The sequence below is a fragment of the Bidens hawaiensis genome, unplaced genomic scaffold (assembly GCF_021521415.1).
Source record: "Bidens hawaiensis isolate Kalapana, Puna unplaced genomic scaffold, B.hawaiensis_p1.1 tig00000055_1, whole genome shotgun sequence".
NCBI classification, from domain to species: Eukaryota; Viridiplantae; Streptophyta; class Magnoliopsida; order Asterales; family Asteraceae; genus Bidens; species Bidens hawaiensis.
Window position 1 is genome coordinate 6,523,989 of NW_027491016.1, and position 72,089 is coordinate 6,596,077.

At 37.3% G+C, this 72,089-nt stretch overlaps 1 protein-coding gene and 1 pseudogene across 1 annotated transcript; one reads left to right on the forward strand and one right to left on the reverse strand.

The window, feature by feature from the left end:
• Positions 1-42,649: 42,649 nt before the first annotated feature.
• Positions 42,650-45,210, forward strand: LOC143542780 (wall-associated receptor kinase 2 pseudogene; annotated as a pseudogene).
• Positions 45,211-48,757: 3,547 nt separating this feature from the next.
• Positions 48,758-49,493, reverse strand: LOC143542869 (arsenate reductase 2.2-like). The gene is made up of 3 exons (XM_077035376.1): positions 49,417-49,493; positions 49,168-49,312; positions 48,758-49,087 (listed from the first exon to the last, which is right to left on the reverse strand). The coding sequence occupies exons 1-3, from the start codon at positions 49,488-49,490 to the stop codon at positions 48,758-48,760; spliced, it is 549 nt and encodes a 182-aa protein (XP_076891491.1). The 5' UTR covers positions 49,491-49,493.
• Between the last annotated feature and the right edge of the window lie 22,596 nt (positions 49,494-72,089).

Genomic DNA, 72,089 nt, shown 5'->3' on the forward strand with positions numbered 1-72,089 from the left:
TGACTCATGACCCGTTTATGTTTTTTACTATAAAATTGTTTATTAATTATAAATAATTTCTTTTTCTTTTTAAGTTGGAGATTAAATTTTAGTATATCCCTATTTTATAGGATTTTCATATCAAATAATTGGTAAGACTAATTTTTAATTTAATGAGATGTTATAACCCGTTTAAGAGCTATCTGGTTTTGGTAAGACCCATACCCATGAATTTGGGTTAAATTAATGAGAGACCTCTATTTAAAAATCAAGCAATCTGATGGCTTCCATAAAAGGGGGAGCGACCACATTACGACACGTAGGATTTTAGGGTTTTTGTTTATATATATTATAAATATGTAACTACTAACTACTATCTATAACATTTGATAAAAGGGTAACACTTGATAAATATATACATAGGTAGTATCTTATCAGAACTTTAAAAAAGTTACGAACTTATAACAACAAAATATTTTTTTTTATTTTTTTTTCATATATTAACGTTGTTTGAAACTAGTTTTACCCTATTTTATATATAAATATAAATGTTTATTACATATATAAATAAAAAGTTTACATATGAAACTAATTTTTATAATTGTAATCGTAAATATAGATATAAAAAGTGATAAAACTACACTAAAATAACATTAATATACAAAAAGATTTATAAAAAAATGTTAGTTATTAAAAGTTTTTTCAAGTTCTTAAATAATTTAAGAGTTCTGTAATGATATTCATAATCTCTCTCTCTATATATATAATTTAGAAATATAGTTAGAAAGTGTGTGAGCTAACATTAAAAAATAATAAAATATATAACATTGTAAAACTATATTATTTTACACATTACAACACTTTTGTTTTGAAAATATTTTTTTTATTATGATTTATAGATTCATCTTTTGAAATAATAATAACCAGTATTAAATTCCCCGTGTTACAGTAGAAGCATAAAGTAGACATAATAACTAGTCTGTTAAACCCTATTACGGTCTTAACCCATTCAAATCATTAAAATATTAACAAAAGAGATTCAGACAAACAAAAAGTAGACGCAAAAAATTGAAGCACGCATACACCTTCCTAAATAATAGAAAAGGTGTAAAGGAGAAGAACTAAAAGTTGAGGGTCTAAATAGTAATTATAACAAAGTATAATGGTGGTAAGTATAAAAAGTTAATAAGTGTAAGGGTAAATTTGTAAAATAGTTGGTAAACAAGTTTTAAAGCACATGGGAGCGTACGTGCAACACATTGTAGTCAACCTAAACTTGCCTAGCCTCACTTGACTTTTCAAAAATCACAATAAACGGTCAAAAAAATGAAAATTTTAATGCAACTCTCATAGAAACTCCCATGAACCCTCAAAGAAACTTAGTCCTTAAAAGCTCTATATAAACAACACAAAAACCACAAATCCACCTAACCAAAATTAGCCCTAAACACAAACTCAAACACAAAATGAACAACACAAGAAGATCATCGTCTTTGTCGACAAAATGCAAGAACCACCCTAAACACCAACAATCTACGGGAATTTGTTCGTTGTGTTTACGAGAAAGATTATTAAAGATATCAAGATCGTCATCACGGGTTATCACATGCGATTCTTCATCATCATGTTCTTCGGTGTCTTCGATATCTTCGGGTTCTTCTTCCTCTGAAGCCTTGTCAAACACGGCGTCTCCCATGCATGATCATCAAAAAGGTGATCTTAAGTTCTTGGAGAGCAAATCCATTGCTTTTGTTAGTGAAAGGATTATGGAAGATGGTGTGAAAAGGAAAAGTGGATTTTGGTCAAAGTTGATGCATTCAAGAACTATGAGAGAAATGTTGACCACGAGGGTTTGACTTGAATTATATTTCAATCATAATTGCTTATTTTTTATTTAATTTGGATCAACAAATTCCTTTTATAAATATACTTTTCTCTCTCTGCTCTACAAGTTAAAAATTAAAATTGCCAATCAGTGAATCCAAATTGTAGTAGAACCAAAGATCAATAAAAAAATCATTTATATATGTGTTTAATTGATTAATTAAAACAAGATAAATAGTTTGCTTTCCACTAAAATAAAATTAACGTGATCTACGTGTTATTAGAGTCTATACTTTATTAATCAATACTCGATGCACGTGCCACTGTCTACTATATTCCAAAACTTTGGAATCGATATTTTGATGATTTATTGTTATGAGATTAATATTTAATTAAATTGTGATTATTGGCGGAAACAAAATGATCCTCTAACTTGGTTTTGAAAAGAATTGTGTTGAAAAGCCGAAAAAAACAGCACGTCGTAACGACAAATTCGGATGCTATAAAACATCATATTTCAAAAGTTGTAAGAGAAAAAAAACTGTAAAAAATCGAAATCTTGAGGCAACTTTGACGACTTTATGTTTTGTGTTTCGTTGACTTGTATATTATTATGCACATCATCATTTAAGTTAAATTTACACTAAACGTAGATAAAAATAAGCACGTCATAAATGTATATTTAATTTTTTTAATTATTTTATCCTTGTTATACGAAAAAAGCAAAGAAAAAAACTAAAAGTTTGTGAGTTGACCACGTATAAAAAAGAAATAGGCAAAAAAAAAATCCCACAAATGTTAAAAGTATAAATGAGAACTATATTTAAACTTTGTTGTAAAACAACGGCCTATTAGCAATCAACATTCATAGTAGATACACATAAGAGCATAATATAGAGAGGGATAGTATAGAAGATGAATGAGAGAAGTCTTCACATTGAATATCTCATAACAAATACAAGAAGCCTCTATTTATAGGGCCATAATAAGGATACAAAGCAAATGCTAAATGGGAGTTAGAATGTGGATGGTCACCATAATGTAAATATTCATAACACTCCTCCTTGACTATCCACAATGTAAAAGAAAATAATCGTACTCCTTTAATATGCTTGGTGATGTTGCCTCGTTAAAAACCTTGCTAGGAAAACCCATTGGGACAAAACCATAGCTAAGGGAAAAAGAGTGCAACGCGTATTATACTCCCCCTCATTTGTACATCCTTGTGAGAAGTTTCGATCTTGTGAGAAAGTTTGTTTAAGACTTTTGTAGTTAACAATCCGCCACTTGATCTTGTAGTGTACACTTCCTTATTTGGAGAATGATGTATTATCTTCGTGTATGACTTGTAGTGCCACATTTTGTAAATAAATGACATGTGGTGCCTTATCTTGTAAATAAGTAACATGAAATCCATGATTTTGTTATTACATTCCCTGCATTAATACAACTAACGAAACCTTTTTTACAGATTAGTAAAATATAAACTCATATTTTTCATACCTTGCATGTATCAAAATATTTATGCTTAACTTATTTTGATGTCTCTTACTTGAGACAAATTATATCTTGTCAATAAATAAAATAAATAAATAATATATCTAGTTGTGTATAACTAGCAAAAAAAATATTGCATCAATTGCAATAAACTATGGTAATTTTTGAACAAGAATTTCTATTTAGAATAAGAAAAATTTGTTCTATTTGAGATGAACCATACACATTTTAATGTTTCAACATTTTCTAAATGAAGTTTGATTGATATAAAATATCATTATACAAATGCTCGACCCGCATACCATCTCTTTCTGAGATACAATGATCAGCATGCTGTTGTTGCTTAAAATATTCAACACATTGATCGAATACATCATATTCGTATCTCTTTCCATGAGATAATCACCGAGTTGATTATAATATGTATGACTAGACTTTAGTCCATGTATAGAACTTGGTAATTTCATATATATATATATATATATATATTTGAAATCTTTCATGCATGTATAATTTTTCATGGACTTCATTCTATGTTGACTAATCATGTATACAACATACTATTCAAGAGTTATTACAATCTGTCATGAACTTCCTTCCATGTTGACCAATCTTGTATACAAATTTACTCTTCAAAAGTTCGACTCGTAAATTTCATCTAATACGTAAATCATTTTTTATATCATATTCAAAGATATCGTCAACACTTATTACATTATGATTCCATATTGTACCATTCTTGTACATACTTTATCATAACCACCATATGCTTATTGAATCATAGGAATTACATCCTTAAGATGTTTACATTTAAGCATGAAACCACTTTACGAAACTCATCAGGAGCTCCTGGTATATTTAATTCTCAAAGTATACAACAAATATAATGTGTTTGTATTTGAATGTACGTAATGCAATCATATCATTCTCGAGAACTTATTTTATATGATTTTGGTAATTTAAAACCTTCAGGGAATTCATATAATCTCATTATCATTATATGTATCACATGGATATCAATTTTCCTTATATTACCAAAGTACAAAATTATTTCATCAACCCCCGGAGAACATGTTTCCTTATTTTACAAAAATCTTTGTGCCATCAATTACGTCTTAACTTGCATAATTTCATTTTTATCATTATGCTTTTAAGGGGCTTATTTGTATTTAACATATTTTACAACTTTCAGTTATATGAACCACTTGTCCAAAAATAATAGATTTATGAGAGAATTTTGTTCTGCGTTATATGCGTCTTTTCATTTTTGTCAATATTTCATATTTCATTTATTAACAGAACTTAGTTCTTGAACTCAGTTCTTGAACTCAGTTCTTGATCCTCATCATTTTCATTATTTCAATCGCTAAATTTACACGACGTCGATTTTGTATCAGTTCCACATAATCTAGACATGATATAATTTAATGAGATCCCTTTATTCAGGTACCTTAGGTTCTTCTCGAACCATCATTTATACTGTCTCTTCGAGAGACCCTTTTACCATACCTCAACTTGACCATTTTCATCACTTGCTCCAATTTCGAGGATTTTTTCATGGAACCGAATAGACTACTGCGCTTTAGGCGTGCCATATATTCATAGAAAATGTATGGTTGTCCTTCCCGGACACTAACATTAATTGGAGCACTAGCAATTGGTACATATGACTTAACTAGTCACTTTATTTAGGTCAGTGAATGCGTATGATTATTAATTCGCATGTTCTTGTAAATGAATTATCATATGACCTTTTTAGTTTGAGGATCAATATATCATAATGATCATTCATTCCAACCTGTTTTTTTATTTTCCAACTGCTTATTATCTCTCCCTCATGTTGGGAATATTTATTTGTCTAAAACGAGAAATCAATCAGTTGAGTCATAAAATAATTCCACCTTTAATGACTATTATTTATTCATATACAATGTATAATCTATAATCCCAACCTTATTTGGTGTTCCATAATTGTGCATTTATGTGGAGTAATTGCAACATATACCACACCTTTAAAAACTATAAACGAGAAGTGTTTGGTTCGTGACCGAAAACCAATTGTAAGGGGGAGAAATCATTAAATTTTATTGGTCTGATGTGAATTAATATTACATCATGTAAAAACATATGTTCCAACATACAAATACGAACCTCTATTCTCATGATTATTGGATTTTCTATCAATCGTAAACGTTTGTTTTTGTAACAACTTTTGTCACATGTAGTTTAACACTTATTCCAATAATCATTACTTAAATGGAATTATGTTCACCGCATTTATCAAAATAATATGCTTGCTATCTTATTAGCCAAGCTACAAGTCACGCAAACTTTTGGTTGCGAATTTGATAACCATTTAGACGATGCATCGATTTCAAAACACTAAATGGTATCATATCAAGATACACACATCTTTTTATCATTTTCATCATATATTATAGATTAAATTCTCCTTGAGAGCAAACATTGTATGTTTAATTACCATGAAGAATCTTCTGGTTCTTCAATATTTTCACATCATAAATGACTCGGAATGGTATAACCGGTCAAGCCAATATATTAAACAGTCATGATCCATAAATTTATGGCGTGCACATATATGCTTTAGTTTCACTCGTGTTTGTCTAATACACGAAAGAAAATACGAGAGGATAATGTATTATCATTTTAAGCATTCATGTTAAAACATGTTTCCCGTATTTTATTCTCATATATAATTCCCTTGCCACCTCTTGTGGTCACTTTTATTATTAACATGGTTGATCTCATTGTTAACGCAACGGTCATTACGATTTCCTCATTAACCATGATCATGACTTTTATAACATTCACTTTAAGAATGGATTAGAACCACACAAATTTCATTGTAATTTTCAAACCTCGTAATATATTGCCTCTTTAGTAGCATAAGTGAGGCGTGACAAACGGAAATTGTTTTATTCAATTTTTTGCTCATAAATAATTTTCTCTTCACGTAATATCAATTAAGAAGTAATTGTGATGGAGTAATGCTCATTTATCTTTTCGGAATCATTCAACTTTATGTAAGTTTATAATGAGCTTTAGGGAGTGTTACACATTACAATGAACTAGTGGACCTCTCCCTATATAATCATCCACGAGATTGATTATACACCACTAGTTCTTTATTTCTTTATTCGATGCGTTACAATAAATATTCTATAAAATACATATAAAATTAAAATCATGTGATTCTCAACATTACAACATATCATCATATAAACAAGTTACATTCTTGCAACATGTTGAGTATACCAGGTAAAAATTCACGCATTCTAGTATCATATAACATTTTAAAGATAATCATAAAACATGTTTAATATAAACAAGTCACGTTCGTTATTATAATATCATTAATAAAATTGCACTTGTGATATTTGTCAATAATAACCACCACATATCAAATCCATCAAAAGTTATCATAGTTATATCAATATATGTAGAACATGTTCATGATTATAATTGTATAAACAATGAATTTAATTTGTTTAAATGACATGAATTGTATAACAACAATGCATTTAATTAAGAAGAGTGATATTATACAGTTTAAGGCACAAAAATATATATCATCATCACATGCAAATGCATATCATGGTATATATATAATCAATCACAAATATATATTCCTGCAAATATTATTCACTCAAATTTAAAATATAAATAACTATCTTTATCAAGTTTCCTTGATTTTATAATAATATATAATCATGTAAAACCAAAAAGATGTCTTTTGTCACACAAGCATTTCATAAATTCATATTTCATATCGGTATTCGAAAGTTAAAGTTATAAAATATCTTGTATTGTTATCAAATTTTAAATATATAATCAATTCATAGTATATGAGGCTAAGAATATGTGAAATAGGGATGTAAAATCATATGAAGTGAACCGTCACTTTAGTTATGACATTCTTAACAAATATAATGCATTCCACCCCACCATTAACATTAAATTGAAATAAAAAATTGAAAAACAAGCCTTATTAATAAACGTAATTCAATTACATTTATTCTAATAAATAGTACCATTTAAAACATTTGTAGTTATAAGTAATTATTGAATAATCATAATTGTTACTACTGAGTTAAGGAGATTTATTTGATAAATAAATTCAATATGTAGTAATGATAGTTTGGGAACTATATTTGATATTCCAAGTCATCGTGTCAAATATGTTATTAAGAAATGTAAAACAAGGCATGATGATTATTTGATATAGCTCCATTCGAAATAGCAAATGGACGTACTTTATCATTTCTTAGGTTGACAATATAAACAATGTTGCATTAATTAGAACTATCAATGATTTATAATGAACAATTGCAGTGGTTCATCACCTCATTATATACGACCTATTAAAATAATGCTAATACCTTATATTAACTATATCCCGATTATGTTCATGGTGATTCATTGAACCTATGTTTATAATCTATAATGTCATTATAAACCTATTAGTAATATAGACAGAATGGAAGGAATGGTTTTCACTCTTTCATAAATACCCTACCTATTACCTCAAGCATTTTCTTTTCAAAAAGTAATAACCAAAAAGATTCGTAGTTATTAAAATGAATATTAATAATAACAAGCAAAGAAACGTAAAATTATCGGGCCCCATTTTCATTATAGAATCAAACCATCAATCAAAGTTATATTAAGAACATATGCATCAAAATAATTTAATTCACATAACTCAAACAATATGCTTATAATAGATTGTATGGAAACAATAAAATCTCTCAACACACCCCAAGATTGTATGGATTACAATATGGGTTATTTTGAGATATTGTACGCATACTCACCGAATGATAATGTGGTTTAAACTTCCAAGAGTCGCGCTGATAACGTGTTGTGAAACAACGACCTATTAGCAATCAACATTCATAGTAGATAAATATAAGAGCATAATATAGAGAGGGATAGTATAGAAGATGAATGAGAGAAGTCTTCTCATTGAGTATCTCATAACAAATACAAGAAGCCTCTATTTATAGGGCCATAATAAAGATACAAAGCAAATGCTAAATGGGAGTTAGAATGTGAATGGTCACTATAATGTAAATATTCATAACAGACTTGCCATATTTTAAATTTCATTTAAACTTTATATTAATTTCGATATGCTCTAGTGACAAGCATTATTATTGCTTAAAGGAATTATACCCATTATAAAAAATAAGTATGACGTTCTAACAATAACTAGGTGCTTCATTTTTTTAATAGGAAAACTGGATTTTAATAATCTAAATTATGAAAAAGTTAACATACAAACAAAAAAACTGTAATAAACATGCGAACCAAATAGTTTAATTATAGGGCATTTACATATTTCCCCTTTCTAAACTTCAAAATTACATATTTTTCCAAACCATGCTTAAAGAGCATTGTACATTTTGCATTAAAAACTTGTATTTTAAGGAAATATGTAATTTCAAAGGTTAGGAAGGGGAAATATGTAAAAATCCCTTTATTTATTTATATACATAGGTATTGTAATTATGTAATTACATCACAGTGATGCAGTTACACTACACTATAATTACACTATGTTGTATATATAATTACACTATTTGATTTGCACAGTTAGTACGTTAATTTATTTTGTATTTGATCCAAAACCTATACATATATATATATATGGGCAAGTTAAAATAAAAAGTGAATTATTGTACGAAGCATGCGAACTGAAGGAAATATGAAATAAGTGGCGGTGGCAATTTTGTAATTTATATCAAATCGAAGGAACACAAAAGTGACTCGTTCATCTGAGTGTTGCGTCAAGTTGCGATCAATAAATGATAGCTTACTAATGAAATCGAAGCTTTGTGAAGAATTGATTGCTTAATTGAACATGTGTATCACACTAATCAATCAATTGAAGCTACTGAAGTAATTACGTAAAACAAGAAGATGAGATAATTACTCCATAGAGATCATATAACTACTCTAGAGTAATTGTTTAGTTATAACTATGAGTAATTATGAAATAACATATTTTGAAAATGCTGAAGTTTTGAGTATGTATTTGCATAATTACTCTACTTATAAAAGTAACTACTCTAGTTATATTTTTAGTCATAATATGTAGCCCATAATTACTCTACTTATAAAATAATTACTCAAGTTATATGTTTAGTCATAACATCTAGTTACATAAATACTCTAGTTATGAAAATAATTACTCTAGGTTATATGTTAAGTCATAATATCCATTTACATACTAACTATAGTTATGAATATAATTACTCTAATTATATTTAATAACTAGCTATATAATTACTTTACTTATTGTAACTTTTTATTTCTTCAGGCAAATCAATGATACTCTACTATTGAAGAAATCATGAATATGAATCAAACAAAAACAAATGGGTTATTTCAATTGAAATCGAGCTTTGTTATTTCAATTGATCAACATATGTTATTTCAATTGATTGATTTAGTTAATTTTATATGAACCCTTTAAAAATTGAAGCTATGTTTTTTATTATCAAGTTATATTTTAATTGAATCATATAATTCAATTGATGTCATCAAACAACGGGTTTCCAGTGGATGATACGAAGAAGACATGTGGAAGTGAGTGAGCGATTAGAGAAGAAAAGGTCGATTAGTACATATTTTACAAAAGAGGCGTGGAAACGATGGGTTGCAGATGAAGGATGAAATAATCCTTTAATTACAAAATTTTCACCGTCAAATCCTTCAATTCGTACGATTAGTACGTTTATTTTATTTGTATTTGATCCAAACCCTCCAGACTATTACCATTGGCTAATATTAATTCCAACAAACAATGCAACTACTAGCAATCACAACTTTCAACTTTGTTACCAACAATAGTCTCAGACTAATAAACCGTTGACTCTGTTTATTTTTTATGACGTGACAAAAACATAATTATATTAAAATAAAATACAAAATACCTTTTATGTTTATATTTTAATGGACCCCACATAAACAAATTAACCTAACCCTCTCTGCCACACTCCTCGTTGTCTTCATCGATCCCTACCCCCATTTCATCACCAACTCCCCTCATCGGACGGTTGCCGCCGCAAGCCACCATCAACATCCAAGCAATTGCTTGAATTAACAAATTGATCTTCAATTTTAACAAAGTTATAAAACTAATTCTAGAATTCAAATTGGATGATGGGATTAGATTCGATTAATTCTACTTGTGATCTTAAATTTTGTGAATAGCGGGCAAAATAGGAAATTGGATATGCAGAATGCCAAGCTAATAGGTTAATTTATTTATGTGGGGCCCACTAAAATATAAACATAAAATGTATTTTGTATTTTAAAATAATTTTGTTAAAAATAAACAGAGTTAACAGTTTGTGAGTCTGGCATCATTGTTGGTAACAAAGTTGAAGTCGAGAATGCTAGTAGTTATATTGTTAGTTGTGATTAATATTGGCCAATAGATAATAATTTGAATTATTAAAATACAATTTTCTTTTTTTATATTTGTAGCTATTCAAATCCGAGGAACCAAATGATGAGTCTCACACTTCATGTTCTTATTAGAAAAGTAGAAGAAAATATAAAAAAAGCATTTTTTATATGTAGACAAGGAGTCGAAAACTGACTTGGTGTTTGTTAGGCCAGCCGCAATATATATCTAAAACTGCCATTGCCACAATGTTTTGTCTGCCTTAACTAATGGAAAGAAAAAACCAAGTGTTCCTTTTTCTTCTTAGTGTATATGTACATATAATATATAAAATATAAAATAAAGCCACCAAAACCCGTCATGTTAGCTAATAAAATTTTGGGAGCAATAACAAAAAGGGAAAACCACACAAATTCACAACTTGACTCGATATATTAACAAAAGCAACATTATTATTAGTCATGAAATAGAAATGATAAATATACTTATATCTCAAATATAATTTTTTTTACCCAAAAAAATGACAATTGCGGCAGAGGTGGTGGCGGCGGCAACAGTGGTGACCATGGTGGTGGTGGCAGTGGTTGTCTGGTGGCGACGGCGACAGCGGTGACCATGGTGGTGGCGGCTACGGCGACGGTGGCGGCAACGATAATGGAAGCGGCGACGACGGTGGCGGCGGCTACCGCGACGGTGGTGGTGGCGGAAGCAGCGGTAGTGGTGGTAGCAATGGTAGTGGGGTGGTCAGGTGGTGGTGGTGGCGGTGGTGACAGTCAGGTGGTGGTGGTGGTGGTGGTGGTTGTTAGGTGGTATTGTCGAGACTCAAGCAAGTAGAGTGAAAGAAGAACGAAATGAAAAAAAAGGAGTAGGAAAAATGGCTTTAATGGAACGAGATTCCTTACGTAATCATCGATTTCATTCAATTATCAACTAAACACCTTTTTTTAATCCCCTCATAATGACTCATTTCAATTTCTATTCCCCTCTCATTTCTAGTTATCAAGCCGAACGCTACCTTAGATTTTGAATTTTCTATTCTATAATCCTAACTAGTGTTTTTAAACTTTAAAAAAATGCTGAAGTTTTGAGTATGTATTTGCATAATTACTCTACTTATAAAAGTAACTACTCTAGTTATATATTTAGTCATAATATGTAGCCCATAATTACTCTACTTATAAAATAATTACTCAAGTTATATGTTTAGTCATAACATCTAGTTACATAAATACTCTAGTTATGAAAATAATTACTCTAGGTTATATGTTAAGTCATAATATCCATTTACATACTAACTATAGTTATGAATATAATTACTCTAATTATATTTAATAACTAGCTATATAATTACTTTACTTATTGTAACTTTTTATTTCTTCAGGCAAATCAATGATACTCTACTATTGAAGAAATCATGAATATGAATCAAACAAAAACAAATGGGTTATTTCAGTTGAAATCGAGCTTTGTTATTTCAATTGATCAACATATGTTATTTCAATTGATTGATTTAGTTGATTTTATATGAACCCTTTAAAAATTGAAGCTATGTTTTTTATTATCAAGTTATATTTTAATTGAATCATATAATTCAATTGATGTCATCAAACAACGGGTTTCCAGTGGATGATACGAAGAAGACATGTGGAAGTGAGTGAGCGATTAGAGAAGAAAAGGTCGATTAGTACATATTTTACAAAAGAGGCGTGGAAACGATGGGTTGCAGATGAAGGATGAAATAATCCTTTAATTACAAAATTTTCACCGTCAAATCCTTCAATTCGTACGATTAGTACGTTTATTTTATTTGTATTTGATCCAAACCCTCCAGACTATTACCATTGGCTAATATTAATTCCAACAAACAATGCAACTACTAGCAATCACAACTTTCAACTTTGTTACCAACAATAGTCTCAGACTAATAAACCGTTGACTCTGTTTATTTTTTATGACGTGACAAAAACATAATTATATTAAAATAAAATACAAAATACCTTTTATGTTTATATTTTAATGGACCCCACATAAACAAATTAACCTAACCCTCTCTGCCACACTCCTCGTTGTCTTCATCGATCCCTACCCCCATTTCATCACCAACTCCCCTCATCGGACGGTTGCCGCCGCAAGCCACCATCAACATCCAAGCAATTGCTTGAATTAACAAATTGATCTTCAATTTTAACAAAGTTATAAAACTAATTCTAGAATTCAAATTGGATGATGGGATTAGATTCGATTAATTCTACTTGTGATCTTAAATTTTGTGAATAGCGGGCAAAATAGGAAATTGGATATGCAGAATGCCAAGCTAATAGGTTAATTTATTTATGTGGGGCCCACTAAAATATAAACATAAAATGTATTTTGTATTTTAAAATAATTTTGTTAAAAATAAACAGAGTTAACAGTTTGTGAGTCTGGCATCATTGTTGGTAACAAAGTTGAAGTCGAGAATGCTAGTAGTTATATTGTTAGTTGTGATTAATATTGGCCAATAGATAATAATTTGAATTATTAAAATACAATTTTCCTTTTTTATATTTGTAGCTATTCAAATCCGAGGAACCAAATGATGAGTCTCACACTTCATGTTCTTATTAGAAAAGTAGAAGAAAATATAAAAAAAGCATTTTTTATATGTAGACAAGGAGTCGAAAACTGACTTGGTGTTTGTTAGGCCAGCCGCAATATATATCTAAAACTGCCATTGCCACAATGTTTTGTCTGCCTTAACTAATGGAAAGAAAAAACCAAGTGTTCCTTTTTCTTCTTAGTGTGTATATGTACATATAATATATAAAATATAAAATAAAGCCACCAAAACCCGTCATGTTAGCTAATAAAATTTTGGGAGCAATAACAAAAAGGGAAAACCACACAAATTCACAACTTGACTCGATATATTAACAAAAGCAACATTATTATTAGTCATGAAATAGAAATGATAAATATACTTATATCTCAAATATAATTTTTTTTACCCAAAAAAATGACAATTGCGGCAGAGGTGGTGGCGGCGGCAACAGTGGTGACCATGGTGGTGGTGGCAGTGGTTGTCTGGTGGCGACGGCGGCAGCGGTGACCATGGTGGTGGCGGCTACGGCGACGGTGGCGGCAACGATAATGGAAGCGGCGACGACGGTGGCGGCGGCTACCGCGACGGTGGTGGTGGCGGAAGCAGCGGTAGTGGTGGTAGCAATGGTAGTGGGGTGGTCAGGTGGTGGTGGTGGCGGTGGTGACAGTCAGGTGGTGGTGGTGGTGGTGGTTGTTAGGTGGTATTGTCGAGACTCAAGCAAGTAGAGTGAAAGAAGAACGAAATGAAAAAAAAGGAGTAGGAAAAATGGCTTTAATGGAACGAGATTCCTTACGTAATCATCGATTTCATTCAATTATCAACTAAACACCTTTTTTTAATCCCCTCATAATGACTCATTTCAATTTCTATTCCCCTCTCATTTCTAGTTATCAAGCCGAACGCTACCTTAGATTTTGAATTTTCTATTCTATAATCCTAACTAGTGTTTTTAAACTTTAAAAAAATGCTGAAGTTTTGAGTATGTATTTGCATAATTACTCTACTTATAAAAGTAACTACTCTAGTTATATATTTAGTCATAATATGTAGCCCATAATTACTCTACTTATAAAATAATTACTCAAGTTATATGTTTAGTCATAACATCTAGTTACATAAATACTCTAGTTATGAAAATAATTACTCTAGGTTATATGTTAAGTCATAATATCCATTTACATACTAACTATAGTTATGAATATAATTACTCTAATTATATTTAATAACTAGCTATATAATTACTTTACTTATTGTAACTTTTTATTTCTTCAGGCAAATCAATGATACTCTACTATTGAAGAAATCATGAATATGAATCAAACAAAAACAAATGGGTTATTTCAGTTGAAATCGAGCTTTGTTATTTCAATTGATCAACATATGTTATTTCAATTGATTGATTTAGTTGATTTTATATGAACCCTTTAAAAATTGAAGCTATGTGTTTTATTATCAAGTTATATTTTAATTGAATCATATAATTCAATTGATGTCATCAAACAACGGGTTTCCAGTGGATGATACGAAGAAGACATGTGGAAGTGAGTGAGCGATTAGAGAAGAAAAGGTCGATTAGTACATATTTTACAAAAGAGGCGTGGAAACGATGGGTTGCAGATGAAGGATGAAATAATCCTTTAATTACAAAATTTTCACCGTCAAATCCTTCAATTCGTACGATTAGTACGTTTATTTTATTTGTATTTGATCCAAACCCTCCAGACTATTACCATTGGCTAATATTAATTCCAACAAACAATGCAACTACTAGCAATCACAACTTTCAACTTTGTTACCAACAATAGTCTCAGACTAATAAACCGTTGACTCTGTTTATTTTTTATGACGTGACAAAAACATAATTATATTAAAATAAAATACAAAATACCTTTTATGTTTATATTTTAATGGACCCCACATAAACAAATTAACCTAACCCTCTCTGCCACACTCCTCGTTGTCTTCATCGATCCCTACCCCCATTTCATCACCAACTCCCCTCATCGGACGGTTGCCGCCGCAAGCCACCATCAACATCCAAGCAATTGCTTGAATTAACAAATTGATCTTCAATTTTAACAAAGTTATAAAACTAATTCTAGAATTCAAATTGGATGATGGGATTAGATTCGATTAATTCTACTTGTGATCTTAAATTTTGTGAATAGCGGGCAAAATAGGAAATTGGATATGCAGAATGCCAAGCTAATAGGTTAATTTATTTATGTGGGGCCCACTAAAATATAAACATAAAATGTATTTTGTATTTTAAAATAATTTTGTTAAAAATAAACAGAGTTAACAGTTTGTGAGTCTGGCATCATTGTTGGTAACAAAGTTGAAGTCGAGAATGCTAGTAGTTATATTGTTAGTTGTGATTAATATTGGCCAATAGATAATAATTTGAATTATTAAAATACAATTTTCCTTTTTTATATTTGTAGCTATTCAAATCCGAGGAACCAAATGATGAGTCTCACACTTCATGTTCTTATTAGAAAAGTAGAAGAAAATATAAAAAAAGCATTTTTTATATGTAGACAAGGAGTCGAAAACTGACTTGGTGTTTGTTAGGCCAGCCGCAATATATATCTAAAACTGCCATTGCCACAATGTTTTGTCTGCCTTAACTAATGGAAAGAAAAAACCAAGTGTTCCTTTTTCTTCTTAGTGTGTATATGTACATATAATATATAAAATATAAAATAAAGCCACCAAAACCCGTCATGTTAGCTAATAAAATTTTGGGAGCAATAACAAAAAGGGAAAACCACACAAATTCACAACTTGACTCGATATATTAACAAAAGCAACATTATTATTAGTCATGAAATAGAAATGATAAATATACTTATATCTCAAATATAATTTTTTTTACCCAAAAAAATGACAATTGCGGCAGAGGTGGTGGCGGCGGCAACAGTGGTGACCATGGTGGTGGTGGCAGTGGTTGTCTGGTGGCGACGGCGGCAGCGGTGACCATGGTGGTGGCGGCTACGGCGACGGTGGCGGCAACGATAATGGAAGCGGCGACGACGGTGGCGGCGGCTACCGCGACGGTGGTGGTGGCGGAAGCAGCGGTAGTGGTGGTAGCAATGGTAGTGGGGTGGTCAGGTGGTGGTGGTGGCGGTGGTGACAGTCAGGTGGTGGTGGTGGTGGTGGTTGTTAGGTGGTATTGTCGAGACTCAAGCAAGTAGAGTGAAAGAAGAACGAAATGAAAAAAAAGGAGTAGGAAAAATGGCTTTCATGGAACGAGATTCCTTACGTAATCATCGATTTCATTCAATTTATCAACTAAACACCTTTTTTTAATCCCCTCATAATGACTCATTTCAATTTCTATTCCCCTCTCATTTCTAGTTATCAAGCCGAACGCTACCTTAGATTTTGAATTTTCTATTCTATAATCCTAACTAGTGTTTTTAAACTTTAAAAAAAGTAACAAAAGAGAAAGACAGTTTAAAATTGTTTTTCAAGTGCACGACGCAAGACTGCCTATTGTATACTACCCCATAATGGACCATGTCTGAACACCTTTTTTTAAAAGAGCACGCATGTTGAAATTCTCCCAACTACTAAGATCACCACAAACAGTTGAAATGTAAACAGTACTATAAATTTTTATTTATTTATTGGGGTTGGGGGGGGGGGGGGGGGATTTATACCATCCGACGTCAAAGTTTTTAGGTCGGTTCAAGTAACATAGCCCTATATGCACAATTTCAACACATAATTCTAAACGTAAACATATAATTCTAAATATACACATATAATTCTAATTAAACATAAATCATAAATGATAAAAAAAAAACAATCAAACAAAACCTAACATTGATTTATTCTTTGACTAATATTGGGTTTGAAAATCAAAATCAAAGATGGATGATTAATGATGATTTAGGAACTAGGAGGGTTGTTGCGAGGACTGAAATATGAAAATCGAATAGACTGGAGCCTTGGAGGCTCTTCGTTGTTGTCGACGGCTGCGCGATCACCTGGTCCGATGGTGCTGGAGTCAACACAGTCGTGGAAGAGGCGAAGGCCAAAGGCTAGACTCAAAAGACGTGAATGATTAGATGTTATGTTTTGTTTTTTAAATTAATTTAAATATCGCATTTTTTTAATTATTATTTAGGTTTTATATGTTAATTGGGTTGGCCCACTATTTATTTGAAATTGTGTGTGTGTGTTTGTGATTGTGAAATAGTCTTTTTGGTGGATGAGTTGAAAATGTTGTGGATGGAAAGAGTCCAATTTCCAAACAAGAGACGCATCAACCAACATAAGTTTGTGCGACACTATTATGGACTATCAACGAAAATCCGGCTCGTAGCAAGTTGTTTGGATGGAGTGATCAAGGTTATAAAGCAATTACCTGTAACATACACACCCTCGTGTCATGTATCTTAGGAAGCCAATAGAAGGACTCTTGAATTGGGAACGGCACGTAGTGTTAGTGTTTTTAAGTTCAAAGTCATTTATGCATGTTTTATTTGACAACTTTTATTTAAATTTCTTATAAGTTAGACATGATCCAATTAACCTATATGTTAATAGGAAGAAATAAGTTGTGAGGTGAAAATTCTTTTGCATATAAAGGGGGTGTTTGAAATTGCTTATTTTATCTTCTTATGACTTATAACTTATATGTTATATGATGTTTGGAAAAGTTAAAGGTTATGAGTAGATAAATTATAAGTTATAACTTTATAACTCATAACTTATGACTTATATAAGTTACAAAAAGACTAAATAAGGAATCCCAAACACCCCCAAAGTATTTTTGTTTTCTTCCCTTAAAGTACTATACTAAAAGTACAATTTTCTCGTTAAAGTTTTATTAAAAAGTATAAAACAATCCTTATGGTTTGTGTTTTATTCCACAAAACCCTATACTTTGTAAATTTTGTTTAGCTATTATTATTTATATATTATTCTTATTTTAGTTAAAATTTGATTCAATTGCGAGTTAACACGCAGACATGGTTTAACATTTTTGCGTCTAATTTTGGTTTGGTTTAAGATTAAGTGGGTTTACGTAGAATAATTTATTTTTTTATATAAACTTTCGAAGAGGTTACAAAAAATTGTGTTTCACATTTTAACTTGCTGTAAATGTAACGCGCGAGTTAAAATCACGCCCAACGTGTGTGCATGGCTTAATTTTTCACTTATGTTTTTTTTTACCAGCAACACATGGGTCTTAAATTCTAGTTGTAATAAAAATACCCACTCTGCTAAGTGCTAACTTGAAATTAATCAGTCACATTAATCAATTAGGGTTGGGTGTGAGAACTAGCTTTCCGTTTTTCAAGATTTATTGATGATGACACTAGCATATTGAGTTACTAGGATAGTGGCCCGTGTGTAACACGGGTGGAAAAAATTTCAAACGTCATACATATATATATATATATATATATATATGTAGCTATCATAAAATTCTTTACATTGTTTTCTGCAAAACCACAAGATTTAGGAAAAACATATATAGCTATCATAAGAATTCTTTAATTAGTTAAATAATTAATTGTAGTCAAATCGGTTTTTAAATCATTTGAAAGGAAATAGTTGGTTATGATTTTAGAAAACATTAATTAGTGAGGTTATGATTCTAGAAAACATTAATTAGTGAATTATGTGACAATTCTAGAGATGGAAACCTTGTAAGCTTATGTGTACATCCTATTTGATGGCCATGTGCATATCTTGTTTAGCTTTAATAGTACTAAAGAAGATTAGCATTAGGATTAAAATTAATTGATTAATTATGTGGAAATTATAAGCATGGAAAGTGGATGACATGGAACATTAGGTGGACACCCTAGGAGAAGGACAAGTGGGCAAACTAGTTTTCCTTTAATATATTAGTTAGATTAGATATAATAAAGTCAAAGTAAATGTTAAAGCGTGTCTTGACAAGCAACATGTATTTATTCCTTTCGCTTTTGACACGTTTGGTTTCCTTGCGTTTGAAGCTATGGAGTCACTTACCCGTGTTCAGCGAATCATGCATAGTAATGTTATGACTCAAAGATCAGCAAATTCAGTTTTTAAAAGATTGGGTTTTGCAATTCAAAAAGGAGTAGCGGCGCAGCTTGTTGTCCGCTTGTCTTCTGTATCGATGTAATCTAAACATTGAAACTTTTTATATTTAAGTTGGTTAAAAAATATTAAGTTATGAATTCAAAACTGTAAATGTTAAGTTTGACCAATGATTGTGTTATATATTGGTTTAAATGTTAATTAGCATTAGGATTAAAATTAATTGATTAATTATGTGGAATTATAAGCATGGAAAGTGGATGACATGGAACATTAGGTGGACACCTTAGGAGAAGAATAGGTGGACAAATTGGTTTTGCTTTAATATATTAGTTAAATTAGATTAGATGTAATAAAGTTAAAGTAAATGTTAAGTTATAAATTCAAAACTTTAAATGTTAAGTTTGACCAATGCTTGTGTTATATGTTGGTTTAAATGTTAATTAGCATTAGGATTAAAATTTTGATTAATAAGGTGGAAAATTATAAGCATGAAAAGTAAATGACATGGAACATTAGGTGGACACCCTAGAAAAAGACAAATGAATAAATTGGTTTTGCTTTAATATATTAGTTATATATTAGATATTTAAGTATGCTCAGTGAGTTATAGGTATTATTTAATTAGAAAGCTCCCAAATTTTCACCTTGAAACAACTAAGGCTGAGGGGTGTGGGGGGCGCGAGAGGGGGCGCGAGTGGGGGCGCCAGCCAATAATATTGTGACGTGTGGCAGAGAGAGAAACTTGATAAGATGGGTGTTGGTTGTGGTGCTCGCGCCCCGGGACCTGGTGTGGAGGGGCGCGAGAGGGGGCGCGAGCGGTTTATTTTAACATTCCCAAGCGAGTTAAAAAGGTGTAAACACAAATATTATTGTTCAAACCCACCCAGGGTGTCCAGGTTCATCCTCCCAACAAAGTTAATATATTAATCACCATTCCACTAAACCAACTAACCCATTGTCTTGTTTGTCTTCCTCATTCTTCCTTCCAACCTGCATCAATGGCGGCCATGACCCATCTTTCAATCAAAACCCAATTTCATCCCAAGACCCACAAAACCCATTTCAATTTCAAACCCAATTTCTCAAATTCGACCACTTTAATCTCATTCAAACAAAACCCAGGTGAGCTGCTGATAACCAACTCAACCCCACTCTATCTCAATCTATTCTACACTTTCTTTCTTTCTTTCATAGATAGATACACACATATATATATATGTATCTATCTCTCTGTACACACATATATATGTATCTATCTCTGAAATTTTTTTTTTTTTAATAAACAAAGAGCCCAACGGCTCTATTTACGCATTCCCAGACCTCCTTCACGCTCCCCCCAGCCGCTAGCCCATCCGCGCCTGCCTCTTTTTCCGCGCTTGCGCCCCTTTCGCGCCCCTCTCGCGCCTCGGTGGTGTGGTGCTCGCGCCCCGGGGCGCGAGCGGCTGGCCTCTTGCGCCCTTTCTCGCGCTCCACACCCCTCAGCCTAAGGACAAAGGTTCACGTTCTTTCTTCATGGACCATTTCAAATTCAAATATTCCTACCGACTTGTGGAGATTCTTTAAGACTGGCAATAGGACTCAGTTACATAAATATGCATACAAAAACATACTAATAAAATTCAAATAGACCTTTGTTTTAGCAAATTCCAATGGCTGCGCAAATGTTTTCAGACCCGACTCGGACGTCTTGTCGGGTCAAAGGTCGGACTGACCCGGGAGGGTGGACCGGTGTTTGACCCGGATAACGTCATAAATAATTATATATATATATATATATATATATAGGACAGGATCGTGTGAGAACTTTTTGGGAATTGAGAATTATGAGAACTATTTTGGACTATAAAAAAACCCAAAAATAAAATAAATCATAAAACAAAAAAAAAAACACAAAAGTAAAAAAACCAAAATTCTTATTTATCACCCAGATTTCTAAAAAAAAAACCGTAAAAAAAATGCTCGGTTTAGCTAAATTATACATATATATATAATATGTACATATATGTACACACATGTTTTTTTTCCTATACACATATGTATATTTTAAGGTAAATGATAATGTACATATGTGTACATTACGTAACTAGAGATTAAATGAAAGTATACATATGTGTATAGGTATAATATGAATTAAATAGAAAAAAAATCAGTTTTTTTTTATTATACATATATGAATAATATGTACACACATTTTTTTCCTATACACATATGTATAATTTAAGGTAAATAATAATGCACATATGTATACATTACGTAACTAGATATTAAATGAAAGTATACATATGTGTATAGGTATCATACGAATTAAAACGAAAAAAAACTTTTCAGTTTTTTTTTTTATTTTGTGAAACCGGAATGAAATATAAGAATTTTGGTTTTTTTACTTTTTTAAAATTTTCATTTTTTTTTTGTTTTATAATTTTTTAAATAATTTTTTAGAGGTTTTTTTAGTGGTCCAAAATGGTTCTCAAAATTCTTAATTTTCCAATGGTTCTCTTAGGATCCTTACCCTATATATATATATATTATATATATATATATATATATATATATATATATATATATATATATATATATAGGGGAGGGATATTTTGAGAACCATTTTGAGTTTTAAGAACTTAAGAACTCAATTCTTGGCCACACATTTAATTAAATGGATTGAAATATGTGGTTGAGATTAAATCTGGCAAAAAAATCAAAGTAGGAGAGAGAATAAAGATGCAATTGGTTATACTAACTTTTACGTCCGTTACACATGTGTAAAAAGTCGACTCGGTACGTAAAAAATTATGTAATTTTTTTACGTGTATGTAACCTACACATATTACGCATGTGTAAAAAAAATTTCAAAAAAAAAAAAAATCGTTACGTTGAATTCTTTCGAGTTCTTAAAACTCAAAATGGTTCTCATTTGAAATCTCTCCTATATATATATTTTGAGTTTTCATTTGAAATATCCCCTATATATATAGGGGAGATTTCAAATGAGAATCCATTTGAGTTTTAAGAACTTGAAAGAACTCAGTGTAACGATTTTATTTTTCGAAATTTTTTTTACACATGCGTAATATGTGTAGGTTACATATACGTAAAATTACAGAATTTTTTACGCACCGAGTCGACTTTTTACACATGTGTAACGAACGTAAAAGTTAGTGTAACCAATTGCATCTTTATTCTCTCTCCTACTTTGACTTTTTTGCTAGATTTAATCTCAACCACATATTCAATCCATTTAATTAAATGCGTGGCATAGAATGGAGTTCTTAAGTTCTTAAAACTCACCATAGTTCTCAAAATATCCCTCCCCTATATATATATATATATATATATATATATAGGGTTAGGTTGTAATAGGAAGTATACTTTTTGTAGGAAGGATAAGAAGTAATCTTGTCCATTGATTTTGAATATGGAGGGTTGAGATTAGTTTAGGGGAAAATCAAGTGTGAACACAAGGTAAAGGGCATAAAAGGAATAATACATTTGTTGACTTTCTCTCTCCACATGCAAGGCACATGCCAAATTCCCCCATCATTTTAAAACGTCCATAACTTTTTTTTACGACGTTTTTATTGAAAAACAAATTCACCATAATAACGAGTGTCTTTTTATCTTTTATATGAGCATCATATTGTAATATAAAAATAAAAAAAAAATAGTGGGTTTTTTATAAATTGTGTTTTACCTAATTGTGTTTTACAAAATTGTGTTATACAATAGTATTTTTCATAGTGTTTTTTCCATTGTGTTATTTACATTGTGTCATACAATTGTGTTTTTATCATTGTGTTTTTTTTATAGTGTATTTTTCCATTGTGTTTTTTCATTGTGTTTTTCATAGTGTTTTTCATTGTGTTTTTTAGGACTTTTCCAGCGAGATGGCGGCGGTGGGTGACGGTTGTGGTGTCACAACCCGTTAAGCAATTTGCGGAAGCGTAAAACGGAAATGTAACAAATACAACTGGTATCAAATACATTGTTCATAAAAAAACATTACTAACTAATTTACAATACATTACATTGTTCTAACATCTTTGACAGACTAGGTGATACAATCAAACCTTCAATTACTTTACTTCTAACTCAAATGCCCACGGCATCAACCACAAACCAGACACGTAACGCACAGGAAATTACCCCTCATATTTGATTACCTGAAAAGCATGTTAAAACAGGTCAACTACGAATAGTTGGTGAGTTTCATAAGTTTTAACGAAATCATTTCTGCGTACCACACAGTCATAACTTGTAGGTACGTGCGTATATAAGAAAATATAATTACGTTTATACATGTATATCTATATCTTTGTATGCACATATATATGTGTATAAGTTTATAATAAAATTTGAATTTACGATAAAATCGTGATTGTTTGTTCGTAATACGTGTTTTCGCTTTCCGCGTAATATCAACTATTATGGTCCCCTTTCCGCCCACAACGGTTCCCCGTAAATTCAACCATTATGGCCTCCCTCCGCCCACAATAGTTCCACGTAAACTTAAACATTACACAGAATATACATAAATAATTAGTATTTTCTACATACAGTATTTCCTACATCTATTCACATAATGTTTATACGCAGATATATATATATATATATATATATAGTATTTATCATGTATCACCAATCACCATGGCCTCCTTTCCACCCACAACATATATAATCACAATATTTTCTTGACACTCGTATCATAATCAAATTAGTTCGTTTAATAAGTTCCAGCAGAACTTGGCTCATAGGCCATACTCAACTTTAGTTTGTAAGTTGCAGCAAAACTTGGCTCATAGGCCATACTCAACTTTAGTTTATTACTATTGTGGCTCCCCTTCCGCCCACTATAGTGCCATGATCATTACAGACCATGTTATCCCATGGCCATTACAGACCACGTTATCACCATGGCCATCATAGACCACGTTATTTCCCCAACTTGTGTTTAGCATTATATAGCATTTTTGTATAAACAGGTTGTCACGTATGATTTCATATATGAAGGTCCAGGTATTTTACGTTCTGAATCGTTTTCAGATAGAAAATGCATATAAACATGCTTTTCACCCCAAAAGTTCGTAAAACAGATTAAAGGGTCGGTCATGAAACTCATAGTTTTGTAGGCACTTAGTGCGAGGTCAGCTCGGGGTCCGTTTCCCCTGCTATCACTTAGTCCCTATAGTTAATATTATAATATTATTAATATTTTAATATTATTATAATCTTTATACTAAGCTGGTCTGTATAGCTAGTCTGGGTGTGGCTGTAACATCCAGAAAGTGTCAGTAGGTTTAGATTGTGATGTTGTTCAATGTCTGATGTATAAAATCGAACTTGGCTCAGTTTCCCCGTTTCACCAGCTGGGCCAAGTTGCTTGTTTATGCGTTTGGAAAACAGTTATGAGGAAGTAAACTTGGGTAAACGTGTTGGTTGATAAAATGATTAAGTTATAAAGAAAGATCACGTATTAGGGGTCTGGATTCGCTAAGGGGCTTGTTTCCGTTTATTCAGTTTGATTCGGAGAAAAACGCCCACAATCTATCCAAATTCTCCGGATTTCTCACAAAAAGTTCGTTTTTACATTTAATCCAAAAATATGCTTTTTGATTGTTTTTGATGTTCTGATATCCCAACAGGTTCGTTAATCGCGAATTTGTCGGTTTTCGTCAGAATTGAATTTATCTAATCTTCAACTTAGCATAATTAATTATCCGTTAATCATTAGATCTTGAAAATTTAGACACTTATCAAATAAAATATTAAATTTTTATAAAAATATTTCTGGAATTATTTACTGATTTATAAATTTAAAAAAATCATTTTTTGTGCTATAATTAGTCCGAAAATCATCCGTTTATACCAAACGATTTTTGAAAAATCCGCCAAAAATCCTGAGTAACCAAAATACTTCCCAAAATAACTTGTAGCAATTCGAGAATTTAAAAATCTTCCCGAATATCATTTTTGAGCCGAAAACGACTATGAAAATCCGAATTAATGCAAATGCATAAGACATGCCTAGGTTTTTCCAAATGACCCCAAATTTCATATGTTATCATAATATAGCAAATATGAGTTTCCCATAAAATTTCATAATTTTTCAAGTATTTTAACTATTTTTCCCAAATAAACATCCCAATTCGGTATTAAATTCTCTAAATATTCTCGGATGGTTGAAAAATTACTAAATTTGGACAGGGACTCAATGATACGGTCCCTGATGTCCCTACAAAATTTCATGACCTAAAAATATGCACATCACAACTTTAACCTAAACAGCCCGTAATCGAACATTTCGGCATTACCTTTGCGGTTTTCGCCCGTTTTCGCTCTTTTAATCAAATTTCCGGGTTCTCGTGCTTCTATACAAGCTAAGTACAGGTCCTATATCACAAAACAAGCATGTATCATCAACATAACAGTCTTGGAAGCTAGGGTTTCGGTTAAGGCTTTAAACCGAACTTTTGACTCGTAAAAACATCGTTTAAACCCTTTAATCCGTGTTTATGGCCAAAAAAAAGAGTATGATTTTGATTTCTAACCATGTGTAGGATCAAAAAATGTTTTGGGACCATTTTTAGGGTTTTTGGCATGGTTAGGAGTGATTTTGATGATCAAACTATGTTTAAAGATGATTAAGCAAGTTTAAACAAGTTAAGAATTAATAAACATTGAAGTTTTTACCTTGGTTCTTGCTGGGTTTCAAAGGGAAACGACTTGGGCAGATGGTGGAGAAGATATTTTGGCCAAATAATAGTTTATGCTTACTTAAACAAGAAGATATACCAAAGGGGGTGGACTTTTCAACAATGGCGGGCCGGAAGCTTTAGGGTCCCCTTTTAGGCCCATTTGGCCAACTTTTCTGGATTTACGTGCCCAAACGTGAAATTTCAAGTCCAAATTTATTTCGGGTTCGGTTTTTGGCACCAAAAATATATCGGGTACGACAAACAGTGCGAAAATGAATGTTTTTCGGCTATTTTTGTGTAAATTTATAAAAACATAGTACTTGTTTGTAAAAATCGAAAATATTTTCTGGATCACTTAAAACATTTCAAATAAATGTTTTGTAAGTCTTTTTCGGCTTAACGGATGATACAATGCTTGTTTCGAAAGTATCTTTTACGTTTAAATCCATAGCGGGTAGTTAAACGAGCATATTTTTGTTTAACTGGTTTGCTATTGAATTAAGACCATAATACTAATATATTGGCTTATATTCAACGTATATCACTTATAGATGGTCCCCCGGAATATCCCGGTCATAACCAGACCCGTTTGGTTACTCGCTTATTCGTTATGCAATAAGCGGTTAAACGCTTATTCGAGTTTGTAAGTACTAAGGTGTATCCGGTTTTGTCACGAATGTCACATGTGGTGGCGGTGGGCGGTGGAGTGGTGGTGGTTGTAAGAGATGAGTGAAGATGTAATTGGGTTTTATGTAAGTGGGTTTTTGAAATTAATTTAAGTGGGTTTTGAGATTAAAGTAAGTGAGTTTTGATATTAAAGTTTTAGACTAAAATACCCTCCTTCCTAGTCTTCTTAGGAAAATCAAACTTCTTATTTGAACCTAACCCATACACACACACACACTAGATTTTATCCCCCGTATTACGGGGGTTGTTTTACGTTATTCGTTTTAAATATTTATATATGTATATTTGGATTTTAATTTTATTTATTGTAAGAAAGTTAATAATTAATATACTTGAGATTTGATGATGAAATGGTTTCACAAATAAATTATATGTTATAATCCGGTTTAAAAGCTATCTGGATTTGGTGATACCCATTACCCGTTTATTTTATTTATTATAAAATTGTTTCTTAATTATAAATAATATATTTTTTTAAAATAAAATAGGATATTAATTTTTAGTATATTCCTATTTTATAGGATTTTCATATCAAATATTTGATTAGATTATTTTTTAATATAATGAGATGTTATAACCCATTTAAGAGCTATCTGGGTGAGATGTTTACCTGTGAATTCGGGTCAAATGCGTGAGAAGCCTTCATTTACAAATAAAGCAATCTGATAGATTGAGAGAATGGTTGTTTTACATTTTTTGTTTTTTAATATTTATTTTTTGGATTTTAATTTTCTTTATTGTAAGAAAGTTAATAATATACTTAGGGTTTGATGATGAAGGGTTTCATAAATAAATGATATGTTATAACCCGTTTAAAAGCTATCTAGATTTGGTGACCATGACCTGCTTATGTTTTTTTTACTATAAAATTGTTTATTAATTACAAATAATATCTTTTTCTTTTTAAATTGGATATTAAATTTTAGTATATCCCTATTTTATAGGATTTTCATATCAAATAATTGGTTAGATTAATTTTTAATTTAATGTGATGTTATAACCGTTTTAAAAGCTATCTGGTTTTGGTAAGACCCATACCCATGAATTTGGGTAAATCAATGAGAGGCCTCTATTTAAAAATCAAGCAATCTGATGGCTTCCATAAAAGGGGGGAGCGACCATATCCCGACACCTAGGATTTTAGGGTTTTCGTTTATATATATATATATATTATAAATAAGCATTTTATTATTGTTTATTTTCATTGTCTTCATGGGCTACATACTTCTTAAGATTAAGTCCAGTCCATTTGTTAGCCCAACCTTCCTGTTTTAGATTATTGTCTCAAATTCTAAACAATACATCAATCATCCATCCCTGCTTGCAGACAACTCAGCCTCCTGTATCTCTTTTAGGCTATGAACTTCGAAGCTCTTTTCCATCTCCTTCAAGTTATGATGCTTCGCTCTTTCTTTTTATATTTTATTTGTATCAATCGGAAACCGATTCACATAAAAAATTGGTTAAGTTTTCTGTCTCTTATTCTATATTATTGTCATTCAATCATTCTCATACTCAGTTTTGGAAAAAGTAGATGAGCATGGAAGTCAGAGAAGCTCATGGGATGATTTAAGTCCAAAGTTTATGCATTTACAGGTTGAACCGACGGGTCAACGGGTCCGGCCCGGCCCGGCCGCCACCCGCAAAAACCGGCCGGGTTTTTAGAAAACGGGCTGAATAAGAGAGTATTCACATGTGAAAACAAATAAAATATAAAAAGAACGCAGGGTGTACAGAAGCAAAGCAGAACAAAACAAGTTATGCTTGTAAAGAAAACAGTAGATGTGAGAGCTCTTTTGATATAGTTGATCAAGGCCATTTGCGGAGTATATTTGTAAGTGTTTATCAGGTTACGAAGGAAACCCGTACCTCCCAGATGGTTGTCATGGTAAGCGTTGCTTCTTTAGTTAATACCATCAAAAGATTTGAGTAAATACACTCAATATCGAGGCCTGTTTGTGATTTTTTTCAGATATCAATGAGTGTGAACGACCTAATTACAATGATTGTGGATATGGTTGTGTTAACACGAATGGGAGCTACATTTGTCCTTGCCCTATGGGATGCACGGGATGGTAGAAAATCAATTCGGAGTAGTTGTTCTTATTTAAAAACCGTTAAGCTTAAGTCACATGGAAATTCGTTATCGAGGATTTGTATGAGAATTCATGAGCTTGCTATGTAGTAAATGCTTTATTGAAAGTTGATTTGCAGCCATCGGCACATGCCCTGCAGCTTCAGTTGTGTTAACACTTATGCTATGTTGGGGACTCGAACAAAGGAGGACAATGAAGAGTAGAGAGATGTTTTACAAGAAAAACGGTGGCTTATTTTTGCAGAAAACTTTATTTGAATCTAAACAGTCCTCTCATGTGGCCAAGATTTTTGCAGCAAGAGTTCTTGAAAAGGCAACCAATAACTTTCATATAACCAATGTCATAGGTCAAGGAGGCTGTGGTACAGTTTATAAAGGTACATTAGAAGATAATACAACGACCCCATTAAAAAATATAAGTTTATTGACGAGAAACAGATCAAGCAATTTATCAACAAGGTGATCATGCTATCAGAAGTTAGCCACTCAAATATTGTCAGGCTCTTGGGTTGTTGCCTCGAGACACCAACTCCTCTTCGAGTTTATGAGTATGTAACAAACAAGACAGTCTACCACAACATACATGAAAAAGACTATGCATCTTCCATGGCATTCGAAAGACAACTAAACATAGTTACACAGACTGCAGAAGCCCTTGCGCATATACACTCAACCACACAAATAATTCATAGAGATATTAAATCATCAAATATACTTTTGACCGATAATTACACAGTTAAAGTTTCTGACTTTGGGATCTCAAGGTTCATTCCTGCTAATCAGACTCACATACAAACATTGGTGCATGGGACTCTTGGATACATAGATCCTGAGTACTTCCGATCAGGAATTTTGACCGAGAAGTGTGATATGTATAGTTTTGGCATGGTTCTTGCGGATCTGATCACAGGGAGAAAAGTTTTCTCAAATGATGGAACTGAAAGTGATTTGGGTTTAGCAATGTTTTTCGTTTCATCACTAGAAAGGGGTTGCTTGATTCAAATTCTTGACAATAAAGTGAGGAAGTATGGGTTCAATAACCACGTTAATCATGTACCCAAGATTGCAAAAGATTGTATTGAGCTAGAGGGTAAGAAAAGGCCTAGTATGGAGGTAGTGAAAGAGGAGTTGAAAAAAATGAGACAGAGGCTTCACTTGTGGACTGTTGTTATTTGGAGTCCTTGAATGAGTTTTCAGTTCCCTGTATATCTTTCTCACCTTCTGGAGATTAATTAGAGTCATGTTATGATAGTTAAGCCATTAGAAATAACAGGGACTACTTTTGTATTTTTTATTTCATAGTTTGGTGTGTTCATGAATAGATATGTGACTACAATAACAAACTTGTTACCAACGATAATATTCCGATCCAAGGTTCGGGACACCAGACCTTACCTTATCCATTTCCACCGTTAAATCTTTACAGTGTCCTTCATGTCCTTAACATTATTAGAAATTTAATGTCTGTTCGTCGGTTCACAACTGATCATAATTTTTCTATGGAATTTGACCCCTTTGGTTTTGATGTGAAGGACTTCCCGACGCGGACACCAATTCTTAGATGCAACAGCACTAGGGATCTCTATCCGTTTACTTTTCAGTCATCATCTCGGTTCACAAGTCCAGCCGCCTTTGTTGCCGCCACCAAAGAACTATGGCATCACCGTCTCGGACACCCGGGATCATCTATCCTACAGTCTTTAAAGAATAATTTGTCTTTTTGATTCATGTAGCAAACAATCTACTTCTATTTGTTCTTCATGTGTGTTTGGCAAACATTTAAATTTACCATTCTCTCCATCTACTTCGTTTACATATTTACCCTTTGACATAATTCATAGTGACTTGTGGATATCACCAATTTTATCATCTAGTGGTCACCGCTATTATATCTTATTCCTAGATGACAAGACCATTTTTTTGTGGACTTATCCCTTAACGAACAAATCCCAGGTGTTCAATATTTTTACCCAATTTCATGCTTTAATCAACATTCAATTCAAACAACACATCAAAACCATCCAATATGATAACAAATGTGAATATAACAATGCCCATTCCATTCTTTTTGTGCTCATAACGGCATGCAGTTCCGTTTCTCGTGTCCCTACACGTCGTCTCAAAACGGCAAAGCCGAACAAAAAATCTGCTCTATCAACAATATTATTCGCACAATCTTGGCCCATTCCTCGGTTCCTGCCAATTTTTGGCATCACGCCCTACAACATGCCACTTATCTTCTCAATATTCTTCCTTCTAAAACTCTACAAAACCTCACCCCAACTCACCTTTTGTATAACCGCAAACCCGATTACTCTCACCTTCGTACGTTCGGTTGCTTATGTTATCCTCTTTTTACCTCTACCACAATTAACAAACTCGCAAAACGCTCTACACCGTGTATTTTCCTCGGCTACCCTTCTAATCACCGAGGTGATAAATGCTTTAACCTTGAAACTCGCCAAATCATTCTCTCCCGCCATGTAATTTTTGATGAAACCATTTCCCCTTTCTCTACATCACATCCAACCAATCCTACCTCCTACAAAATATTCACTGATCACCCCCCCCCCCCCCATCCAGAAATATGGCTACACTCACATGCTCCAAGAACTGAACACACCCCTACAAACACCCTGAAAGAGTCAAAAGGTTGTTTATTCACTTTTACAATACATCCATATATAAACAAGAGATGCCAAATTAATAGGAGTAATTTACTCCTTTACTAAAATATAGAAACTAACTAAATGAACTAGTCAACAACATTTGAATTTTAAACTTTATCTTTTAGCTCCTGTTACCCCCCTTCAAGCGAATAGGTAGCGGTCTGACGCGAAGTTTGGTGCGGAAGCGTTCAAAGAGCGGTCGCGGTAAACTTTTGGTGAATATGTCAGCTACTTGAAGCGTGGTAGGTACAAATTTGGTATGCAAGCGACCGGAGGAGACCAATTCTCTAATAAAATGATAGTCAATGCCGATGTGCTTAGCACGTTTATGTGACACCGGATTTTGACTTAGAAATAAAGCACTCTTATTGTCGCATAAGAGAGTTGGTCGATCAGGCGGTAAAGCATGCAACTCACATAGTAAGTGAGTTAACCAAATGATTTCGGCCGCGGTGTTGGCCATGGCTCGATACTCCGTTTCACAACTCGATCGAGCAACTGTTGGTTGTTTCTCGGCGCTCCAAGAGACTTAGTTCCCCCCTAGATAAATTGAGTACCCATAAGTGGATCGTCTCGTCTCAATGCAACGTGTCCAATCGGCATCTGAGTAACCGACTAATGTTGTTTTTATCGGCCGATCAAACGTCAAGCCATATGAGAGAGTTCCTTTGACATAGCGGATAATTCTTTTGACAAGTTGGAAGTGTGCGGTTGTAGGGTTTTGAAGAAACTGACTTGCTTGGTTAACCGCATATGAGAGATCTGGTCGAGTAATTGTGAAGTATTGAAGGGCACCAACTAGTGAGCGATAAAAAGTGGGATCATGAAATGACGTACCCGAAGAGATGAATGTGTCAGTTGTGGTAAGAGGTGTGGAAACAGGTTTAGCATCAAGAAGACCCGCTCGAGAAAGAATGTCATATGCATACTTGGCTTGACTTAGAAAAAGCCCAGATGAGTTGGAAATTTATTCTAGGCCAAGAAAATTATTCAAGGTACCCAAGTCCTTGATTTTAAATTCTTTGTGTAATATGGCTGTGAAGTTAGTGATAATTGTTGGGTTGTTACCGGTAATAATTATATCATCTACATAGACAAGTAGGTAGATTAATACGGTGCCGGTTTTATAAACAAAAAGAGACGGATCAGCGCGACTGCATTGAAACCCGAGAGAAATGAGAAAGGCACTTAATCGTTGAAACCAAGCTCGCGGAGCTTGTTTGAGACCATATAAAGCACGCTTGAGACGGAACACATGATTCGGAAAATTTGAGTTCACAAAACCCGGAGGTTGTTCCATATAGATGGTTTCGGTTAGATACCCGTTTAGGAAGGCATTATTGACATCGAGTTGGCGAAGGGGCCAATTATAGATTGTGGCAAGACTGAGAACCACACGAATTGTGGATGCCTTCACAACCGGACTGAAAGTGTGTGAAAAATCAAGACCAGGAACCTGTGTAAAACCTTGAGCAACTAACCGGGCTTTGTAACGATCAAGAGAACCATCGGCTTTATACTTAATTCGATCTATCCACTTTGACCCAACAACATTTGAGTTTATTGGATGTTTAACAAGCTCCCATGTGTCATTAGTGTGGAGGGCTGTTAATTCATCCTTCATGGCGGCGACCCATTTTGTGTGTTTGAATGCGGTTTTAACACCTTTGGGAATATGAGTTGTGAGAAGAGCATGGTGTAAAGAATTATGGGATAACCATGCTAAGTCAGCAAAATGTTTGGTTTTATAAATGCTAGACTTTAATCGGGTACGCATATTGTGAGTGGCAGTAGGTTGGGATTGAGTGACACTATTTGGATGAGATTGTGAGATGGGTGGTGGGACAGTTTGAGGTTGGCTCATATTGGTAGCCGGTTCAATTGTGGTTGTGTTATGTGGTGGGGTCGGATGGGTTGGGTGTAGGTTGGAAGTTGAATATGTTGGGCTTGGTGAAATATTTGGGCCATGAGGGTTGGAGAAGATGGTGTGTGGACTGGTAATGTTAGTGGATTAGGAGAGAGTTGTGGAATTGGATGTTGGGTAGGACATGTGTAAAGGGTGCAAGGGGAAATGTGATTGTGAGTGCATGGAATATTATTTATGGGAGGAGTTTGAGGTGTCTTTGCAGAATCAACAGGAGGAATTAGATCCTCAAAGTTTGAAAAAAGGAGTTTAACTTCATCTACAGTGGCCACAACTCCCGAAAAAGGAAAATTGTCTTCATCAAATTTTGCGTGCCGTGTAATGTATATTCGAGATGTAGATGGGTCGAGGCATCGATAGCCTTTGTATTTTGGGCTATAACCAATGAAAATACATGGAGCACTTCGAGGGAGAAGTTTATTTTTTATGTAGTCATGTAAATATGGGAAAACGCGACATCCAAAAACACGGAAGGTAGAGTAGGAAGGAGGGTGATGAAAAAGAAGTTCGAATGGTGATTTGTTGTTGAGTAGAGGTGTGGGAAGCCGGTTGATGATAAAGGTGGCCGAGGTGAAAGCATCAAGCCATAATTTTGCCGGTGCTTGTGCATTAAATAACATAGCGAGGCCCGTTTCGGTTATGTGACGGTGTTTACGTTCGGCCCGTCCATTTTGTTGAGGTGTGTGTGGGCATGATAGCCTATGAATAATACCACGTTGTTGAAATAGACTTTGAACCCGATTATTGGTAAATTCGGTTCCACCATCACTTTGAAATATTTTGACATTGGATGTGAACTGGTTTTGAACAAAGGTTAAAAAGGTGACAAGTATATTATAAAAATCGGACTTTTTCTTTAATGGGTAAAACCAAGTGAAGTCGGAAAAATCATCCACGAATATGGCATAATATAAGTATCCATCCATAGATGGGATTGGTGCGGGACCCCAAAGATCACAATGAATTAAATCCAACACATGTTCAGATCGTTTATTATTTTCAATAAAAGGTAAACGATGTGCCTTAGAGAGTTCACACGAAAAGCATAAACCCGGTTTGGGTTATAAAGATGTAACAAAAACTTGTTCAAGTTTATTCAAAATAGAAATAACATCAAACGAGACATGGCCTAAACGGCGATGCCATTTATCAAAAGAAGCACGAAGATGCGGGGCGGCAAGAGCAACTACAAGAGACTTGTGACCATGAGACAGAACGTAAAAACCATTCTCACAAGTGCCTTCATCGAGGACCTTCGCTGTTTTTCAATCCTGAATGTGAAAAAATGTATTAGAAAATAGAACGCCAACCGGTGAATCATTTGTTAATCTACTGACGGATAGTAGATTTTTAGTAATTGATGTGCTAAAAATAGTTATTAATTTATTAACTAAATAAACGCTAATCTAGACACTAAGTAATAATACTAGACTCTTAACTTAACTAAAACTACTAACCGGCAGGTGAACCGGTCGACTCTAGTACAGCTAAGTAAGTCCGGATATCGAACCCACGAGACTCTTTTAATTACGTTAACTAGCTAAATTAGACTTAACTACAAACACGACTATTTATTTATTATTATTGGGGGGGTTTTACTAAAAACTAATATTAAATTAATCACTTAGACTTAAAGATGACTTAAACCTAGACTTAATTCAAATGATGATGAGCAACCACCTAGGCTAGAATCCCTAATGTATCAATTGTCAATTAGTTGGAAAATGCATGTTATGGAACTGAGATCATAAAATCGTCACTTAAAGAAAACCTGAATAGGCCCCCTGACCCTTCTCAAGAAGACACCTATGGATTTCTATTAAGTTCTTAGAAAACACCAGTTTAATTAGGCTCGCTTACGGTCCCTAATTATTTTATGACCAGTACCTCTATAAGAAATCCTACCTTACAGCGTGAAAATCAAAGGTAGTTTAAAGTATTCACTCGACTAGATAAACAAAGTGAAAAATCAAGCCTAGACGGACTCCTTACGAAGAACTAAATCTAGCAATCTTAAACAACCAAGACTTATCATATAATCTATCACCTCTCAGCTATTTAGATTAACAGCATGCTTAGGTCTATTTGATTTATTAATATTGTTCCTATGGCTTTAATGCATATCAACCATAAATTAGTCAAAAACAAACAGTAGATGTCCTAACATAATCCTGAAACAATAAAATTCACCAAAAAATCCTAAACACACATATGCATCGATATGAATAACAATAAACCTTTTACTTAATCATAAACCATAACAAAAACAAATCCAAACCAAAATCCAACATCAACAAAAGTTCATCATAACCTAGGGAGTTTAAGGGTTTAGCCAACAACCATACTCAAGAACAAACCAAATAACTAAAGTTCAAAAATTGAATCCATAAAGAAAACAATAAATTCGAACCGAATAATAATGACATTTAGATGAGTAGGTGTTGAACTCAGACACTCTCCGCTTGAATTTCTTCCTCTTCTCCTTTTCCCCTTTTGCCTTTGTTGCGTCTCCAATCTCCCGACTCCCTTCAGTAGCCGTCCCTTTATAATTCTTTTCCAATCATATAAACAACTTCCTAACTGACCTAGCCCATTAATTATCTTGTGGCCCAATTCCTTAACCCCATTGAGATGGTGAAGCCGTGACTCAGCCCACGTGATGTTTCCATTCAAGTCTTAGCTTAATTCTTTTATATTCCATTTAATATATTGGAGACCCTAACTTGACTTTTGCAATTAAAGAATTCATTCTTGAATGCACATACGTCTAAAAGAAAGAATAAAAGAAAGCATCAAATAACATCTCAATTAATTTGTCATTAAAGTCCACTTAAAGAATTGTTAATTGTAAGTAATAAAATTCTTACGAGAATTCAACACATTTATAATAAAATTAATAATTAGATATATTTTTAAATAAAAACTAGCTCAAGCATGGATTAAAATGTAGGGAATATTTATATAACATTGTCTATAATTTAGAGCACATCAGTAATATTAGGCACCACAAGCACATTATTTAAAGGAATGTCATTAATTGTAGTGCTGCCGATTTGGGTAACCGGTAACGATTGACCGTTACTGAAAGTGACATAATTATTACCCGTGTTGGTGTGAGATTCATCAAGACCATCGGTAGAGCGGAGCATATGGGCGGTGGCATCGGAATCAGCGGTCTAATCCGAATTGACATTGCATTGAGCATGGAAGGCTTGAGCGAGATTTGCATCTAGGGGTGTGATCCGTTGAGCATACGAGGCAAGATCTGGGCAAGAGCTTGCATAGTGACCATCTTTTCTGCACAACTGGCAGTGAGGTGGTTGCCTATTAGTGGTGGATCGACCACGCCCGTATGAGGAGCCACGAAACCGACCGGATGACGAGCCACGAGAGGATTTGGGATGCTGAGAGAATCGGTTGGACTGGGCTGAGAAATCAGTCGGGGGTGGTGACTGAGTATTTAGAGTCTGTAGGAAAAGTTCATGATTTTCGGCTTGGTCTAGAATATCGCGAAAGGGAGGAGCGGGACGAACCATCCGTTGAGCGGTAGAGAACATTTCAAACGAAGAACCAAGGCCACAAAGAAAAGAGTGACGCTTGTCCTCATCAGAAACGAAGTGTCCGACGGCAGCGAGTTGATCAGTTATGGATTTGAACTTCTTGCAAAATTCGGAAACAGATGAAGTACCCTTCTGTAATTGACGAAGCGAGTCTAGGAGGGTATGCATACGCTCAATAGGGTTGTGACTGTAGGCGCGTTCAAGAGCACGCCACACCTGATGAGCAGTGGTATGTCCGATGACTTCGGACATTGCTTCTTCAGTGAGAGTGGATTGAAGGAGTAGAATAACCCGTTGATCCTCCTCCTTCCAGGTAATGAAGGCTGGGTTCGGATGTGATTTACCATCAGCGATGGTGTATTCAGACGGAGCAGAAGTCGAACCATCAATATGATGAAGAAGATTCATGTAAGAGAGGACCAGGTACACTTGATTTTTCCATGGGAGAAAGTTATTAGAGGAAAGCTTGATTGTTATTAGGTGGAGAAGAGTATGTATAGGGGTGGTTATGGAGTCAGTGGAGAAGTTTGTTGGTCCGGCCATTTGACAGTGAAGGAAAAAAATTCTGCAATAATGAAAGAGAAGGCTAGGGTTTAAGGACTCTGGCTGATACCATGAAAGAGTCAAAAGGTTGTTTATTCACTTTTACAATACATCCATATATACATAAGAGATGCCAAATTAATAGGAGTAATTTACTCCTTTACTAAAATATAGAAACTAACTAAATGAACTAGTCAACAACATTTGAATTTTAAACTTTATCTTTTAGCTCCTGTTACAACCTAACCCCCACTACATTACAAACCTACTCTCGCTGCCCCAAACCCCCTGCCCAAGTTAACACCACAACACCCACCGCCCCAGCCCAATCCCGGACAAGCCTCCACAAGACACAACCAATCAACCCTCTACTTTTGTTCCTGAACCAACAATATCAAACCCACCTATTCCAGCCCCAGCTACTCGCACGGTTCATACCCGTAGTATGTCCGGCATATTGAAACTTCACAAACCCATCAACCTAAGTGCATCCACACTCTCACCATTACCTCGAACACTCACTATCGCTCTTCGAAATCCAGATTGGAATTTGGCCATGAACGACGAGTTCCAGGCCCTTATTAGTAATAACACGGGGGAGTTAGTTCCCCGGTCACATAATATGAATGTCATACGTAGCATGTGGATATTTAAACACAAAGTCAAATATGATGGTTCTTTAGAGCGCTACAAAGCTCGTTTAGTTTGTGATGACAGGTCCCAACAGGTTGGAGTTGATTACGGGAAGACATTTAGCCCGGTTTTAAAACCGGCTACCATCAGAACAGTTTTGTCATTAGCAGTTTCTCGGTCTTGGCCTTCCATCAACTTGACGTCAAGAACGCATTTTTACATGGCAATTTAAAAGAAACAGTTTATATGTACCAATCGCCGGGATTCAAAGATACTAAGTACCCTAATCATGTATGTTTATTGAAAAAGTCGTTATATGGGTTAAAGCAAGAACCACGCGCGTGGTACCAACAGTTTGCCGATTATGTTTACAAGCTCGGTTTTCGACATAGCCTTTGTGATCACTCACTCTTTATCTACAAGAATGGGACTGATATTGCTTACATTCTCCTATATGTTGATGATATAATTCTTGTTACGTCCTCTAATGCCTTACGAGACCGCTTCATGCATCATTTATCTACCGAGTTTGCTATGAAAGATTTGAGTCCACTTAGTTACTTTCTTGGCATCTCAGTGACCCGGCACCGTGATTATTTGTTTCTTTCCCAACACAAGTATCGGCTTGCGGGATTGCAAACCCCTATCTACACCTGTGGATACTAAGTCCAAACTAAGTGCCACGTTTGGTAAGTTACTCGAAGACGGTGGTACACAATACCGACAATTAGCCGGATGCCCTTCAGTATCTCACGTTTACGCGTCCTGACATCAGCTACGTGGTTCAACAAGTTTGCATGCACATGCATGCTCCTCGCACGTCACACTTGAACGCATTGACACGCATTTTATGGTATGTTCAGGGTACTATCTCTCAAGGTCTTTATTTTTATAAATCGAAGATTAATAAACTCGTTTCTTATACGGACGCGGATTGGGCCGATTTTCTCGACACGCGTCTCTCTACTTCTGGATATTGCGTGTACTTAGGGCACAATCTTCTCTCTTGGTCCTCCAAACGACAGCCTGTTATTTCTCGTTCAAGCGCCGAGACCAAATACCGTGGCGTCGCCAATGTCGAATCAGAAACATGTTGGCTTCGAAACCTGCTATTGGAGCTTCATCACCAGCCATCGCATGTAACATTAGTTTTTTGTGACAATATTAGTGCTGTTTACCTATCAGGCAACCCGGTTCAACATCAACGCACAAAGCACATTGAGTTGGATATCCACTTCGTTCGTGACAAGGTTGCCAGAGGTGAGGTTCGGGTTGTTCACATCCCGTCTCGTTATCAGATTGCCGATATCTTCTCCAAAGGACTCCCTTTTGTTCTGTTTGATGATTTCAAGAACATTCTCAACATTCGAGACTCTCCAGTTTCGACTGCGGGGGTGTAATAGCCGACATATTTATGTAAAGAATATATTTTATATCTTTGATAGAAAATAGGAGATTTGAATATTGAATTGTAATCTCATACCAAAACATATTAGGCTAATCTTTGTATATAGATTTGATTGGTGATAATGAGAAGATCGATCAATTTTGACATACCATAACACTTGTAACTTACTTATCATACCGATAGATTTTGTTGAATTCAGAGTCTTGGTATAGTCATCCAAACAGCTCACCTTGTTAAATATGGTGATGCAACTAATATAATAGAGAAGAATCCCACATATATATCGAAAATAAACCTGCTATGTGGGCTTAACAGTTAACATAACTATACTCTCTAATACTACCCGCAATCGAAGTGGAAGGAAATAAAATGCTCAAAGTGAAATTAATAAAAAAAAGACAGCAAAAAGTATATAAAATTAAAATACGGCTTCGATATTGGTTTATAGAGCTGGTGTAGCAGATTTTGCTTGAGTTCGCACTGAATCTACATCTTCATTGTCATCTGCAGGATTTGAAAGTTCTTGCTACCGTCTACATTTTCAGTGTTGGTGATCCCATAGGATTGGAAAGTTCTTATCGTGTAAAAAAAACAAAAATATAGTGAAATAAAGTAACGACCCACAAGTTTTTGGAGGACTATAGTCATGCAAAGGAACGACGCGACAACAAGGAGTACCATGGGATGGAGGCCCGTAGTCCTGCAATGGGCTCGCAAATGGCAACTTGGTTGATGGCGACAAACGGGGTGGTGATGAGGTGCAAAACTTGGCCCAAGATATTTCATGAGAATTGCGGGCGGGGATGTGGGAACTTGGACTTGAAACCGGATCTGGGATGTATGCAACTGGTCCTGCAATGTAGCTTTGTACATGCTTAGCTGCTTAACATTTTATGCATAAAGCGTGTCACCGTGAGATCAAGGAAACAACAAAGGCCACCCACTAGCCTTTTAAATTTAAGTCCATCAGCCAAATTCTCACCAATATTCAATTGCAAGTGTTCACTTGCGTTTATGGGAGTTGACACCCATTTCGTTATGATACAAAATGGTAACCAAGGGATTAAGAGCTAAAGATGAAGAATAAGAAGAATCACAGAGAAGAGAAGGAGATAACTCTCAAATCAATAGCTGCCATCTTCATTAACGATTCTATTATTACAATTGATCCCCTCTAATGTTTATCAAAGAGATCAAATGAAGTAAATAAACGCAACAAATTGCAGGAGTTTTTAGCATTCAAGGCAATTGATCCGATGTTTTGTGAAGCAGCAACCTCATTGTCTGTCAACCCTTATTCCACCAAACTTAACAGATTGATCCTTAAATGCTACTGTAAGTATTACCTGAGTGGGCCAACTTGTTATTTTGGCAATACGAGTTCTTTAGTAATAATAGCAGTGGTAATGCCATTGAAATCACATAAGGAATCATATTAATATGATGGCATTTGGAAGGGGTCTTATTTTTAGGGGTCAATTTTATGTCAAATTATAAGGGAAAGTCAAATGCTTGAACGGGTCATCAGTGGATTAAATCAAGTGGAAATAAATCAAAGTTCAAATATTATGATATTACTACAATTGGCAATCTATATTAATTACCACCTAACATATTTGTAGGCTGCCATACCAAACTTATTTAACAAATATTGTGCATATTTATGTTGGGACAAAAACTTACCTTCTTCACCATGCAATCTCTTGATATTTCGAATTCCCTAATCATCTTTTCTTGAATTTGATGATAAGTGATAATGACGAGCTGGTGATTATGTCAATTAGTAAGTGATTTAACGTCAGCTTAAGTAATCTTTTCCTTCTTGTATAAGCTCCATCCCTCCTCTAAATGTACCTTCTCCCTACAGACCGTCAAACGTACCAAACACCAACAAGCTTTTCAATCAATTTGGATTGGTAAACCAGCAACCTTAATAGTTAAAATTTGTAAAATTCCATGGATTTAGTTAAAAATATATTTTGGTTTTCTAAAAACATAAAAGGATGCCAGAACTTATTCGTATTAGATCGATATTGTTTTTTCAAAATTAAATAGAAAGCTGATGAAGCTTTTTCAATATTATCTTTCGGGTTGTCAAGATTTATTGATGATAACATTGGTATATTATTGAGTTATCTAATCAGAAAACCCAAATCTTCACCTTGAAATAACTGTGGGACAAAGGTGAATTCGTGTTCTTTCTTTATGGACCATTTCAAACTTGATTATGCTTACAGATTGTGGACATTATATAATGGTGGCTATTGCACTAATTACATACGTATATAAACAAAATCACACAAATATAATTCAAACTCCAAGGTGGCTAAAAGTTTGTGAGCCAAAAATAAAACAACAAAACCAACCAATGATCAGCATTGGTTCTATCATTTTTTCTCTTGTCGGTTTTTCCAAACAACCTTATACACAATAGATGAGTGCAATTTAGAGGGTATGCCATATGCATATAAGATAAATAAGCCTTACTATTACCTATATATTTACCTTGAACCACAAGTGAACCTTAGAGCATCTCCAACTCTGGAGTCCACAAATTGGCGGTGCCCATGTTGCTCAAACATGTTCATCGTTTCACAATACTGTTAGTGTTACTTCCAAGAATAAAAGCAGCATCCGAAGTAGCTCAATCCCTTCCTGGGTGCCCAAATAAATGTGGGAATATTACAATTCCGTATCCGTTTGGGATACGAAAGGACTGCTTCTTGAGCGAATCCTACCAAGTAAATTGTACAACTTTAAGGGTCATGAAAACCAATTTCAAACTCTTAGACATATCAATAGATGGTCTTATGCATGGCTACTTGCCAATGGCCTATAGTTGCTACAACAGAATTGGCAGTCTAAGCCGATTACAACCCAAAATAAGGTTATCCAGATTCCGAATATCAAGCACGACGAACCTCCTTACTACAGTTGGTTGTGGCACTAGAGCCGACCTCGTGGACGTAAATGGTAATCATGACATAACCGGATGTATATCGAGGATCAGCTGTAAGAGTTTAGCAAATGGTTCATGTATTGGCCAAGGTTGCATGCAAGTACCCGTTCCTTATATGATGACCGAGTTTCGTATCCATGCACAAAGAGTCACAAGGAGAGTAGGGAATTGGAGTTTTAATAATTGCGCATATGGATTTCTTGTTGAGAAAGATCAATACACATTTCAAGAAACAGATCTTGATAACATGAAGAATAGGTCTTTCCCAGTAGCCCTTGAATGGACTGTTGGGAACACGAATTGTAAAGAAGCAAAGAAGAACAAAACAATTTATTTATGTACAGAAAATAGTGACTGTTTGGACTACTTTGAAAGAACAGATCAAGGTCTCCCAGGCTATAGATGCCGTTGTGCTAGTGGTTACCGAGGAAACCCATACCTCCCTAATGGTTGCCAGGGTAAGCGTAGTTTATGTTTAGTTAATACTTAATACCATCAATGTATTTCAGTGAATATGCGTAATCTTGAAGCCAGTTCGTGATGTTTTTCAGATATCAATGAGTGTGAAGGACCTATAACTTTTTGCTTATATGATTGTGTTAACACGAATGGGAGCTACACATGTCCGTGCCCCTTTGGGATGATTGGTGATGGTAATTTATTTGGGGGCGGTTGTCATCGGTTAGATGCAGCTTATAAGTCACATGGAAATTCCTTATACATCGGTAAGTAGACACTCATTTTCAGATGACTTTACCCTGAGTAGTAATGATAACTTTGTATGTTAGTATGTAAGGGTATATATAATGGTTCGATTGTTAAGTGTTCATTGTTTCGGTTTGGATCGTACGTATGTTACCACTTGTGGCTGCTGGATTGTGAGTTTTGGCTGGAGAAGGTGCCCAGGTGGGCAAAGTTCGTAAGTAGAAGATGGAAACGATTACTAATATTAATTTGAATAGCTTGGAATTGCAGTACTGGAAAGTTGAAAGATTACTTGGCTACATGAAACTGAACGAAAACCAGCTCTTATTTATATAACAAGTAAACAAAACATTAAAGGAAAACTAGTTATTGGATGTACTGGGAGGATTTAACCACTTCTCCACTACACCATGAGTCTCATAAGTAACATTACAAATGCTTAATGACACTTGTTGAAACATAGGTAACATTACAAATGCTTAATGATTCTGTTTCGCCTGAATTGACTCACACAAATCCACCAATTAAGATCTGGTCTATATCCCATATTCATATAGGTTTGAGCCTTGGGCAAGTTGGTTCGTATGGGATCATTCAGGCGACTGTAAGCTGTATGAATCCTTGGGATATAAATTGAAGCTAACTTTGTTCAGATAAATCAAAACAATACGTACCCAAAAAATAGAATTGTCTAGTTTACGCTAAGTGGTTCATATAGACTTAGAGGAATCAATTATTCAAACTCGGGATCTTGTACGCTGTCTTACCCAGCTTGGCTAAAACAGTTGCACGGGCTCATGTAGCAGTTGCACTCACTAAGAAAGAGAAAAGATGTCAGCTACAATAGCTCACACTTAGGTTAGCCAGATTCATGTAGACAAAGACATATCGAGTCCACCATATTGTATGTCTACCAAGGCTTTTTATGAGTATCCATGAGCGTGTTATGCAAAATGTTTTCTAATAAAATCCTTTTGTTTGGCAGCCATCGGCACAGGCCCTGCAGCTTCATTTGTTTTAACACTTATCTTATGCTTCGGACTCAAGCAAAGGAGGACAATAAAGAGTAGAGAGATGTTGTTCAAGAAAAATGGCGGCTTAATTCTGCAAAAAGTTCTATTTGAATCTAAAGAACCTTCCAACATGACCAAGATCTTTGCAGCAAGAATTCTTGAAAAAGCGACTAACAACTTTCACAAAACCAATGTTATAGGTCAAGGAGGCTATGGTACTGTTTATAAAGGTACATTAGAAGATAAAACAATGGTTGCCATTAAAAAATCTAAATCTATTGACACGAATCAAATCGAGCAATTTATCAATGAGGTAATCATGCTTTCAAAGGTTAGCCACTCAAATATTGTCAAACTCTTGGGTTGTTGCCTAGAGACACCGACTCCTCTTCTAGTCTATGAGTTTGTAACCAACAAGACCGTCTTCCACCACCTACATGAAAAAGACTATGTGTCTTCCATGACATTCGAAAGACGATTAAACATAGCTACACAGACCGCAGAAGCCCTTGCTCATATTCACTCAACCACACAAATCGTTCACAGAGATATTAAATCATCAAATATATTGTTGACTGAAAATTACACTGTTAAAGTTTCTGATTTTGGGATCTCAAGATACATTCCTAGGAATCAGACTCACATACAAACATTGGTGCATGGGACTCTTGGATACATAGATCCTGAGTACTTCCGATCAGGAATTTTGACAGAGAAAAGTGATGTTTACAGCTTTGGCATGGTTCTTGTGGAGCTTATCACAGGAAGAAAACTCTTTTCATATGATGGAACTGAAAGTGACTTAGGTTTGGCAATCTTTTTCGTTTCATCACTAGAAAGGGGTTGTTTGATTCAAATTCTTGACGACCAATTGAAGAAGTACGGGTTCAATGACCACATTAATCATGTTGCCAGGATTGCAAAAGACTGTATCGAGCTAGAAGGCAAGAAAAAGGCCTAGTATGGAGGTAGTGAAATTGGAGCTTGAAAAAATTAAACAATCTTTCAGAAAGAGTTCAGCTGGTCATCTTATAAATCTTGTTTGATTGATAAAAGCCACACTCATGGACTGTTGTATATTTTTCACCTCTTGAGATTTATCAAAAGTCCTGTTATGATAGTTAATTCGTTAGAGATAACACAGATTACTTCTGTATTTGTTCATAGTTTGAGTATTAAATAGATCGAATTGCAAGTACAATAACCAATGTGTAAGTTGTTACATGGTTGTAACTATTGGATAATAATCCTTGTTCACCATAGCTGCTACGTTTAATTATTCAGATTAAAGTTTGTATTTAAAATAGTTATTTGTATTAGTATTGGGCCAAAAAGACTTTAGGAAAAATAAGGCACATATATCAGTACGTAAGCATTTAGATTAGGGTAGAAGTCATGGCAACTAAACAAACATAGTTAGACGATTGTTTAACAACCGCTGTAACTGATTAAAGCAACATTTGGAAGCGCCTCTTCATCCCCTATATAAACAAGCGAATGTTTCAGTTTGTAATTGTAGAACAAGAAACGATTTGTAAGTGATATATCAAATCTGTGTTTGTGTTATTTTGTTCATATCTCAATTTCTTTTCATTTTATTAATTAATTGCATCTGTTTCAATTCAGTTTGTTTGTGATTGTGTGTAAATCATGACTCCACCTTCCAAGAGAAAGTTGATCCCTGGAACCCAATTTGCTAACAGTAGCATACTGTTCAAAGTGAATAGCGGAATAGAATCGCTCCAAACACAAAAGTTGAAGGGATCAGAAATTGAGTTCCTGTGGTTTACAACTTTATTTATGATGTGTGGGTGAAATAATGTATGTTAAGTAAGTTATATCGTGTATTTTATGTGTTTATATGTCTTGGACATGATTACTTTGAGTGGTTGTACGTTTACAGGTGAGCAGAGCTTAAAGGAGCTAAATTGGCGCATATGAGATGGAGTGGAAATAGAGATTTTATTGCATGGAACGATAGAGAGTTTGAAGACGAAGACGTGGCCAAAAACGGTGCGTAAAACGGAGCTATAACGAAGAAGTTATGGGCAAAACAGTGCGGGGGGCCAGTCACCGTAAGGCAGTGGCTGATGACCATAGGCTACGGTCCCACCGTAGCTTACGGTGGGGAGACCGTAGGCTACGGTCTTCTGGGTGGAAAAACACGATTTTTAGGTTTTATCTTCATATTTAAGCCCGGCTCAACCCTATGCCGCCTATGCTTCATACCTTAACATATTTGGGCGATTTTGGGGCCATTCTTCACCATTCTAAGACCTCTCAATCATCATAATCATCCATGGTTTCATCCTTTAAATCCATAAGCAAGCTAATCATGATGAAGAGGTAAGGCTAAACCACTCGTGACCACTTCAGGTGTAGGGTTTGCATATGAGCTGATTATTTTTATGGATATTACATGTATTGGGATTTAGTTTTGATTAATCTTTTGGTTGATTGAATCTACTTGTTTATTGGACCCGATTAACAGTTGTTTTTCTGACTTCCATTTATCATCAATTATTTGGTTTGTGTTCATCAACATTTAGGATTAAGTTCTTATCGTCATTGAACCGTTTGCCATTAATCATTGATAGATGCTTAGTTTTGTATTAGTGAACTGGTAATTAGGTAGACCGTGTTCAGTTGTGTTAATTCTTCGGATTAAGTTCTGTGAATCATCATAACCGAACTATTGTGTCTAGTAATCATTTATCTATTCTAATAAACGAATCATGTCTATGTGATTTCCCAATTGATATAAATTATCATCTATCAGTTTATTGCATTACCTGAACCTGAAGTGTGTCACTGTTTTCTCTAACTATTTTACAAACAAATCAATATTCAAACTGCTTGACATCGTTTGTCCACTCTAGTATAATTAATTAAAAACCATTAAACTTGATTAGCACTTTTCACTGATTCCCTGTGGATTCGACACCTTACTTGCCCTAGCTAGTAAAGGTAATTTATAAATGTTTTTGATTGACCTTTCAACATCGATCAATTTATTAACCTCAATTATTATAGAGAACAACGAGAATAAATTACAACCATCTTTGAAAATAAATACCTAAGATTCTCTCCTCGCTGTTCATATACACATGTATAACAAACTTAAGCGGTTTACAAATAAAAAAAATTAATCATTGTTCATCAGTAGTAACACCAGTCAGTGGCATCATCCCATATATATATATGTGTGTGTGGTATCTGAAGAGAACTTCTTTTAAAGAGAGAACTATAAAACTAATAAAGAAATATTTTTTAACTTTCTTTTTAAATATTCTATGATCTTTTTCCTTCTTTAATAAGATGATAGTGTTTCTTAAAAAAAATAATAAAAGCCGTCGATGTAATGCATATGTGCACTAATGTTTATTTCATATATACAATAGTGTTTTATTGCATATAATACCAACACAATTGAATTATACAATACACACTATTAAATATATACAAATACAACACTAATAATTGTATGCAATACACACTGTTGCATATGCGTAATACAACACTAATGCACATATGAACTATATCGCTTTTTTTATTTTTGTATATAATATAACATTATTGTACTAATAAAATATAAAAAAAATTGCATATATGCTATTTAACACTATTGCACATATCAAAATACACACTAGTGCACACACGTAATAAAAAAAGTCAATGTATTGCATATGTGCACTATAATGAGTTTTTTTTTTGTTATTTTTTTTTATATTTTTTTCTAGTGAACAATAACAACATTTAAGAATAATAGAAATTTTTTTTTTTAATTTGTTTTAATTAAATTAAAAATATTTTTTTATTAGTTCTCTAGTTCTCTCTTTAAGAAGTTATCTCTTGATCCTCTTCATATATATATACATATACTTGTAATAACAGGAGATTTCTTTTGAGAACCATTTTGAGTTTTAAGAACTCAACGTAACAATTTTTTTTACATATACGTAATATATCTAGGTTACATGTACGTAAAAAAATTACATAATTTTACGCACTGAGTCGACTTATTACATAGGTGTAACGGACATTTAAATTAGTATAATCACTGTACATCTTTATTCTCTCTCATACTTTAATTTTTTAATCACATTTAATCTCAACCACGTAATCTAATCTATTTAATTAAATGTGTGGTCAAGAATTAAGTTATTAAGTTTTTAATACTCAACAAGGTTCTCAAATGATCCCTCCCCTTGTAATAAAATAATGTTTTTATATGATTTCGGTTATATAATTACTAATTAGCCATTGTGGCTTTAATTTCCCTTGCTAATTCCAGGTAATTAACATTTCATGGAAACGCGTACAATTGGACCAGTTCACACTTGCTCCTACAGACTTATGGACAATTTAGAAGTGTGGCAACTGCACCAGATTATATACATGAAAATCCTAAATTAATTAACCACCACAAAATAATTGTAAATGGTACACTTATTATTAGACTGTGTGTAGTGGAGACGAGAGGGGGCGCCAATCCATCCAAGTCATCATCACTTTTCCAAGTTTTGAGCCAAGTCTTCACCATTTTGGGCGTGTGTGAGCTGGTAAACGGCAGAAGGGACGGAGGAGGCAGACGCAAAGAAGGCATGGCTCCGAGGAGGGGTGGTGGTGGCACCGTCCACTACGTATGCTCCTGAGGCTTCGGATTTAGCAAACCGTCCACCTTTGCATACCGTTTCCCTGCAACGACATACAGGTTTACCAGATGCTACCCAACCCTTATAACCGTGTTCCAACACCATAATGTTCTTGATTCCTACATCATCCCTCCCTTCTGCAAGATAGTCTGCAAATAGGCGTGCGCATTCAGGCCCACGAACCTGAAATATATAACTTAATTTATTCTAAACTTGTAACAAATAGCAGAAATGAAAACAAAACGAATTTGCATGTAACATGCCTGGCTGAAAGCACAGTGAAACACTATAGTATCTCTCTCGTCAGCTTTAGCGGTTTGAATGAGATTAGGGATCATGTCTTTAAATGTATTGCTGGCCAAGTGAAGTGAACCGGCTATATGACCGTCACAAATGCGCTCAAAGTCCCTGTATGTTTAATCAATCGATTAATAAGTTTCGTATGCAAGTGTTTGATACCACAAGATTATATATGATCGACGAATATATTTGTAATGATTAATGTTGCGTACCTTACGTCAACAATGGCATGCTCTTTGAGGGTGAGAAGCTCGGATACCGTGATATAAGATATGGTTTTCGCCATTGCTGCTGTTGTGGTGTCAACGATTGTGGCGGTGAACATATGTATAGATGAATGAAAGAATCGAGTCCTCCTGCATGTTCCACATCCAATCAAACATCTCTTGAGACTGCCACTGATTTGAACATAAAGAAATTAGATTAGATTTGATTCTTAAAGATATATATATCCTTTGAGAAGTAGGCATACTTCACTGTCTCCTTTTGTTTCTCTGTTGCCTAGCTTTGGTCAGGTTCATGTATGGTTTTTGGTTCGAAAAACATACCAAACGTCAGATCAAGAGTCGAGATTGAATAAATCTATTGAGTAGAATCGTATTCAGTGTAGAGAGGACACAATGAACGGTCAATTTCTTATAAACTGGGCCATTTTGTTAACTTTGAATTGGATCATGGCCCAAGTTTTACCTTAGCTTTAGGATATCAAAAATGAATACCTTTTTTAACAGCGTTGGAAACGAGACGAATGAGCCTTCGTAATACGAGATGTTAACCTGTCCATTATTATTTTGACACTCCAAGCATGACTCACCCTAGAACACCATTAAGGTAGAAACCAAGTACTGTCCCCCCCCCCCCCCCCTTACCCCTTTTAGTCAGGTTTCGAACCTGGAATAGCCATCACTCATATGTCATTAGACCAGAAGTTCAATAGAATACTGCCATGAAAATTGGCGGGCTCATTGTTTCCACCAAAAACCGCACCGTGAGGTTTTGGGCTCGGGTAAAAGTGTAAGGAGAAAAACAATTTTAGTCCGAATCCATCTAGCTTGGTGTAGTTTTGAAGTCGGTACGTTACATCTTTCGAGGTCAGGAATCAGGATGCAACCACAAGAAATACTTATTTAGAGGTCCCACGGCTCTTAAAACCTGTGGGCACTCCGATGCTCAAGTTACTCGATGTGTAATATTGTATGATCAAATTATATATGACAATAAAAGGTAGTTGATATAATCTTGCATACTGAAAAATTATGAGAAAATATAACGTCAAAGATACATCACAAATGACATGACACCATAAACTGCATGAGATTCGATGTACCTTAACCCCTTAGGGCCCGTTCGTTTTACGGACTTTTTTTAAAGGATTTAGAATTGGAATTGGAATTGGAATTGGAATTGGAATTGGAATTTGAATGGAATGGAATGTTTGAGAATCCCTTTTATGTGTTTGGTTGGTTAATATGTATTGGAATTAGAATCTTCTTCATTCTCGGGTGTTTTTTTTTTAAAAAAACGAGGACAATGAAGGGAACGTTTTAGTTTTTTTACATTTTTCGTTTTTGATTTATATTTTGAGTTATGATTTTTTTATTAATTTTTTTGAATTCTTTTAGGGGTTTTTATTAACAATAAAAACCCCTCCAAAAAAATTTCAAAAAATTTAATAAAAAAATTATAACTCAAAATATAAATAAAAAACGAAAAATGTAAAAACACTAAAACGTTTCCGTATTTGCCCTCGTTCTTTAAAAAAAAACCAACCCGAAATCCGTTTTGACATGTTCTGACCCGAACCTTTTGACCCTAACCTGTTCCAACCGAACCAAAACAACCCTTTTTTAGTTGACCCATTCCGACCCTAACCCGTTCCGACCCATGACCCGTTTCGACTCAACCCAACCCAACCCATTTGCCACCCCTAGATTAGGGTTAATAAAACAATCCTTTATTTTCAATAACAATCCTTATAAAATAGGTGGGATTTTAAATCCTATGAAATGTGGGATTTGATGGGATTTAGTTTCCATTCTCATTCTTTCATTTAATGAAACGAACATATCAATTCATGAGATTTAAAATCCCATTCCTTAGAATTCCTTCCAAATCCTTAAAACGAACAGGACCTTAGGGTGCGTTTGGTTCGTGGATTTTAATGGAATTGGAATTTGAATGGGAAATGGAATTTGAATTGGAATTTGATGAACTCCATTGAAAATCCTTATCTTGTTTGGTTATACATTTGTTAAAGGAATTGGAATGTAAAGACACCTAAAAAGACAAAATTACCCTTTCAAACTATCAAATATAACCAATCCTGCCCATTTGATTTGAATATCAAACTCCCTCTTTTTCTTTGAAGCTACAGACCACCACCGTCGGTCACAATCGACACCACCACCACTGCTCCTCTGTTACTCACCATCGTCGGTCGGCACCGTCAACTACCATCTCCGACCACCGCTAGCAATCAAAACTGTCGAAAAAAAAGGGATGCGTTGATTTAAAAATGGCCGGAAAAGGTGGGTCTAGATCCGGCCGGAAAACGCACGCTTGCATCTATCCGGAAAATTCGTTGATTAACCGTTGTTTCCGGCTTGGAAAAACATGATTCAAATCTCGCCGGAATTGCATTGGTGATGGCCGGAAAAAATGGTGGTGCCGGAATAAAATGTTGGTGGCCGGAAAAAATGGTGGTGGTAGTTGATGAATATGTTGATGAATGTGTTGCTACTTGCTAGGGTTATTTGAGTAAATTGTGAAAATTCCTTTGAAATCCGTTGAAATCCTTTGATACATGTAAGGAATCTAAATTCCATTAAATGATGGATTTGATTGGAAATGAAATCCAATTCCAATTTCTTCTCATGCCCAACCAAACAAGCCAAACAATAGAATTCTAATTCTAATTCCAATTCCCTTGAAATCCTTTGAAATCCTCCAACCAAACAAGCCCTTAGTGTTTTTAATTTTAAAATTTTATTCAAGTGGTTAGTTTTTTTTTCTAAATTTATTTAATTGATCGTAAAAGGCCATGAGTTGAAATCTTAACTCTTAAGAAGTAAAGAGATGTGACTAAAAAACAGTAAAAAACTTGGGGATCCGAATAGCGGTGTATATAACTGTAAAAGGAAATTATGTTCTCCACTGTTTGTTTAGAAGCAGGTAACACTAGTAGATAAAGATATGTTTTTAAATAATTTATTTTCAAAATGTTATTGTTAAGCATATTAATTATGCATAAGAATCACAAGCTCCTAAAGTTTACTTTAAAAAAAAAGAGGTGATGTGAACTGTGAAGCATCACAAACGTAACTCATTGCGCATGCAAATGCGTTTTCTTTCTGCTTGTATGTAAGCAAAGAAAAAAAGTAGAGTATGCATAAATGGAAAAAGTAGTGTATGCACATGCAGATGAACATAAATCAAACTCAGAGGCCATATGCTATACATCTCCCATGCCATAGGTCTTTGTCATCAGGTTGATGATATTAATTTCAATACCTAGCTTAAGATAGCTTGCTCATTGATTATTGTATTATCTGGTTGATTCTCATCTTCTTTTATATTTTTATTTTTAGCATAAAATCTTACACAATCTGTTTTAACTTTATATTATATTATGACGTAAAGCATGTTAGGATTTGTGAAGGCTTTGAGCTAGTTTTGGGCGTGGGCTCAAATTGGTGACAAGGAGAACAAGACTTGGCCCGTTATTATTTCTTGTTAATTAAGTCTTTAACCCTAATTCATATCTTATAAATAACCCTGCTATGTAATTGTAATCTTTGCACAATTATAATGAGATAGCCTAGTTGCAGCCCGTGGATGTAGGTCCCCCGTTGGGACCGAACCATGTAAAATTCTTGTGTCGTGCTTATCGTTTATCATTTATTTTTCTGTTTACTGCGTGTATAATCGTGTGTGCTTGTTCGTGTGATGTTCCGTTGCGCCGCTTTGTTCCTAACAAGTGGTATCAGAGCTTTGGCTCGTTAAACACACGGTTTTGCACTATGATGATTTGCATACGTGTTTCCTGTTTGGAAAAGTCGAAGGTGAGATTTCCGGGTTTCTAAATTGCGATAGGGTTTGGATCGGAAATTGCGGAAAAAGAAATCCTTGATGTCGCTGAAGTTTTCGTGTTCGAGGGTGATGGTGGTGGTCGTTTTGGGTTTGGATGGGAATGAGTTTTTTATTCATTTAGATTGTGAAAATCAAAGAATAAAAAAAAGGAGTTTGTTTGTCCTCGGTGCGCCATTCAAGGTAACAAAAGAGACCTTTGTTTTTGCTTGCTATAACTCAATGCACACACAAAATGAAGAGGTATGTACCCGCCTCAACACCGAGCGAGGCGGGTCAACCCACAAAGATATAGACAAGAGGCTTGAAATCAAGACATTATGAAGGCGCAAAGCCAAAACCTATGCGCATGGCACATATCACATATGCTCACGCATATCACATATGCTCATGCATCACATGCTCAGGCATCACACATGCTCAGGCACCACAGATGCTCACGCATCACACATGCTCAGGCATCACACATGCTCAGGCACCACAGATGCTCACGCATCACATATGCTCACGCATCACATATGCTCAGGCATCACACATGCTCAGGCACCACAGATGCTCACGCATCACATATGCTTACGCATATCACATATGCGCGTAGCGCATCCGCGCGCGGCGCATATCACATGCTCGTGCATATCACATTTGCGCATGAAACATCTGCGCGTGAGAATAAAGAGAAGACTTCGCGCATCCTCAGGATAGGCGCAAATCACACATGCACATGATCAACCTCGTCCTTATCCAAATCAGGATTAGGGCAACCTTGATTGTGCACGTCAGACAACCTTCCAGAAGGTATCTTTTTAAGGAATAAGAATATGCTGATGTTGACAGCTGCCAATGAAAGGTGGACAACTAAGCAAAACCCATGTGCTACCACGTGGTTATAACCAATGAGAAAGCACCAGGTGTCCCAAAGGACACGTGGCGCAAAGCAACTGGAAGAGGCCAACAAAGCCCTAATTGGGTCTGAGCCCAATCATTGGAAACCCTAGCACTATAAATACAGCATCAACTCCACAAGGAGAGATCATCATAACAACAGACAACAACACTCAATCACATCCAATTACAGAGTGTTCAGCTATTAAGCAATACATTCCATTTCCTTACTCTCATAACATTATCTTCTCCTACAAATACTTATTCTCACACCGGAGGGTTACCCCAAAGAGGACCCCTCTGTCCCTTTCTGAGGGGTAAGTTTACGGTGCTGTTCATTTTGTAGGTGGAAGAACCCAGATCCAAGAGAACCATCGGTGAAATAGCATAATCACACCCGAGGAAAGGGGATCGTCTACCAGTTAGTAATGTCTACATTGAAGAAGACCGGCAAGGGGAAGAAGGCTGCTGAGGCCTCATCGGAGGAGGTAGGGAGGACCAAGGCCGTGAAGAGGTGGAATGAAATCCCCTGCAAACTGAGGCAGGCTGATCTTGACAGCCTTATCGTCTCTCAGGGTTTTCTCCCTGTGTTTGGCTGCATGTTGCCTGGGGCCGGGCAAACGGCGGCGGACCCGCCTACCGGCTATATATCCCTTTACTGCCATTTTTTCACCCACTGCAACCTTCGTCTCCCGATGACAAGGTTTTTGGGTGCGGTGCTTAGGTTCTATGGGATTCATATATCCCAAGTCCATCCGTTTGGACTCATGCGCATGACTCACTTTGAGTTCATGTGCAAATCTCAGCGCGAGGAGCCCACCCCTCGGCGCTTTCAGTTTTTTTACAAGCCCAAGATCCAAGATTCTTGGTTCTCATTTATTCCTCGCAGTCAGAAGGTGAAGTGCTCCACTGTTTCATTCAAGAGCCTTCATGACTGGTCTGAGAGGTTTTTTTACATCAGGGCTGGTGTGATCCCCATCCGCATGACGATGTGCGCGATCTCTTCTGTGCCTGCGGATGTGGGTGTCTTCAAGAACCCAACTGGCGCCTGGGTTAAAAAGTTGACCGCCGAACCATCCCCCGCCAAGAAAATTTGTGAGGAGGCGCTGGTGGGGGTCGGTATGAGCAGGAGGTGGGCTGACAGCGCGACTGAGCCCGTTATCCAAGTTGACGGCTTGTGTAAGTTAATCTCATTGCCTTACTTCTGCGCGAATATGATTCTTTTTGCTGATATCATTTGACTTGTTTTGTGCAGTCGTCAAGGAGTATGTCCACGCCGCCTATGATGAGCATATGGAGGGTGGCTCCGTCGCGCTGGGCGCTGGGGAGGTTGGCTTCCCCGATCGCTTCGATGACTTGTTCATCCCTGTTGATCTGGGATTTCTGTTTGACAGCGATGCGCCATCCACTGTTACAACGGCAACAGGATCTCATCAGATCTATATAAAAAAAATTTTTCACCATGGTTTCTGGCGTTCGTAACGTTGATCAAGTTCTGGAGGATATTGAACGTGAGGATGTTAATGAGGGACAGCAGTTTCTGAGGGTGCCGCGTGATTCTACGCGCACCACCAGTAACCGTCCCTTCATCACAACTCCTCATGGCCAGACTGAAACTCTTCCAGACGATCTCACGTTACAAAATCTTGCCGGCGCGAAAAAAAAGGACCAATGGGTCCAGAAGATGAAACAAATGACCCTAAAGAATGGCTCATAAACGAGCAACGGCGTCTAATGGACAAGTACAATGAGATGGTCAAACACAAAAAGTCAGCCGACTTAACACAAAAGCAAGCGTTTGATAAGCAAACTGTTCATGGAACAAAAAGGGCGCGCGCGCCGGAAGAAGGACATTCTGTTCACACTGCACACACTGAGTTCAGTGATGAAGAAGTGCACAGCATGAGGAAGACGCGAGATACTCATGCAGGAGGCTCACAGCTCCGCGCGCACGTGAACATGGCGCCTGGAGCCAGAGCCGATCTGGATCTGCAAATACCGTACAGCCCACCAGTTAGAGGGCAAGTGGATGTAACCACACCGTACAGACCAGCCATCTTGGTGAAACATTCAAAGTTCACTGAGCGCATCGCGAAGGCTCCCATCCAGCACAAAACCAAGATGCCAAGTGGTTTGGGCAAATATGACGGCACAACAGATCCAGACGATTTCTTGCAAGGTTTTTACAACACGGGAAACCTAGAGAGCTGGACGATGCCAACATGGTGTCACATGTTTGCTCGCTGCCTCACGGGCGCGGCGCGTGTCTGGTTCGAGAGCTTGCCGACTGGGCAAATCGATGGGTTCGAGGAACTATTGGAAAAGTTCCAAGCCCACTTCGTACAGCAGCGCAGACACACGCGCGACCCTGATGACATCATGCACTGCGTGCGCAGGAATGATAAAACGATTGAAGACTACATAACACGTTTCAATCAGGAGTCTCTGGCAATCGAAGGTATAACTGAGCAACTCCTGCGCGTGGCCTTTATACAAGGCGCGCGCAGTGATCAACTCCGCCGAGCTCTCGTAAGCAGAGATGGCATGCCCACCACTTGGGCCAAACTAATGGAAGCATCGCGAGTCTTCGCGAGAAATGAAAAACAAATTGCCCAAGATAGGGCAAGAGAAAGAGCGCATCAAGCTGAGTCACCGTGCAGCAACGAAAAAAGGGGCAAACAGAACTCTGTATGGTCCAGGTTGCAATCAACCAGTTTTTCTTCCGCAGAAAAGCAGGCGCAACCAAGCTCACCCCAGCCCCAAAAAGACGTTCGTAATCGCGGGGAGGGTGACAAGAGGGAAGGCGGCAGAGATCCTAACAGACCTCTGCCAAGAATATGGACTCCCCTCACTAAAACGCCTTCACAGGTGTTAAGCACTGAGAATGTCCAATTCAAAAGCCCCAAGCCACTACACTACAAGGGACCATCAGACAGTGGCAAATACTATGAGTTTCACAAGTCCACAGGACACAATACTGATGCATGCCACCACTTGAAGGATGCAATTGAAAAAGATGTGAAATCAGGCAAGCTGGCTCACCTGGTAAAAAACTCAAGACCAGAAAATGAACAATCAGGAGCCTCAGCCAGCAAAAAGTACAAAAGAATCTGTGTAGCCGAGGGAGGAAGGTAAGGGCAAATATCAAGAAAGAGAGGCGCGCAAATCCAAGGAGATTGGCGCGAGCAACAAGTCATCTTCCCAAGAATCAGGGGAGGCCCTTCCATCAGCAGTCCTCTTGTCATCACTACACACATTGCTCATTATGAAGTGTCAAAAGTCCTGGTGGACACTGGCAGCGAATCAGACATAATTTATGAGCAATGTTTCAGAAAACTGGATCCGGCAGACCAAGCGAGGCTTGAAATTGTGAATGCACCAATCTCTAGTGTTTCAAATGAAATCATTCATCCCCTAGGTCAAATACAATTTGAGCTAACTATGGGGGATGAGAAACACAAGCGAGCCGAAGTGGTCAACTTCTTGGTCCTGCCCACCACTTCTTGTCACAATATGATCTTGGGTAGAGGAACGATTGCCCAATTTAACGCCATACCGTCGCCAGCGCACGGCGCGTTGGGGTTCCCAACACCAACAGGTGTAACTTTTGTATACCGAGATCATTTGTGCGCAGTGACAAGTACTCCGCGGGAGGGGAGAATGAAACTTCCAATGGCAGACAACGCGCCAGAGGAATGGATTCTCAACCCGAAATTCCCGGAGCAAAAAATCACAATTGGCGCCACGATATCAGACGACACGAGGTTGAGAATGAAAAGATTGCTCACAGCATATATGTCGGTCTTCGCGTGGCAACACTCTGATATGACTGGGGTTCCGCGAGACCTGGCACAACATTCTCTCAACACGTTCAAGTCTGTAGAGCCAATTGCTCAAAAGAAGAGAGTCATGGGGGATGAGAAAGCGAGGGCCATGAATGAACAGGTTGAGGATCTATTGCGCGCAAACATCATCCGCCCGATACGATACCAGACATGGGTAGCCAATCCTGTGATGGTAAAGAAAAGTAACGGGTCATGGAGGATGTGCATTGACTTCAAGGACCTCAACAAAGCATGCCCAAAAGATTGTTACCCCCTCCCAAACATCGATGCAAAGGTGGACTCCGTGGCGCCATTCAAGCTAAAATGTTTTCTGGATGCCTACAAGGGCTATCACCAGATTCAAATGGCACCACAAGACGAGGACAAGACCGCATTCAGAACCGACAAAGGTGTTTTTTGTTACACAAAAATGCCCTTTGGTTTGAAGAATGCGGGCGCCACCTACCAAAGACTTATGGATGCCGTTTTCAACGAGCAAATTGGAAGAAACCTAGAAGTCTATGTGGATGATTTGGTGATCAAAAGCAGGGAGGAAAAACAAATGCTCAAAGACATCGAGGAAACCCTTGGGCGCCTAAAGGAAGTTAACATGAAGCTCAATCCGAGCAAATGCACTTTCGGCGTACAAGAGGGAAAATTTCTAGGTGTAATGGTCACCAAGGATGGTTTCAAGGTGAATCCTGAGAAGGTGGAGGCCATCCTTGACATGCCTTCGCCATCCACCATGAAAGAAGTCCAGAAGCTGAATGGTAGATTGGTATCAATCAACAGGTTCCTAGCGAACCATGCAAGCAAATCTACCCCATTTGTCAATACATTGAGAAACTGCTTAAAGAAAAGCCAGTTCAAATGGACTCCTGAGGCCGAGCAAGCTTTCAGTGAGATTAAAGAATGTTTGATAAATCTGCCCGCGCTCACAGCTCCACTTCCTGGTGAAACTCTGACACTGTACCTATCAGCAGGAGAGCGCGCCATCGGCGCAGTATTGTTGGTGGATCTCAAGGGAATCCAAACGCCAATATACTATGTGAGTCGGGTGCTGACAGATCCTGAGACGCGCTACTCCATCATGGAAAAGTTAGTTTTGTCACTAACACACGCGTCGCGCAAGCTTCATAGATATTTCAATGGTCATCCCATTGAAGTACTGACTGGTTACAACATCCAGCAAGTCTTGCGGCGCCCCGCGCTCTCGGGAAGGCTGACAAAATGGGCCCTGGAATTAGGTGAACACACGATCGCCTATAAGCCCCGTCCAGCAATAAAAGGACAAGTCTTAGCTGATTTCATCGCGGAAATTCCAGAAGGAAAAATTGAAGAGGCTCAGCGCGAGGTAGACCCTCCGCGAGCCAATGATGAAGAAAATGTTTGGAGATTGTTCACTGACGGAGCTTCAAACAACGAGGGGTCCGGCGCAGGCCTTAAACTGGTGGATCCAGAGAATCATGAATATACTTACGCCATCAGGTTGGACTTCAAGAGCACCAACAATGAGGCTGAGTATGAAGCTCTGCTGGCCGGCCTGCGCATCGCGCACAAATTCGGAGTTAAAAAGCTAGAGGCCCATGTTGATTCATACTTGGTAGCAGCACAGGTCAATGGCCTTTATGATGCCAAGGAGAACACCATGCCTCTATATCTAGAGCAGGCGAAAAAGCTCATCGAGCAGTTTGACTGCTTCAGAATCATTCATATTCCGCGCAGTGAAAACAAATCTGCTGACGCGCTGAGCAAGATGGCATCAACCAGCTTCGACCACTTTGGCAAAGATGTCAGGGTAGAAGTAATGAGCAACCCGTCGGTGGTAGCGAAGTCTGTCCTTGTAACTCATACAACCCCTTCATCATGGATAACTCCAATAATGGAATTCTTGAAGGAGGGAAAGGTACCGGACAATCGCGCACAGGCGAGGAAGATAAGGCACAAATCGCAGAACTATGAACTGCTTGATGGCACATTATATCGCCGCTCTTATCTTGGGCCGCTCATGAAATGCCTAGATGCTGAGGAAGCAAGCTATGTGATCAGAGAGATACACGAAGGAATCTGTGGAATACATGCTGGCCCGCGCATGGTGGTTGCCAAGGCAATGAGCGCAGGTTACTATTGGCCAGGCATGTACTTGGACGCTCTAAAAGAGATCCAAAAATGCAAAGCATGTCAGAGCTATGCGCCAAACACCATGCGGCCAAAGAACAACTTGATTCCAGTGACCTCCGCATGGCCTTTCCACAAATGGGCAATCGACATTGTGGGTCCCCTTCCGCAAGCGCAAGGCCGAGTAAAATTTTTGGTAGTGGCAGTAGATTATTTTACAAAATGGGTTGAAGCCAAGCCACTAGCAAAAATAACAGCCGAAGCGATGAAGCAGTTTATCTGGAGCCACATCATATGCCGTTTTGGCTTGCCCATGGAAATTGTGAGCGATAATGGCAAGCAATTCACTGACAAGAAGATATCCAGCTGGCTCAAGGAATTGCGCATCAACCAAATTTTCACTTCAGTTTATCACCCTCAGGGGAATGGACAAGTGGAACGCGCGAACCAAAGCTTGTTAAATGGGCTGAAGAAAAGGTTGGAGGGAGAATCCCATTCTTGGGTCGAAGAGCTACCTAATGTCCTGTGGGCACACAGGACATTAAGCAAAACCAGCAATGGCGAATCCCCGTTCAGCCTAACCTATGGGACGGAGGCAATGATTCCAGCAGAAATTGGATGCCCATCCCATAGAGTGCTCATGATGAACAAGATTGATAACGAGCGCGAAAGGAGGTTGGATCTCAACTTACTTGAAGGGCGCAGAGAGGCGGCTATCATCAGTGAAGCCAAATACAAGAAAAAACTGGAAAAATATTACAACCAGCTCGTGAAAGAATGCCACTTCAAGAAAAATGATTTTGTCCTTCGAAACAATGAAGCTAGCCGCGCGATACCCCCGGGAAAAATGTCCCCCAATTGGGAGGGACCTTATCAAGTCTTGGAAGAATTGGGAAAAGGCGCATACGCCTTAAAAGATTTGAATGGAAAGAAGATCCCGCGCGCATGGAACGCGGCACAGCTTAGAAAATGTTTCATGTAAAAAATGTCAAGTTTGTAATCAAGGCTTTTTAAGCCATTATGAATAATGATACGCGCTATCTTCACTTATTGTGGATTCTATTACCGTTTGCATACATGTTTCACACTTCCCTTTATTAATTTTGAGCAATATGACAACATTGTATTGACATCAAAACGAAATAAAAACGAAGTAAAACATACATGCGCGAGCTTCAAGCTCAAACGCGTTAACGAATCTTAACTCTAAAACGTCAGGGCCTTAGCCCAATTCTATTACCTTTTGCATACATGTTTCACACTTCCCTTTATTAATTTTGAGCAATATGATAACATTGTATTGACATCAAAACGAAATAAAACGAAGTAAAACATACATGCGCGAGCTTCAAGCTCAAACGCGTTAATGAGTCTTAACTCTAAAACGTCAGGGCCTTAGCCCAATAATATGAGCCTTAGCTCAGGGCCTTAGCCCAATAATGTGAGCCTTAGCTCAAATCACTCACAACATCCATCCTACATGCTGCGCAGACTGACCATAAAAATACCTAAGCACAACTAAGGCAAAGCGAATGCCAAAACATAGTTGTTAAGGTCTCAGGTCGAGGTCGCGCATGAAATTGTAATGGATATCTGAGTAACACATATTGACACGTAAAGGCTAAAAAACTCATAATTCCATGCGCGATAACGTCGCGCAAAAGAGGAAAAATGAAAACGCCAAGGCACGTGTCAACATAATCAAGATATGGCAAAATCACTTACAATATGACAAGGGTTAAGTATAATAAATTCCTTACAACCTTGTTCTTATTCCAACGTGCAAGCATATCTTATATTCAACAAGCAAACATGCAATATGAAGAGATGAATGGGAATGCGCAAGATGCGAAGAAGGGAAAAACAAAATTTCATTCCAAAGCATTGAAATTTACAAGTTTACAAGATGATGAGATACAAATTACAAATAAAAATAAAAAACATGAAGGGCTTCTCAGGTCTCCACGTCGACTTCAGCCTCTTCATCATCCTCATCACCGCCCTCAGCATCTGGCGCAGCCTGCTCCTCGTCATCTCCAAACTGACCATAGTCAAGTTGTTCATCCTGAATGGATTCTTCTATCACAATAGTGTCAGGAGCGGATCCTTTGGCCATGCCAGAGCCGCTAGCAGGGGCAGCATCCACCGCGCCATCATCGCCGCCGCCAGCCCCTTCGCACTCGTCAAGTAAATTCTTTAGCGCGCCAAGATCGGGCTGGTCAGCAAGCGCGGATATCTGCAAATCATAAGGAAAAATATGAGTACAAAAAGACTTGGAAAATAAGTCAAGGTAATCTCATTAAAGTTAAAATACCTGCGCAAGGACGGGAATGGGAGTATTCAAATACTTCTCCCCCATCGCGGCCATGTCCGCGCAGGCAACGTCGCTCTGATAAGGGTAATCGGATGGGTTCTTCTTCAGCATCCCATATTCATAGCCATCCTTAAACCCTTCAGCTCGACCCACCAAGCGCGCGGCAGCGTTGCAATCCATCACAAGGGCCTGGAACTCGTCTGAGTATTTCATCGCATAAGCGCAACGAGTCATACCCTGTGAGACTAGCCATTGGCGATCCTGCGCGAGAGAAGAAACAGTCGTCTCGAGGGCAGGAATCTGAGAGTTTAACAACTCAACAGTTTCCTTAGTCTGTTTTAGCTCCTCTTTGTCGGACGCTGCTGCCGCCAAGGCTTCTTCCTTTTCCGCCCGCGCAGAATCAAGTGCTTCCTGGCTAGACGCTGCCATCGCCAAGGCTTCATCCTTCTCAGCCTGCGCGGCCGCCAGCACCTTCTTCAGGCGCGCAACCTCACTCTCCAGTGATGATTTTTCAGTTATATACTGGACAAGAGCCTGGTCACGCGCCTCCGCCTCCAGCTCCAAGTCACGCGCTCTGCGCGCGTACTTGGCCGCGTCCGCCTCCGCCGCCTGTAACTTCTCCCGCGCAACCTGAAGCTCATGCCCGCGCTTCACGAAGGCGCTGTTCGCACTTGCTCTGTTCTCACTGAGCTCTGCTTGGAGCTTCTCAGCTCTCTCTAGAGCATCAGAAAGATGCCAAGCAGACACTTTAGCCTCTTGCTTGGCTTCCGCAAGAGCATCACGTACCTTTACGTAATCATAGCGAAGCTCTTGGGAGGCAACAAAGAAGGCCGACCCAGCAAACAGATGATCGTTGAGCAAGTCGTCGCGAGCGCGGTCCTCCTGGAACCTCCTTTCAGATGGAGGCACAGCATGAGCCCAGAATTCCGCACACACACCCATGGACTGAAATGTGCTGTCTTCAGTAATATTCCATCTCGGGCGGTAAATGTGATCGGCTTCCTGCAAAAACAAAGTAATTATCTAAGTCATCAAAACATTAAGATGGAAGTCCGCGCAGCGGAGCAAAAAAGAACCTATACCTGCGGGGATGAAGCAGAAAAGTCAGCGCCAGCCCCACGAGAAGGCTCCGCCGCGAAACCTCGTGGCGCTGCAAGACTGGCGCGACCGCGGTCGGAGTCCTCAACTTCAAACTCCTCATCCTCCTCGGAAACAGGCCTTTTCTCCTGCGACCTAGAGCCAAAATTGGTCTCGCGAGGAGGGCTGTGCGCAGGAGGAGGTGAGGGAGGTCTCCACGCCTCCAGGTCGGCGCGTAAAACGGCCTCCTGCTCCTTAGTAATCCCAATGAGGGGAGATTCAGCACTAGCAGGAGCAGGAGCAGGAGCAGAACCAGCAGCGCTGGCACCGGCGCCAGGAGTGCCGCCAGCAGCTTGTACGCCAGCAATGACTCCTATGAAAAAATCAACAAAAAGAAATGGTTCATGACTTGATCTAAAAGAAATAAGTCAGAAAATAAAAGTGCAACACATACCTTGGCGCAACTCCGTTCGCGAGTCAAACATCGCCATGAAGTCCATTCTACCCTTTTTCGAGGGTAAAACAGGGGACTTTGAAGTGACCTCCGGCGCAGGCGCGGCACCTTGTTGCGCCTGGGGTTGATCCACCAACGTCGCCGGCTCTACAAACATTTGAGTGAGCAAAGATTCATTAGTAACTCTATCAGAATCGCGCTCATAGAAACATAAAGGATAAGCAAAGTATACATGTCGAGGGCGCAACACCGCTTCCCTTTTCCGCCGCGCGAAGGGAGGAGGTAGTGGCACCATACCTCAAGTGGACAGGAGGTCTGCCCACTCTTTGAGGCAGGGAAGACAAGGAAAACTTGGTGGTAAACACCTCGGTTTTCTCAGGTCCCTTCGCCTGAGTAGGAGGATCCTGAACAACAGGGGCATCATCTTTCTTCTGTTTCTTACTGGCCCCTGCGCCAGTTTTCCCCTTAGCTTTACGCTTTAGTTGGGGCGGCTCCTCTTCCTCCTCCTCTTCCGCGAGCTCCAGCTCGTAGTTTTCGAGCGCATCTACAATACATGCAACAGAAGTGTTAGCCAAATTTGGTATTATAAAGGCAAAGGCATAAGTACAAAGGCTTACCAGGCGCATCGCTGTCAAACAGAAATCCCAGATCAACAGGGATGAACAAGTCATCGAAGCGATCGGGGAAGCCAACCTCCCCAGCGCCCAGCGCGACGGAGCCACCCTCCATATGCTCATCATAGGCGGCGTGGACATACTCCTTGACGACTGCACAAAACAAGTCAAATGATATCAGCAAAAAGAATCATATTCGCGCAGAAGTAAAGCAATGAGATTAACTTACACAAGCCGTCAACTTGGATAACGGGCTCAGTCGCGCTGTCAGCCCACCTCCTGCTCATACCGACCCCCACCAGCGCCTCCTCACAAATTTTCTTGGCGGGGGATGGTTCGGCGGTCAACTTTTTAACCCAGGCGCCAGTTGGGTTCTTGAAGACACCCACATCCGCAGGCGCAGAAGAGATCGCGCGCATCGTCATGCGGATGGGGATCACACCAGCCCTGATGTAAAAAAACCTCTCAGACCAGTCACGAAGGCTCTTGAATGAAACAGTGGAGCACTTCACCTTCTGACTGCGAGGAATAAATGAGAACCAAGAATCTTGGATCTTGGGCTTGTAAAAAAAACTGAAAGCGCCGAGGGGTGGGCTCCTCGCGCTGAGATTTGCACATGAACTCAAAGTGAGTCATGCGCACGAGTCCAAACGGATGGACTTGGGATATATGAATCCCATAGAACCTAAGCACCGTACCCAAAAACCTTGTCATCGGGAGACGAAGGTTGCAGTGGGTGAAAAAATGGCAGTAAAGGGATATATAGCCGGTAGGCGGGTCCGCCGCCGTTTGCCCGGCCCCAGGCAACATGCAGCCAAACACAGGGAGAAAACCCTGAGAGGCGATAAGGCTGTCAAGATCAGCCTGCCTCAGTTTGCAGGGGATTTCATTCCACCTCTTCACGGCCTTGGTCCTCCCTACCTCCTCCGATGAGGCCTCAGCAGCCTTCTTCCCCTTGCCGGTCTTCTTCAATGTAGACATTACTAACGATTTTCTACGGCAATGGATGGGGAAGATTGTGTTGTCTGAGCTATCAGACATACAACTGTGACAACGAACAAAGGATGATCTGAAGAACAGAGACCTGGAAGCAGAAGACAGCTAATCGGAATAGAATGAAAGAAAGAAAAGCTCTGAATAAACAAGAAGATGAAGAATAAAAACTCTAAGGGCTGGCTTTTATAGGCCCAGGAGAGAGAAAAATTGGTGCCGATCGGACTTCACGCGCCCCCACTCGCAGGTGTAAGCCAACGCGAGCGCGACACGTGTCCTTGACACTGTGTGAGGGGACACGAAAAGAAACTGTACAGCTGCTGCCAGAGTTCACGCGCCACCACTCGCAGGAACGGACCAACGCGAGCGCGACACGTGTCCCTGACACTATGTGAGGGGACACGAAAGGCAACTGTAGCACCTCGAGCACACGAAAGGTCTGACACGTCTCCATCACTGACGCATGTCAGCAACAACCAACCACGTACAGGGACGATTCGCTTTCAACTAAAAGGATAGAATTTCGCGCAACGATGAATAATAAGAAGAAAAAGACAAAACCCCTACTAAAAGAGCAAACTATTTAGTCTAACATCTATCTTACCTCGCTCGCGCGAGACAAGACACACATTAGACTGGGGGGGCTTGAAGAGGTATGTACCCGCCTCAACACCGAGCGAGGCGGGTCAACCCACAAAGATATAGACAAGAGGCTTGAAATCAAGACATTATGAAGGCGCAAAGCCAAAACCTATGCGCATGACGCATATCACATATGCTCACGCATATCACATATGCTCATGCATCACATGCTCAAGCATCACATATGCTCAGGCACCACAGATGCTCACGCATCACATATGCTCAGGCATCACACATGCTCAGGCACCACAGATGCTCACGCATCACATATGCTCACGCATATCACATATGCGCGTGGCGCATATCACATGCTCGTGCATATCACATTTGCGCATGAAACATCTGCGCGTGAGAATAAAGAGAAGACTTCGCGCATCCTCAGGATAGGCACAAATCACACATGCACATGATCAACCTCGTCCTTATCCAAATCAGGATTAGGGCAACCTTGATTGTGCACGTCAGACAACCTTCCAGAAGGTATCTTTTTAAGGAATAAGAATATGCTGATGTTAACAGCTGCCAATGAAAGGTGGACAACTCAGCAAAACCCATGTGCTACCACGTGGTTATAACCAATGAGAAAGCACCAGGTGTCCCAAAGGACACGTGGCGCAAAGCAACTGGAAGAGGCCAACAAAGCCCTAATTGGGTCTGAGCCCAATCATTGGAAACCCTAGCACTATAAATACAGCATCAACTCCACAAGGAGAGATCATCATAACAACAGACAACAACACTCAATCACATCCAATTACAGAGTGTTCAGCTATTAAGCAATACATTCCATTTCCTTACTCTCATAACATTATCTTCTCCTACAAATACTTATTCTCACACCGGAGGGTTACCCCAAAGAGGACCCCTCTGTCCCTTTCTGAGGGGTAAGTTTACGGTGCTGTTCATTTTGTAGGTGGAAGAACCCAGATCCAAGAGAACCATCGGTGAAATAGCATAATCACACCCGAGGAAAGTAGATCGTCTACCAGTGAGTCGATCCACGTTTCTTCACAAAACGAAAAGGAAATAATCTGTTCCTTTGATTTGTGGTTCAATCAAACATAAAAAAAAAATAATAATTGTTTTGTGGTTATTGGTTAAGTGGAGCTAGCGTAAGAAAACTAATTGTTTCTTTGGAGCCTGCAACAAGAGCATACCATATATTGTTTTGTTTTGTTTTGGTCGACAAAGTTGAGTACGAATTTATTAATCCAAATGCAGCCAATTTATTTATATTAAATTCGATTGGAGCCACTGATTAGGTTTGGATAGGCGCCCCCTTGATATTCAGTCGTTGATTGAGTTTGAGTTGTGGACTAGGTAGGGTTTTGTTATCTGAGTTCGGGTTTCACTATTAGTTATCAACTGTGAAATTTGAGAAACCAGGTTTTGTGATGTTTCAGTGTTTTGGGTTTAGATTTGTCTGGAAGAGATTAGTCTGAGGTAACTGTTTACAGTTTATTTATAGTTACTTGATTTATCAGGTATAGCAGGAACAAATCGGTTTATTTGACAGTGTTCAGTAGAACAACCGTCAAGTTCAAGTCCGTGTCATTACTGTGTCTATTCACTGTTTTCGATTTGTTCTCGTTTGTTATTGTCATAATTGAAGACGAGATAGTTGTGATCAGAATGTTCGGCGGTTTGGATTCTAGTTGGTTGGTTTGTCAAAGGGAACTTGGATGTGGTACTGGTGATGGATAAACCTGGAGAGAGTGGAAATCAATGGGTGCGCTGGTAACGACATAAGTGAAAAAAAATGGTGGGAAGTCATGTGATCTATTGCTCGTTTGGATGATCTTTCAGCTAGGGTTTGCTTTAACTGATGGTGTGTACGATCATAGAACCCTTGGTACCGCTTGCTTTCCATTGAAAGCTCGACTACTGTTATAACTATGACAAACCGAAAATTTTTCTTACTTTTTCAGACACTCATCACGACTTGACTCAAATTTTCGGGACGAAAATTCTTTAACATGGGAATGATGTGACAATCGTCAATTTCAGGTTAACTCCGTTAACTCAACTTCGTCAATTCAAACTTAAGATCATTGAATTTATAACGCACACTTCATTACATTTAAACTAGGGTTTAAATGACGCTTAACACTTACTACATGTGTAGTCTTTCGGGAATTGCACCGAAACGCAAACGAGTTGACACAAACGATTGATGAATAAACGAAAAACGTCAAAACAGTAATTATGTGATTGACTTATGTGTTGTGTGATAACATGGTTATAAACGTTAACTCAAGATGTAAACAAGTTAGTTTAAGCTAGGAAAAGTAATACTTAAAAGTGGAGGGGCTAAAGTGTAACATAGTATTCTATAAATACTATGTTATAATAAACCCTAACTCTTATTTTTCTTTCTCCCAAAACCGATCAGCCACCCCCTCCATCCCTCTTGGCTGCCGTCACCTTCACACACACATACAACCACCAAATCAAGCCCTTGATTGAAGAACTAGGTGCTAGGAAGGTATAATTGATTCTCATATACATTCTTATTACTTGATTTTGATGTTTGTTGGGTTAATTGTAAACCCTAAGCTGCCGATTTCATATATACATGTAATCAATATGATTGTTGTTGATTGAGTAATGATTTGATAAGTAGAATTGATATTGTAACATGTTGATTGTTGTGTCTTTGATTTGAGTTCAAACAAAAACCCTAATCTTGTGTGTAATGTGTAATTGATGTGCATGGATGGTGTTTATGGAGTCTAGAGGGTTATATGAATGCATGATAGTTCATAGATTGTTATTATGTTGAGTTTTGATGCAAACAGTTTCTGGACAGAATGTGTATTTGATGTTTAAGTGACTGTAACGAAGTGTAAACATGAAAATTGGTTGAGATTATTAATACTACAGTAAACAAGGTTGAGTCTAGTTTCTAAAGAATATAAACTTGTAATTTTTGGACAAGTAGAAGTTAACTTTTATGATTTTACAAAAACGTTGTGCAAAGCTGAGCTGTTAGACCTGCTGTTAGGTTGTTTTGTAAATGTTATATCTCATGAACTACGAGTCCAATTAGGTTGGTTCCACTTCTGAAAGTTGACTGATTGAGTTAGGAACCTAACCCAAGTGGTCTTGAATTTATTGGATTTTTCGTTTAACGGGAATTGCAAATAACATTCTGTTGCGCATGAATTTGACTGTTATGAGTTTGCTGTAATGATTTGATGATTGTGAGAAAACTATGTGGAATAAAAATATAATAAAATATGTTCTGGAAACCTAAGACATATATGCTTCTGTGATGATTTTTGGTAAATTAATTGAGATGCTATGATCGGTGGAATAGTACAATCTTTTAAGTAGAATTTCTGTCTCGGTGAAACTAGCTGCTGAGTTTTGTGAAAATGCATGAAATATGATACTTGCTAATTTATTATCGTGTTTTGACCAAATTTCCATTGAGGGGAATGATTGCAAGATAATTGTCGTGTTTTGACTAAAATGCCCTTGCGGGGAATAACTGCTAACTGATTGTCATAATTTGACCAAAATGCCCTTATGGGGAATGATGGCTAGTTAATTGTCATGATTTGACCAAAATGCCCTTACGGGGAAAAATTGCTAGTGATGTACTTTATGAATACATGACACGTATATGATTGCTTACACATGTAATGTGTCACAAATACACTTGTTAAAGTCACACACGATTCACAAACGAAACACGAAACATGTTATGTGCATAGGTATTATGTGCCGGGTCTAGAGACTCGATAATATTCCGACACTTAGAAAAATCTCTTTGTTGTTTTAGAACGCTAGAGAGAGTTTTTCGGTGACGCGCATCTTGGTGATTTAAATTGGGAAATTCTTCGCAAACAGTGAGTTTCACTTTCCCCTCTTTAAACTGTTTTCAAACGCTTTTCACTTGGGGGAGATAACATACTCCACAACGCATTTAAGATTTTGTTATAAATTATATATCACTTGTAAAGGCTAAGTGGCAAACGAAACATTTGAAGTCCTGCACATCGAACCGGTTAATATTTAGAATAGCGAGTCACTGTTGAGTAGTACTACTGGGTTTGACAAACCCCACCCAACGCTAAACTCGACTGGAAGTCGAGCGGGTGTAATTTTGGCTAACACGTACCATGGTCTGAAGGACCTGGTGACAAGGCACTTAATAAACGAGTCAGCTTCGGTGTCGAACACTTAGTAATACTTGCTTTATAGGCTAGCTACCTATAGATATATAATTGACGTAACACTATCTGTAACGCAAAACGCTGTAACGCAAAACGCTGTAACGCAAAACGCTGTAACGCAAAACGCTGTAATGCAAAACGCTGAACGCAAACGCTAAACATTTATTTTTACATAACTTGTGAACTCACCAACCTTGTGTTGACACTTTTAGTATGTTATTCTCAGGTAGCCGAGGCGGGCACGCGGTTTAGGAACATGCATTGCTTGACACATTCTAATTATGCAAAACTTATTTTTAACTGTTATCATTGGTTTTAAGTCGTCCTGCGTGATGCAACTTTTGATTAAAGGTTTTTACGCTTCCTCATTTATTTACTCGTAAACGTTTTCATGGTTTTGAAACTTTATTTTATGGTTTGATTATAACTGATGATTCCGATCCTGTTAGTTCACACCCTCTGACGGTAAAACTCCGTTAGTGGATTTTGAGGGTGTGACAGATTGGTATCAGAGCCATTGGTTATAGCGAACTAGAAGCTGCATGCATACTAGACTATAACCGCGACGACCCATTAGTTATAATGATACGCACTGCATAGGTTTGTGTAGTCTTGTAATCTTATCTCTCTACCTCTTTCACTCATACGCGCGCGCATACACGGCTTACCTGTAGGAATGTCGACGCCACCCTCATCATCATCCGATTCGATGACGCATGCTCACGGGAAGGAACCGCAGTTACCCACCGCATCGCCACCACCGTGTAGTCCCGGAACTCGAAGCTCCTGCACCGAAGAGGTATCGCTTAGGAGGCATATACGAAAACGACGTTAGCTGGGATTGGTACCCTAACATGATCAGACGTATGGTCTATCGCGAACAAGTTCCCCCGTTGCCTCACCCGAACCACCCTGCTTATCCCAACACCCTACCACCCATAACCGAGCCTGTAGAGCGAGTTATCGCAGCTGTTGTTTCATGCTTGGAGCGTAACGTGGGTTACATGCGCTATACGAGAGCGAACGTTTCCGGACTGTTAAAAGACGGAACCGAGACTAAGGAGGAGATTGCCCGCATGGCAGCGACAATGAAGGAAATGCAAGAGGCTAGTGATCAACAGATGAAGATTATGATGAAGATGCAAGCCGAGATGATAGACTTGCAAGAGCAACTCCAGGTAGCAAGGACCCGAACCGAGATAGCTCTAGAGCGTTGCGATGTCTTACAAATGCAACTTGCTCAGAACGCAGCCGAGCCTGAGGCGGAGCCTGAGGCCGAACCTGAAGAAGATCCCGAAGAGGAGCCTGAAGAAGATCCCGAGGAAGATCCCGAGGAGGAACCCGAAGTGGAACCGGAGGAAGAACCGGCTGAGCCAGAGGCACACTCAGAGGTGTCCACAGACGATGTACAAATGTGCAGATCCTTGGATTGGAACTGGCTAACGCGATGAACTGGGAGGAGTTCAAAAACATGATGCGAGAGGAGTACTGTCCGAGAGAAGAGATTTCAAAGTTAGAGTCGGAATTTTGGTCACTGAAGATGGTGGGCTCAGAAATCGAAGCCTACACCACCCGTTCTCACGAGTTGGCTGTGATGTGTCCGCGGATGGTGGATCCGCCGAGTAAGAGGATTGAAATGTACATTGATGGGTTAGCACCGCAGATTCAGGGCATGGTGACGTCTTCCAGACCAGCCACGA

Excerpts from the sequence above, each read along its gene's own strand:
- LOC143542869 (XM_077035376.1), bottom strand. The coding sequence starts at position 49,490 with ATGGCGAAAACCATATCTTATATCACGGTATCCGAGCTTCTCACCCTC. Across the intron at positions 49,313-49,416 it reads CATGCCATTGTTGACGTAAG|GGACTTTGAGCGCATTTGTG; the intron begins GTACGCAACATT and ends TTAAACATACAG. Across the intron at positions 49,088-49,167 it reads TTCACTGTGCTTTCAGCCAG|GTTCGTGGGCCTGAATGCGC; the intron begins GCATGTTACATG and ends TATATATTTCAG.